Consider the following 72089-nt stretch of genomic DNA (forward strand, 5'->3'; position numbering starts at 1 on the left):
TGGTTTCTGGTGCACATACTTGTGCCTCTGAAGGAAGGCTGCTATGGAACTCTGGTAGATGAAGAGGCTTTGCTTCACTGTATCTTATGATCTGGGAGGTTCTTCAGTTTGAGATATTGCTCAATCCCAAGCAGGAACCCAACACTCAAATAAAGTGAAGATCCCACCTTGCATCACAGTGGTGATCCAAATGGGGGTCAAAGCAACCACTGATTGCTGTAAGAAACCTGGGGTTGTTGCCATTTTTCTCAAGGTGTTTTGGTTTCTTCTGAAGAGACTGACAAATGTTGTCAGACTTTCGAAACATCAAGCCTCCCTTTTGCATCCTGATACACTTCCACTGTCTGGGAAAACAACTTCACACACGACTTGTGCACATAAACATGCTTGGGACGTCCAAATTTAACACATAGGCCTTCATCACTGCTTTGCATACACGTATGCTGTATATACTACAATAGTTACACACAACATACACTTGGACAGGGTTACAGGATTAGGTGATTAATCAGGGTATACATTTGTTTGCACACTGGAGAGACAATCTCAACCAGTGACAAAAAACTGATTTATATTGAGTGAGTGAAAAAAACTATTTACAGAAGAGGGAAGAAAGATCTTTACATGAGAACGTCTCTTTTGTCTATGCCAGCTCACCTTGTGCAGTGTACAGACCCTGTACCAAGGTTGGGATACTCCAGACTATGCTTAAAAGGGTTGCCCGAGGCTTGGCATACAGCAGGCTTGGACTCCTAATGTTTAAATGATGTATGCACTCAGAATCACATGTCTAAGTTATCTTCCTCAGATATGGAGCACTATGTATAATGTTGTTTCTTGCCAGAGCCTACATTCACTGACTACTTGCCAACTCAGAATGCCTTCTCCCACTATATTACTTAGCCCTGCATGAAAAATTGGCATTAAATTACTCTTGCTTGATTCCTCTCCTTTCTTTCTCCCGCGTGACCCTCTTCTAGCTTTCCATCCTCTGCATACCTTCCATTTCTGAGACTAGCCTCCTCTGTCTCATGCCTGTCTGCCTCAATCCTTCTTATTGTAATTCTGCAATTTGCTGATACCTCATGTCATCGATCACAACCTCTCCTCCTTAAAAACCTATCCCTGTAATGTAACATAAACTAATCTCTACCAGCCTATCTATCTCACCAACCATTCTCCTGAAACCACAGAGCTCCCTCTAATGAGCACACTGCCTGGTATTAATACATCACAAAATAAATGGAGTAAATGCATGCACTTTTTCTTGAGAGCACGTTACTAATCACAATAAATAACAATAACCATTGGACTAACCACTAACCTTGTGTTTCAGAGTAGCATTCTACTCGCCGTAAAGCACTCAACGCCTCATCAGGAGTAGTAAGCGCTACATAAATCCAATTTCAGCTACAGATACGTTGCCTTTCTTTGGAGGGGGTAAGGGGCGGAATCACAGGATGAAATTGTTTTGTGAGTACTAAGCCGTCACAAACACTCCTGCTTCCTGGCACGTTGCAGGGGCACCAGTGTATCAAAACCTCACAACACAGCCTGGGCGTGCTGATATTTCGGTGCACTGCAGCATGCTGCTGACAGTTCTTCCTGCCTATGGTCCTTGCAGTCTTCTTTTTCTGGGTAGCTTCTTATTTGTACAAGGGCACCTACAGCACCCCTCCTTAACCGTCATTCAGTTCTTTCCTTCAAAGTAGGCTCAATGCAGTTGTTCTCCTAGCAGGTTGCAGAATTTTCAAGACTCTGTTCCCAGCACCTGGAAAAGTGAAGTTTTCAGTCAGAGACTCCATACCGTGAAGCACAGAAGAGTATCTTGTTCTCCACTGGTTAGGGACCTCGGATTCTGGTTCCAGAGAAAGCCTGACACATTGGCTAGTGGTTTCGGTCCCATGCATATAGCAAGTCGGCAGACAAACACAGCTCTGTGACCTTTTTCAGACAGTCCCAGTCTTTGGTGTATTCCTTACAGCCACAGCCTTTGTTTCAGTGCCAGCAGGAAGGCAGGGTTATGTTGGGTGTTTCCTATCAGGGGGGTGTCTTACCTGGGAGGTTTCCTGTCAGAAGAGACCCAAAACTAAGGCACAAAAGATGGAGAGGATTCTCCATTCAATTTCCCTCAACTTGCTGTGGGTAACACCGTTAGTGAATAATGGAGCTGTAGGGGGACAAAGGGTTTCCCAACACTACAAAGGGACCTTAGTCTCCCTCATTCCAATCCTTAGAGTCTGGTCCACCACAAAGGACTTCAGTAATGCATTGGAGGAACCCTGCAATTCATAATGATCTCTGGGCTCTCTCCAACCACTACCTAATGCAGTTCGCCAGTACAGGAAATCAAAATGGATTCCTGAGAGACCACAGCCTCATGTAGCATTTAAACTCCGCACACATCCTACTTGACATACATAAGCTACACACTCATAAGCCATTCATGTCTAGGGTCCCAGCATCCCAAGACAATTTTGAGGATTACCTTCACAGGGGGGAATGCGCACCTCTAAAAGGGAGAACCCTCCCCTTGAATTCCATCACTTGATTTCCTCCTCCATCTCAGCACATCGTCAGCTTAAACGGCATCAGATCCAAATAACCCTCCATTCGGATGTAGTCATGCTGAGTGCCTCACTGCCTTTATTTTTTAATGGCTTCAAGCATCCACTAGCATACCTGTTGCACCATTGGCTGTCTGGAGGGGCTTCAGAATACAATTCCTGAGTTTCAATTGAAGAGCACAGCATGAATCTCCTAGTGGATGCTTCTTGCTTACTTCTGAAAATCTACATTTACTATGGATCTTGTACTCGCTCAGCAGAGTTTGGGGTGCCTGTACATCATCTTCATGGACAATGCGTGATGTAAAGGTCATCAACGACAGCACATCACAAAAAAGCTCTTCACTTTAGAGACACCAAAATGATGGGTCTTATTTTATTAATTGTTAGAAGGCTTAAAACAGAGTAGCAATCACATTTGACTGCAAACATAATGTGAACAGTTCTTTACGTACCAGTGGGTAGGAATGTGGAGCGCTGCCTTCTTGCCCTAAGGAATTTACTAAACTCATATATCTTATGAAAGCAGCTTTAGGTATGACCTCCAATCCCTTTGTCAGGAGCTCTCTAAACATGGCAGTGGATGCCAGCAGGGTTTATTTACAGCACCTTTGCTACTGTCCAGTCCCAACAGAGTCCTCCTTCTGGCTGTTTCCTCTGCCCTCTCTCAGGACCATGCCCGGCTCACCGGTGGTCAGTTTGGCTAGCCATCCTTTCCTCTCTCCACTGTGTCAGGTGGAGGATGGGACCTTCTCTCTGTTCTGTGCCACAGTAGAGGAGCCTCCATACAACTTCATACATAGACTGCTGACCTTGCACCCTTTCACCGGCAATCCCCCTCCATACTCTGCCTGCATTGAATCAGCAAAATCCTTCACTCTGTTATGCTGAGTGCTATAGAAATAGTATCCTGAATTCCCACGTTACAGGCACTCTTGCCAGCTCCAGACGCTGTAGCCCCTGCACTAGAAAACTGCAAAGCTGAACAGGAGTTCAAGCATCAATTGCAAGATGGTCACCACTGTGGTAAACTACAAAAACATAGTTTCACGTTCACATTTGCCCTGTTGCATCCTAGGAAAATCGTTGGTCAATAAAGTTATCCCCTTTGAATTTACAAAATGCAAGCTTTGCTGGCAACAGATATCAGCTTCAGAACACATGCCGCACATAACTGTTATGTTATGTTATGTTGTTATAAAGTTTATAGAGCACGACAGCTGCCTCAGCTAAGAGGCGTACCGGCGCTAAGCAACAAAAGAGCAGCACGCACAATCGCCGAAGGCCTACAAGGAAGGGAACAAGAATGTCTTAATGGCTTTCCTAAAGTTAAGATAGTTAGGTGGCCCACGAATGTGGGCTGGCAAAGAGTTCCACAAAATGGCAGCTCTATTACGAAAAGAGCGCCCACCTGCACGGACTCTTCTCACTCGGGGGATCACTACCAAACATTGTCCCATAGATCGAAGTGATCATGTAGGAGTGTAAGATAAAAGAAGGTCAGACAGAATTTGGGCGGATGCAAATTTCAGAATTTTAAAGGCAATACACAATGACTTAAACTCGATTCGCCTGGCTACAGGCAACCAATGAAGGCGCCGAATAGCGCTAGTCACTGAGCAAGTTCTGCACAAGCCCAAAAGAGATCTTGCGGCCGCGTTCTGGACTCTCTGTAGCCTCTGAATTTCGAAGTTATTTGCTCCCAAATACAGCGAATAAGCATAATCGAGCCTAGACAAGACCAGGGCCTGAATAATGACCTGCCTGGTCGTAGCATCAAAAAAGGCCAGAATAGATTTGAGCTCACGCATCAGACCGAAACAAGTTCCTGCCACCTTTTTCATCTGAATCTGGAAATTAAGTGAGTTGTCCATCCAAACCCCCAGGTTCTTCACTACAGGCTTAGGGGTGGGAGCCGTACCTAAGCTCTTGGGCCACCACAGCTCACTCCAGCAGTCGTGGTTCCCTCCCACCAACACCACCTCTGACTTGTTGGTATTCAGTTGGAGGCAGTTGGCGGTCATCCACTTGGCGATCACCGAGAGGTCTTCCTGAAATTTCCTGGAATCCTGCTCAGGGTCACTCGAGAGAGCCACCACCAACTGAGTGTCGTCGGCATAAGAGACCATGGTCAGCCCTCTGCTCCTGGCAACATCCGCCAGAGGTTGAACATAAAGATTAAAGAGCAGGGGGCTCAGGGACGAGCCTTGTGGGACCCCTTGGCCAATAGGGAAGGTGCCAGAAGCAAAAGGGGGAGCAACCACCTGAAACGTCCTATCAGCAAGAAAGGAGGACAGCCACCTAAGAGCTAAACCAGTGACTCCAGCCTCAGATAAACGATTCAGCAAAATGACATGAGACACAGTATCAAACGCGGCACTGAGGTCCAAAAAGATCAGTGCCGACGTCTGCCCCGCATCTAAGGCCATCCACAGATGTTCAGTCACGGCCAGAAGCGCTGACTTAGTGCTGTGGCCAGGCCGGAGACCGTTTTGAAAGGGATCAAACCTCTGATTTACAGTAAAGAAATCCGTAAGAAGGGAATTAATATAGGCCTCAGTGATCTTCGCAGTCCAAGGTAACAGGGAAATGGGACGAAAACTCTCAGGTTTATGGGGGTCTAGGAAAGGTTTCTTGAGCAGCGGCAGTACCCTGGCCTGCTTCCAGGTCCTGGGCACAACCGCTGCGCTCAGGGACCCATTGATCACCATTTCCAAAGGGTGTATGATAGTAGGTAGTATTTTTTAAATTGGTCAGGCTTCAAAGGGTCAGCAGGAGAGCCCGACTTTACCTTGGAGCAAAGTGGCAATAAAACCTCATGTGTTATGGGGGGAAAAGCTTCAAGGACACCGTCAATGGGGTCGCAAGAGGTCTCGGGAGGGCCTATAAAAACCATAGTAAAGCTTTTATAAATGTCCTCGACCTTCTTGACAAAAAAATTGGCCAGTTCTTCACATTGCAAGTCGGAAGTAATCACTGAGCTTGCAGCGTCCTTCTGAGTTTTAAGCTCCGTCACTATAGAAAAATTTATCTTGGCCTGAAAGTAATCAAACTCATTTCTATGAAGAATAAACTACATGTTTATACCTGCTCCACAAAATATTTTCTGGTTTTGTAGAACCTTTTAACAGTGCTCACACATGCTTGTGGTCACTTCTGAGCAATTACCAACAACAAAGTGTGACTGAAGTATAAAAAAAACAACCTTAACAGAGGTCAACAATGAGAGAAATGATTCTGATTCTAGCTCGTATCATTGCAGACGGTGTTAAGTTTCTCACCCCCAGATTCCAAACTTTGAGACTGATGAGTCAAATTATTGTGGTATTGCCAGAGGTTCATTAGTCAGGATATGAACTCCAAGCTACAAATCCCAGAAAGAATGCCCTCACTTTGTTAAACTGGATTGTCTATAAGGCACTGAAAACCAACACAAAATGTGACAGCAGTTTGCACATGGAAGAGCAAGCACTTAAAGAGCTGAACACTGATTTTGAGGCTAAGCAATAATGGTCACAGTATACAAGTGCAATACAAGCTTGTACAATTGTAAAACAGTTAGAATTGCATTCAACGCTTAAACATTAATGCTTCCATAGGAAAATAGTTATTCAGGTTCAAAAGATTCCAACAAAGCAGTATGTAATAGCTCTGGAAAACCAACATTAAAGACTAAATTACAACAAAGAATAAAACTAAGTAACAATATATTCTTAACAAAAAGTTATCTCGCCGAATCTGTAAACAACAAATGGCAGGTATTTTTCTTTAGGAGAGGTGGCATCCCTACTTGTGAGATGCCTTTTCACTAAATGCATTCTCCCACTAAGACAGTAAAAATAAAATACAAAGTAAGGAATAGCGAATAGGCAGAATGGGGACACAGGGGGTACTGGAACAAGTGAATAAAACAACAAAGCCTCCTTAACCAGTAACAAAGGAATTTAAATGGTCTTTTAAAGACCTGTGAAAAACTTGTGTGTGGCAGAGATAAGACACCAGACACTGCCCAGTGGAGCGCACAAGGAACTCGAGCTTCAGCAGCCCGGACTCAGACACACGATGAGGGAGGTGGGGGGCTAAATCCCTTTTAGCCCTATCAGGCATGCAACTGATCACAGGTAACTTAAGGCAGGTCACAGGTCAAGTGCAGGGCCATTATAGGCACCACTTTTGCGCGCTAATGGCCTTGTGAATCACAGAAGGAACAGGGGAAATTCCTTTGTCCCCTCGTCCCCCAAAACCTAGTCCCCAATATCCCCCACTCCGAAATTTGGGGGGGATACATCCCCCTCAACCCCCACACTTTCTAAGCCCATGTGGAGCAGCACAGTGAAGAGGGAGGGAGGGAGTGAGCACCAAGGGCAGGCAGCCTAGGAGTGTTCTGAGAGCAGCACCCGAAAAACCACACTGAAAAAAGCATTTTTTTCTTGTTTTTGTGCTGTATGGATGCTCAGCTGGGGAATGTTGTAATCAGCACATCCGTGTAAGAAGGCAACCCCCAGTCGCCCAACTTGAAATTTGTTATACGGGAACTAAGGATAAAGGGGGCAGTGAGTGAATATTTTTTTCACATTTTATTTACCACACAACAACCTCTCAAAAAAAGGCATCTGTAACAAATGCCCCTCTGCCACTTCCTGTAGCAAACAAGAGAAGTTCCCCGTCTTTTTGCTTTTACCTGTGCTGCATTGACTACAAGGTTTGAGCACTCAGGGAAACAAATGTGAGGAAGGAGTAAGGGTGGAACCATTAGAAGGAGGGTAATTAATTTAGGGAAACAGACACAACAACTCACAAAAAAGCCAATTGTTTGTGAGAGATGGTGTGGCATAATGGCATGAGCTGATGAATTTGGAACTGGGGAAGTAGGTTCGAGTCTCACCATTACTCATTTCATGTATAATAACTCCCCTAGTGGCTCCGACAAAGTAACGCAGAGTTGCACGCGGTGTCATTAACATAAAAAATCTATTTGTATTTAATTGCATTTCATAGCAGTGGGAAGTGATTGTTCACGCTCGCCCGTAAATCTTAAGCACCAATTCATGCCATTATGAGAAGATCGCAACACTCTTGACCCATGCACTTTGCACCCGTTTCCATGTTTCACAAAAGCCTTGTGCACCCCCGATGACAGCACTGGCTCACCTTGTACCCTAAACAATTTCCACCACTCACCTGCTAGGAAGCCCATCAAGCTTGGCAGTGCAACTCTCAAGGCTACTCTGCATTCAGAGGAGGAAGTGAGTAAGAGGCAGGACGAGTCTCGGCATCGGCTCAACATCCTGTGATTCTGGGCAAATCACTTAATCTCCCCATGCCTACCAAATGTGAATGCATACTTGTATAAACTAACTGGTGCTCATGTAAAGCACTCCAATACCTTCAAGTCAGGTTCACTCTATAAAAAAAAAACTGCAAAAAAAATGAACACAGTAGCATGCAACAGGGAGAAAGGGGGAGGGTCTGCGTGCCAAGCATTGCGAATTGACGCAGTAAGTAAATAGTCAAAGAAAGAGTCTCCGCCAAGCATGATATTTGTAAACACATGAGTGAGTTCCCACCAAAGCCTTTAGCGGAAAAAAGGTGCAACATGAAGCAGGCGAATTAAGCACTAAATTGACAATAATCCACCAAACTAAAATCTTTTACAATATTGTTAAATTTGAGTTTCTTGCTATTTCAAATAAAGTCCATTTGAAAATCTAATAAAAATGGTTTTGGATAAGACGTCATGTATCAGGGTTACACTCTTTTACTACGGTCTACTAAACTTCCCTTTCGATCTCCACAGCCCTCCAGCTATTGAGGGACCTGTGATGTTAAACAAGGAAGCAAAAGAGATGTTTTTGCTACATTGCTACTGATGTACGAGACAAGCAGAGAAGGGACATGTGGGGGGCAGCTAGAAGCAGCAATGGGTGCTGAAGTTCAAAAAAATTCCACCACATAAGTGCAGTGCTTGGTGGCTATGAAGTGGGTGCCGGGCTAAGTGGGAGTACTCTAAAAAGCATAAGCGTGTGCACATTAAAAGAGCATTGCTCAAAACATGTGTGTGCCACAACAAACACTTAGAGCAGTGCTTTATTGCAGTTAAGCACTGCTGCTGTGAATCGGGTGCCGCACTAAGTGGGAAGTGCTCGGTGTCAATGTAAATAAAAAGTTCCAAAAACAGCCCATACAATAGCAACACGTTGAAGAGGACAAGTCCTGGAGGTGTGTAGTGATATTAAGAATGATATATTGGCCATTGGCTCCATTTGGCATAATTGACTTAATTTTCTGTGCTGACTCCATCTTGTGTAACAGACTCCATTTTCTGTGCTTCACTTGTTTTCACTCCTCACCGATCAGAGTGGACTGGAACATGTTGTGAGGGATGCGTGCTTGGTTCTTTCAAGGCAGAGATTGTTGTTGCCAGTGGAATGAGTGGAATGTACAGCTCTGTCTCAGAGTCAAAATACAAAGGCCTGGCCAGCTTCTAGCTTAACCTTGACACAGACCAGTATGGCCAGTTTATTTTTTGTAACAGAAGAAAGGGGGCGAGGTTTCTAGAACTTTCGCCTCACTTTGAGTAAATGGTATCGTAGGCGGGGCGTCTTCGCGGGCAGCTTTTAGCTCATTTGTGGAGTAGACATACTGCCACAAAAAGAATCTGGATTGGTGTCCTGATCAGACTCCTTCCTTGGCTGTCGGAGGGCTCCTCCAGCTTCTGTTGGCAAGGATGTTGTGTGATCGATCGGTGAGGTTTTACTTACTTTGTATATATAATTTCTAAGTTCCTTTGCTCTTTGCTACATGTATATATGCTACATGTTATTCTGGGTTTTTGCCTAAGTTACTTGATATTTGGGAGTCTGCATTAACTGATATATTTTGCCTTCCTTTCTAAAATATTGAATTAATAAACGTGTGTGTCACTTTAAATACACCTGAATTAGTTTTATTGCCTTGACTTAAGAGTGTGCTGGGTCTTGTATTATCGCCTCGTCTTTTGGTAGTGCTGTTTTACGTGTGTTAGTTAAAGGTGCAGCAGTGCATTTGCCTCCTCTTGGGAGTGCAGGGTTTAGATGTGTCCTATTGTGTCAAATTACAAGCATGACAGGGTGATCCATGGGAGTCAACAATTGATAAAAAAGGTGGGACCAGCAGGAACCTTTATCCAATTAGAAGCAACATCTTTTAAAGGGCACTGACGAAACCCAATCAGAAGCTGGAGGTGGGCTGTAAGTCCACAGATTGAATACAGCAGGTCAAGAGACAGTGCATGCGCTGCCTAGGCTTGACCTAAAAAGTTATAAGAATGTACTTTACAGATCTGCACAGAGATCTTAGTTCCCCAAATGTTTTATGACCTCAAAATTTGTGTATACGGAAACTGAGCAGGAAAGTGAGAAGGGAATGACAGGGGCAAGATATGAGAGCTACAGTAACAGCTATTACCACAGACTTGCAACTCTGTGACCTCTCAGGCCCAGATTTAGCAAGCATTTCTTCAGACGTTCACATGAAGAAAAATAGCTTAAGGATCAGTATGAATCAATGTTTCTATGCACAAATTATTTTGCACTGAAAAATTGAGTTTTGAACGCTATAGCACCAAAAACACGTAAGATTACAAGCAAGTGAGATCTTTCAACGTAGCATGACCTGCCTTTGCTTGACAACCTAGAGCCAAATGAAATCATGTATAGATAATGGGGAAGAAAAATGACAAGCAACAATCCCATGCGTAAAGTGTGATTTCTAGAATATTACTAATTTTACACAGCTTACCCATGGGAGCATAGTTTACAAATTTGAACTAAAGGGTGCACATCGAATACGTATCTCAGAAAAGACCTGTTGTCTCCCCATAGCGCAACACTAAGTATTACAATAAACATCCTTTTTTGCATATGTGTAGGCTTATGACTCTTTTATAAATATAGTCCTGTACAATATTTTACTATTCACACAAAGCATTGCAGAATATTTTGATACATAGAGGCACTGCGCAACATTTAGCACATCTGGTCCGTAGACTTTGCTTTCATGTATGATGTATTGTAGAGGGATCACTGACACAGTATCGATGCATATAATCTGAAACACACAAATATTGGAAATAAGGTATCGATCACAAAAATATAATCTTCTTATACTTCACTAGTAAAAGCACAAATATTGAGAGCAAAAATATCATTGTTGAAAATACTCATTTTTAACTCTATAAAAAATCAAGATTATCGTATACAAAAATTTTGTTACATTAAAAAAAATATATAATATGTCAAAAATTGTCAAAACCGACAAGATATGGATGAGAATAACATCCCAAAATAACTAAATAATCACCAATAAATATATTAAATGACACCTTTCAAATATATATATATATCTATATATATATATATATAAATTAACAACAAAATAATTCTCGGTTTATTACTCATACAATAATGGCTCGGGCACAGACTCCAAGTTGCGTGAAGAAGATTTATTCAGAAAGCATGGACCATACGCTGTGTTTCAGCCGCTGACCTGCGGCCTTGCTCACATAACGCGCTACGTGACTCTGGTGCTCATTTTATAAGGTAACTTTTTTTACTTTGTTTTGACAAAGCTGTCGTTTTTACACAGGTGCGTGAAGTTTGACATAGCCTAGGCTGTGACTCACAAAGAAAAAGTAGTCCATCATGGAGAGCATGGAAAGACTCACACTTCACCAAGTAAATAGACATAGAAGCGGTTACAGCATGAAGGAAAATAGAGATAACATGCTGCTCATGATAGAAGAAATACTATGCATAGATTATATGTACTGAGTGTCTAAATAGTTAATACCTGCACAATGCGTTAACATGGGATGTCTCAATTATTCAAATAATTTAAATAATGAAAATTATTTGCAACAGGTAAAAATACAAGAAATTCATGGCATAAACGAGATAGAGTCTCACTTTATATCCTGGCTAGCTGACTATTGGCTCAGAATATAAAAATGTATTGAACAGAATGAACCACGTAGCAGCAATAGTACTCTTTATTACATGTTGTTGTCTAAATAATAGACCTGATGTTGGATCAAGAACATACAGCATACACGCTAAATGTGCATGTAGTAATGGATGCTGGTGAGTCGACTGAAATGAGAAAACCAATATATTGTGAGTATCCTAGGGTGAGTGAGGGTGCTGATTGTGCATAGTGCTGAGTTAAAAAAAGCAAGATGACCTGTTGAAGCATGATGAAAACTCACATAGTGTTAAAAGTTTAATGAAAGTGTTAAAAGGCTAAATATAAAGAAATAGCTATAAAGCATGAACTTCAGCTGTAGAGAATATATAAGAAAGAAATAGATCACAAGGGCAGAATGAAAGAGAGCCAGCACCCACAATTACCCCATATATGTGAGAGATGTGAAAGAACTCCTGGACTGACACCCAATAGTCAAGTCCAAGGGAGACCATAGTATCAGCATTAGTAGTCTAAAAAGCAACAGATGAAACGCAATCACATCCAATACAAAACCCAAAGGGTACAAAATGGAACGGCTTGAATGCTAGTTAGTGAGAGAGTGTGATTGAGTTTGAGAAACATAATGGTATATACAGATTAAGACATCATTGCCAATATCAGGTAATCATATATAGTGAACACAGAGAAAAACAGAATAGATAGAAATATCAAATAAACTCAAGTGGCCCCTTTATCCGGCGCAATAAGTTAAGTGGTGAGATGGACACAGAGCACCAGAAAATACAAGATGAGGTTATTATAAGTAGTTATACAGATCCTCGCTCATGTTCAGACCCCAAAGTGTTTTGGTATTTAGATCAAATACATAACGCGTCTCTAACTGTCTGAGCAGTTTTGTGCGGTTAATTCCTCTCCTAGATACCGGCACACTGTCATTCACAGAATAATTGAAATGGTGTGCCACTGGAAATGTGTGATCATGTTGACAATGGCCCTGAGGTGTTGCAATATTCTCACATGGACTTGAAGTTTGGTGCTGCCCACATACTTCAAGCCGCATGTACACTGAGGTACATATACTGCAAACTCAGTTCTGCAAGAGTATATCCTACTGATGACAATAGGCTCTGAACGAAAAGTGGTGTTGACTTGGGAGGTATTGATCCCAAAACAACACGCCCTGCAAGTATTGCATTTGAAAAACCCCTTGATATTGGTGAGCCAATTAGTTGGAACTATAACCTCAGGACTTCTTTTCACCAGCGCATCTCTCATTGAGTATGCCTATCATAAAGCTACGTCAAGCTCTACAATGGATTACACTTTAGTTACCCTACAACTGTTTAGCAGGATCTATAGTTGCGCAATCAGAACAAAAGAGCATAGCGACCATCCGCCCCGGGAAATTTCGATGTGCATAAAAGGGCGGCCCCTGGATCTCCCAGTGGAGCATCCAGTGTCTATTCATACCGTGAACTTAAAAAGGCGTTCGTGCAAAACTACCCAACCAGACAAACTGCAAGCCCTAGCTAAGTCTATCTGGGAAAATCAAGCAGACGCACATAGTAATGTGAGAATCCCCTGGGAAACTCTGACCAAAAAATTAGGGGATCAGTACGCTACAAGTTCAGGCGGTCCCTCTTTTTGTAAGGGAACACCAAAAACCCAGCTTGCAAGCTCACGGTCAGGCAATCAACTTACACTCTCCCTATTTCCAAAATGCCTAATTTGAGGGTCCTCAACAAAGATATGAATAAAACTCTAAGAAGGCCCAGACAAAGGGGCAATGAAACAATACTACATAAAGCCCTTACACAGCTAAAAGCAACAAAGAAATAAGTTATCTGGCAAGCAAAAAGGGAAGCAGAAGACACATTGTGGGCCAAGCTCTTGTACGATGCAAAGACAGATCAAAGCACAAGATTTTGGTGAACAATAAACAACCTAGGTAATGCCTGCGTGCAAGATATCAACTCTCACCTAACAGAGGAAACTTGGGCAGGCCACCTCTTGGAACACTTCAACTCAAAGGAGGAAAGTCTCGCTACAGCAAAACCGGGGTCGGGTCATCCCGACAAGTGGAGTCCCTATGGAAACACCAGCAGAACACCAATAAGCATCCCTCACTTTACGACTTTGCAGATTAAAAACTGAATAGCCAAAGGCAAACGTGAGGCCGCCAACGGGATTCCCTTCCATCTTATTCAAAACTGACCCGGACTACTGAGCGGCCGTGCTACTATTGGTGTATAAACACATAGGAGGCGGGTGCATTATACCAGACTCCTGGAAAGGCTCCATAATATCTCCAAGTTATAAGAAGGGAGATATGAATAAAGCAACCAGCTACCGACTCGTAACTTTACTTGACGTTGAGACGAAATACTATGCCGGTATCCTCTTGGATGAATTAACAGCATTGGCAAATAAAAAATCGCTCATCCCTATTAACCAGACAGGCACAGGGACCATCACAAATCTGCTCACCCTAACGCTACTGATGGAAGGCGTTAAAGCAGCTAAACTCCCCCTCTATTTTTGTTTCATTGATTAATCCGCCTCATTTGACAGTACTGACAGGAACAAATTATGGGCCAAACTAGAGAAGATGAAAATTCCAGCAGCGATATTAAAGCAGATAATTCTCCTACACACCAACACGTGGGTTCAAGTAAAGCTAGGAACCGGCTAAATCCTGTCAAGGAAAATACCAATAACGTGGGGATTGAAACTGAGGTGCGTGAGGTGCCTATGCTTTTTAACTTGTTTATGGCAGATCTTTCTTCGGAATTAAACATCAGCACCTCACACGCGCCCAGGTTAGGGGGGCTGTCACTTTCTAATCTACTGTACGCCGACGACGTCGTGTTGATCAGCCGAACTCGGGCTTCAGCACCTGCTAAGCACAACTATCAGTCACGCAGCATCAAATGGTTTAACTATCAAATTAGAGAAGTCGAAGGTCATGCGTTTCAACCCGTAAAAGAACACATCCGGGTTGCACTGGTACCTGGTAGGTGCACCCATGAAAGTTGTGGCCGAATACAAGTATCTAGGGGTGATAATTGATGACAAGGGTACCTTTAAACTACAAAAAGAAGCCATAAAACAGAGAGGCAACTCAATAGCGATAGATTTAAAATATCTTAAACTTAAAACTGCTGGACCAAGCTTCAACCCACTATTACAGGTTTCACAAGCCAAGCTGTTCCCAGCTATCACCTACGGGAGCGAGTGCCTCAGGGAAGAGATGGGGACACTCTGGACCTTACCCTGTCAAGATCATTAAGAATAATCTTCAGCCTCCCAAATTACATCTCTCATGCCCAAATCAGGCTGGAGTTTGGTCTACAATCTCAAAAAATATCTCAAAATGGCGCCTACGTGAAATGTTGGCATAGGATCAGAAGGTCCGAACAAAGCTCTTTAATTTCCATCTATGGAAAGAGATAAACACAAGCAAGGCCTGCATAGCAAGGGACTACCTGACAGCATCTATAAACCGCCTAGGCCTGAAGGAGCTTTGGGCAACTTCGGGAGCACAAAACAGCTTTATGTCTTTGGTAAATAAGACAGTGAAAAGGCTGTCAGTAGTAGAGGACAAAGAATCGCTCAGGGGAAGGGCCCACGGATGGTGTGTGCTGCAGAGCTACACAAGACCCTTACCGCAACATTATTTAGGCGCTGGCTTCAACAGGAAAACAAAAGAGAAACATCTTCGGTCCTGAATGGGTATCCTTCCTGTCCAGCTGCACCTTCCACCAAGGAAGCGATCTTCGGAAATAACTAAGTGCCGTCTTTGTGGAAAAGCAGAAGAGAGCATCATGCATCTATTATGCCCCTGTCGAGAACTGGATCCTGCACGACAACTGCTTCTGAAAACAATCTTCAACGCCAGGCGGATACGATCCTGCAGACAAACAGTGATGGCTTGCCTTGGAGGAGGAGATATACAGCTGCCGTGCCAGTTTGTACAATTCATGTGTATGGTAGAGGAAAAAATGAAGAGACCCGGTGCACAATAACCAGCTTTTGAAAGCGGGCTCACTATTTCCCGGGACTGGCACACTTTGTCAGGATACGCACGATGCAAAAAGCCTTCCCTTTAATACACCAAAATAACCTCTTGTTAAATATTGTTAAATATTGGGCACTTGACACTTTATGGATCTGCAGCATCCTTATTATAAAATCTAACAACGGGGCTGCTATATGACGTAAATACCCTTTTATAAAATAGTTTATTTTAAAACATACGCAACCCAAAGGCACCTTTTACTCACGTACATTCGTCACAGGGTCCTTACGAGACTGTTGTAAGAGGAAATTAAGGACATCTCAAAGCATATCGGATGAACTGTTACTCCGTAGGTGGACGGTATAAGCCAGCTGAACAGAATACGCTGTGTAGTCAACATAAAATGTACCACAGCTCTTTTTAATGTTGGACACGATAAATTATGTAACTGTGGTTTTTATTTTGATGATCTTTCGCCGTTGAGCAATTTTGTAATGGTTTTAATTAACTTACACAATAAAATTACTTACTTACTTATTGAGTATTCCCGGCGGTAAGTGATGGTAGGACGCTTGGGAAAAATGGGACCTACAATGGAACCAGTCTGAATGATGCTCCATTGTCTGTTAATAATGGATCTAATTGCCCTTCCTTGCATTACGTGATGACTAACCAAGTGTCAACAGCACCGCTCTCACCCGTGACAGGGGTGGTAGGAGTGCCAGGGGTGGCATTGGCATTCTCCTGTTCATGGTCAGTGAAACTCTTCAGTACTTGCTCCCTAGGTATAAAATTAGCTCTTTGGATGGCCTTAGAGATCATCTGATCAGTATATTCACATGCTTAGAACATCATGTTTGCGTCATATTGACATTTGCTGAGGTCACAATCATAAACCATAAAGATGCCACCACACCACCAGGTAGGCCGATTATCTCAGCCTGTGGCTCCATTTTGGAGCCTTTGGCTAAATATGTCGATTATTTTTTGAAACCGTTTATCCCGGAGACGAAAGCATATGTACGAGATACTATGAACTTTATTGCCAAGGTTGAGGGGTCGATGTTTGATAGTAGCCAGAGTTTTCTGGTTACTTTCGACATCGAAAGCCTCTATACAAATATCCCCCAAGATGAGGCACTCTTGATCATGACATTGGTGTTAAATAGGAGACCCAGACCACATCAAGTTCCAACTGATTTTTTGATCTCCTTGGCTAAAATATGCCTTAAAAATAATTTTTTCAATTTCAAAGAAGACCTGTTCCTCCAAATAAAAGGCGTAACCATGGGTTGTAGCTTCGCCCCGGAGATAGCCAATTTGGTCATGGACCAATTTGAGACCCTCTTTATCTTTGATGAAACTGGCCCATTCTTTGCACATATTGCGAGATGGGTTAGATTCATCGATTATATATTTCTGATATGGAATGGAAACAAATAAGATCTAGAATTATTCCACAATTGGCTTAACACACGTACACAGGACCTAAAATTCACTAAAAGTGTAAGTAACATCCAAGTCAACTTTTTAGATGTTTGGGTCAAAAACAAAAAAGGGGTCTTGGAAGTGAGTTTTTTTTACTAAACCCACAGATAGAAACACACTTTTGGCATATAGTTCAGGACACCCTCGACACCTTAAGGATAATTTGCCATATGGGCAATTCCTTAGAATCCGCCGCAATTGTTCGAACAAAAGCGACTATTTTGACAATGCTGCCACCTTGCGGACCAAACTATGTAACAGAGGTTACCCTAAGAAATTAGTCAGGAATGCCCTTAAACGAGCATGGTTTACACCTCGTGAAACCCTGCTTACACCAAGAAGCAAGGTAAAGAATGATCTTCTTACCTGTGTGCTAACATATAACCCTAAAGCTAACAAAGTGAGGCAGATCATCCAAAGAAATTGGCGGTTGGTCGAACATTTGGGGTCAGGTACACCATTGTCTGCTTTCCAAAAAGGTAAAAATCTGAGAGAGTATTTGGTTAAGGCTTCGAGACCAACAGTGGCCAAAAAAGATATAAGAACCATGATGGGACTGCCACCAGTACAGGGACATTTTAGATGTCAAAACTGTGTGGTGTGTCCCCAAACAAATGATTCTAATTTTACAACTAATGGTGATAAAAAACATGCTCAACTGGTCTTTTCAAACTGTAACTCAAAGAATGTAATTTACTCAATCGAATGTCTGTGTAAAAAACTTATTTTGGCCAAACAACTCAAGCTGTAAAATTACGCATTCAGCAACATAAATCACGAATTCGGTGTAAAACCACTGGTGCCCCATTGGTTCAGCATTTTTTGGAACACGGCCACGATGTGGATGAATTGAGGTGGACTGTTTTGGCGGTTATGCGCCCTATGAATAAAGCCATGTTGCAATACACTCTGAATCGCCAAGAAGCACGGTTGATTGAGAAATATCGTACAGCAATTGATGATGATTTAAATGATAGGGATGAAATTTGGGCCTTGATACAGTAAGATCTCTAGAGATGAGTACTTAGCTTTATGATTAGGGAGAACTATGACATTAGATTTGGTCAAAAAATACCCTTCATGTACAGACACTGTGTATATATGTATATATGTTCATATCAAGATGTGTTGTTAGATTGTGAGCCTTTATGTTTACAGGTTCTCTACCTCTGTTGCTTCACATATCGGGTATAAGTTTGGTGGTTTTGATTTATTTCAGCATGAATATTCTTTATCATCTGCATTAGTATTCACTTGATTGGGTTTAGTTATAATCTTCATTTCCATTTTTAATTTTCCTTTGTCACATTTGGGTTATTGAATCATTCTTTGTCAGGCTTTTAGAATATAACAAGCATTGGGGTTAATACTAAGGGAGAGAGGAACGAAAAAACCAGTTGGCCTGTGCAAATATTTCACTCCAATATGGCCGATTCGTTACACCTCTATTTGTGGAGGTGTTTAGTCCCTTCTCACTGTCGACACCAGGAAATAAGGTGCCGAGTCTGTGGCTTTGAACTCATTACCGGAGCTGGAGAGTGAGTATGGACATATGCGGAATAGACTTTGAAGAGAAGGGATAGATATAAGGTACGAATAGATGTTACTTAGCTCCCTATACCTGGACTTTGTTAGTATATCTATGCTTATATTGCACCCTCACGTTTGTGTTTCCTTTACGAATTAGCATTTAAACTACGGCGGACATATTTCATTCATTGGAAAACACGAGTAAGGCGCCGAGTCAAAACCTTATAAAGGTACGAAGTATATAAACCTTGGTGGCACTGTGTTCTTTTACTTTACATAGTGGGACAGAGTTGAAATATTGATTATATTTCTTTATAGAGTTGGGATAGGGGTTGAACCCCCAACGCCCCACCCCTCACGAGCACGTTGTCCTTACGCTGAATACACTGAGCGAGGTGATCTGTTTAAGGTCAGTTGAGATACTTACTGTTGTCGTACTTTAATCTCGGTCACCGCGTAGTGGACAGGGCCCTACCCCTGTCTATCCTGGTATTAGCAAACCGCAAATGGTTAATGCGGCATGTACGAGTGCTTTATATATCGTTCTAGCTATGAATGCACTATGTACACGTTATTGTGCTTCACTACGCGGGTTCCATTTTGGAAGCGGTGGCCATCTTGTCATTGCCCTCACATAGGCTATAATGGAGCAAATACGGGCCTCGCAGTACATGTGCTCTCCCGTGACTTCCCTGTGACCTGGGCAGCTGGCTCTGCTGCCCCAGGTCAAACTGGTCTCACGAGCTCCCCTTCCTTCGTCCACCTGTGATTAACATCAGGGCTTGACCCATCATCAAACCCTTTCATTCTACACGAGCCTCCAGCTAATCTCTTTCACACCTGACTGTTCCTGCTTTATGACCTGTTTCTATCAACAGGAGCTGCCTGTGTTTTATTGGGGCCTATTGATATCAAGTGTGGGATCTGAACCTTACTGTGTAAATCATTGTGGGCTGGCCGAACTGGAATGTGGGATGGTCATCATGACTCTGCCTTCTTCTTTGTAATGAACACTTGTTTATTACCGTATCATAAAACCTAGGAATGTATGCTTGAGGCAGGAAAAAGCGTATTTAAGATGAAGTCCGTTTCTATGATTTTCAGCAGTCTCCTGAGAACATACACGCTGTTGTACTTCTAGGATACCTGTAATTGGTCTGCAGCCAATAAACGATCTTTGACTTCACCCAGAAGACTCTGTGTTTCTGTAGGTCTGGAACAGGGTGAACCCAGAAGTCATAGGGTGTGTGCCCCTGCACCGCTGGGTCTAAAATACCCAGTACTTCAGTTTGGCGCCCAACTCGGGACGATTTCAGCGGTACCAGTCCAAGCCAGAGGTTCGTGAGGAGCTTCGTGTGGAAATTCCGGAGGAAGGCCGCCACTTCATCGACCCCTGCATGTCGACGTGGTCCGAAAGTCTTTTCTGCGAGGTTCTCCGCGTCCCGACGGCTACGAAGGACTGCTGCCCTGATTAATCGACCTGTTTTGGACCCTTGACGAGTTTGAGAGAGCGAAACAATCGAGAGAGTCTTCTGGTGACGCCATCGATCAGCAATATTCAGTTAAGTATAAGTGGAGCGTCTCCCATTTGTTTTGGTATCCCTCGGGATCGTTTTGATTTGGTAATTTGGAGTTTGCAAACGCCAAAGCCAGAGGACTCGTGTATTCACGAGACTATCGTAATCGATAATCCTTTGACGTTTAGATCTAGACTAGTGAGCGAAGATGCCTGGTTCTAGAATATTTGGTAGATTGTTCTGTTTGGGTTGTGGAAGAGATTTCCAGCTGGAGGAATCATGTCCGGTTCCTCCGGTTGGAACTCCAACTTATGAGCTCTATGTAAAACATGGCGTAGGCCCCATTGCATATAACGAAGTATGGATCCACTACACCAGAAAAGACGGTGTTTTAAAATGGCCCCAAAATGGTAGTTTCGAAACCGATATTTTAGATAATTTGGAAATTAAATTGTTCAAAAAGAAAGCCCGGCCGGCGATGTTTGATTCTTTCCGCTTATGGCGAAAGGAAGCCAAACAGAAGGAAATTAAGCTAGCGAAGAAGAATAAAAGAGAGAGAGGTATGACAGTAATGCAAGCAGCTGTACAATTTAAAAACAATGAGGAGGAACAAATGAAAGAGCAATTGCACAGGCAACGTAAGTTAGGGATCGACAAATGTTACCCAGCTTTACCACACTCTAAGCAGAATGAGTTAGAAGAAAAGGAGAAAGATCCCCTGATGTCGCATTTGTTGAATTCGCCACCCCCGTATGTTCAAAATGCCACGGCGCCTCCCCAGCTTGTGAATATGCCACCTCCAGTTAATATACTGCAAACCTTGCCGCTACCGCCTGCTGCTGCGCAGCCGGCTCTTATCCATATAGCGCAGCCCTCTCAAGGGCCGCCAGTTGTGTTTCCAACTGCCCCCGCACTTCCTGCGACTTTGTCTAATTCAGCAGCTGCCTCCCCTGACACTCTTCCTTGCACCACTCCAGTACCTGTTTCTGCATCCTCTTTTCTCCCCTCTGTGTATCCCCCTGTTTTTGCCTCAGCTTCTCCTTCAGCGCGACAGCGCTTAGCTAATGTGGTTACTACATTAATGTCTCCTCTCTTTGAGTCATCCAGTGCGACTCCTGGTTTACAGCGTAAGCAACTGCGTAGTCAATTGCCTAACCCCGATGAGAAAAAGGTAATAGATCGCATGGCGCGTAGATGGATTGTTTTTCCTTCACTGTATGATGTGGAATCAGTTGTCAACGTTTTCCATCAGTGGGATGCCCCAAAACAGAGATATGTGTTTGAGAAAATGTGCGAAATTCTTTGTGAAGAATTGGAGGATAGTGGTAAAGACCCGAGCCCGCAGGAGTTGTGTAGAGTGAGGTTTGATTTTGGAACTGGTATAATTGTGGATCGTGAGGTGGATAAAGCAGTTGCGGTTGTACTGTCCTTCAGGAATGAGGATTGTCAACAGTCGTTGTTTGAACCTGATGTCGCTGTGGGAAAGAGGGTAAAAGCACGCCAATATCCGATGCGTGAGGTTCCCCCAGTTTGGAGACCCGCTGATCCAAATGCCGTTCCACCTGTCGTAGCACATTTCCAGCGTATTTGGGTACATGTTCCATGGAAAAGATCTGAGGTGTTAGCACTCAAGCAGGCATTGCCTGATCCCCGTAAAAACCCTACTGGTTATTATAAGGAGTTGTCACAAACTGCAGAATCTTGTGTAATGAATCTGGCTGACGTAGATATGCTGTTTGGGAATGTGGTTCCACAGCCTTTGTGGGGATCCATTCGTAATACGGATCATGCTGCAGAACTAGGGGACACATGGGCTAACATCATCGCTGCTGATGCTAGACAAACTGGTGGCGCGAAACCTGAGCCTTTAATAGCAGAACTCCCTGGTAGAATCATCACATATATGAAGACAATAATGCCTGCGATGCGCGTAAATTGGGACAAGCTATCTGCATGCAAGCAGAAGAAAGATGAGACAGTGTCAGACTTCTTTACCAGGTTTGAAGAAACGTTCATTGATCACAGTGGGCAAGATATGAGTACTGAGGGTGGCCAACGGTTATTTGTGGATAAGTTTGTGCAGAATTTACTTCCTGACCTGTGTAAAAAGTTGAAAGATTCAGAAAGTTCTTGGGCTGTTTCTTCTTCAGCGCAAATACTGGCTACTGCACAGTATTATGAAAACAGGGATAAAGACGAGAAAGATAGAACAGATAAGAAAACGAAGGAATTAAAGACAAAGGTCCTTTTACAGCAAGCCTATCCGCCACGTGGAGGTCAGAATAATTATAGGCAACCCCAAGGTGTCTATCACCAACCCCAACAATTTCAGAACAATCAGCAAATGAATGGGTATTATCAACCACGTGTCCCTGTAGGTCCCAATCAATGTTCATACTGCAAAGAGGAAGGTCATTTTAAATATAGTTGCCCTAAATTAATGCAGCGGAATGGTAATGCGTACGGTGCAAGAGGTAGGGGTGGTCAGCAAGCTCCTAGAGGCAGAGGGCGTGGAAATGCTCCCCAGAACGCGCGTCCTCTTCCGCCTCAAAATACCATCAATAGTTTTGACCAGCAAGCTAACGCGACTAGTAACACAGCTCAGTACTACAATAATGATTATTATGCAGAGGACGGCGATGCAGAAAATAACGGTTACTAGGATAGCCGTAGACAGAGAGAGGGAGTTGTTTCAGTGCCAGTGGATCAGAGTGGACCGTATGTTGAGGTGACTACAGCAAATGTAACGGAGCCCTTTCTGCTAGACACTGGTGCTGCAAAGAGTTCAATCATGCATTCAAAACTCCCTGGCGCACCTTTGTCTGGCGATATAAATGTTTCAGTAGGTTTTTCTGGCGCCCCAGTTAGGAACCCGATTTCTAGTCCCATGTCACTTTCTATTGGGCCTTGTGAGCTGAAAGCACCCCTGATTCTGACAACAGGTTGTGGTGAGAATTTGCTAGGGTTAGATTTGTTGAAAAGATTGCATGCTACACTGTATTGTTCACCGTCAGGAGTACAACTTACATTAGGTAGGAAAGTGATTTCCCCGATGTACCTGTCTAAAAATACAATGCCGCCGGAATTGTCATCCCTTCCAGATGTCCTTCGGGCTACTGGTCCCAATGATGTGGGCCCCTTGGAGATACCGCCATACGTGGTGACTTTAAAGGCTAATGTCAGACTGCCACGTATTCCCCAGTACAAAATCTCTCGTGAAGGCCAGAAAGCATTGTTAGACATTGTCAGCGATCTGATTAATAAGGGTGTAATTGAAGAGACAAGAGGCAACGTTTGCAACAGTCCGATCTTACCTGTCTTAAAACGAACGGACCCTTCACAGCCACCTGTTTACAGATTTGTGATTGATCTTAGAGAGGTTAATAAGATTGTTGTGCCACAGTTTCCAGTTGTCCCTGATATAACTGCCTTGTTAACGATGATTCCAGCCTCTGCGGCATGGTTTTCAGTGATCGATTTAAAGAATGCTTTCTTTAGCATCCCAATTGCAGAAGAGAGCAGAGACATTTTTGGCTTTAGTCTGGGAGGCCGAAGCTTCCGCTTCAAACGCGCTCCCCAGGGCTATTGTGAGAGTCCATCCATATACAGTCAAGCCTTGAAAGCGCAGCTTGATGCACTTGTTTTACCTAGTGGCGCTATTCTGATTCAATACGTGGACGATTTACTAATCGCCGCGGATACTGAAAAGATCTGCAAAGAAGCCACATTGTCATTATTGCGCCATTTATCTGTTTTCCATCATAAAGTGTCTCTCTCAAAGCTGCAGTATTGTCGACAAGAAGTGACCTACTTAGGTCATCTCTTATCGAAGGAGGGAAGGAAACTGACCCCAGAAAGAATTCAAGCCATTGCGCAGTTGAGTGTGCCGAAAACACAGAGAGAAGTGCGCGCTTTCTTGGGCATTACCTCATACTGTAGGCACTGGATCCCTAATTTTTCCTTGTTGGCAAAACCTTTGTTAGCCTTAACATGCAAAGACACACCAAATCCTATCCCATGGTCTGAAGAGTGCCAGAAAAGTTTTGTGGAATTACGCAATGCATTGTGTTCTGCTCCTGTGTTGGGTACCCCTGACTACAGTAAGCCTTTTACATTGTATGTTCACGAGAAAGATGGATGTGCATTGTCAGTGTTAACACAGCCTTTTGGCGACAGACCGCGCCCGTGCGCATATTTTTCATCCACCTTGGACCCTGTAGCGAGGGCATTGCCAAGCTGTCTGAGAGTGACAGCTGCTGCAGCTATGTCTATCCGACAATCTGCTGGTCTGGTAATGGATAACACATTGATCGTTATGGTTCCACATGCTGTAGACACATTATTGAATAGGACCAAGACACAACACTTAACTAGTGCGCGATTATCAGGCTATGAGCTCACACTGTTAGCGAATCACATACACATAAAGAGATGCAATACGCTGAATCCAGCTACGTTATTGCCAGTTCCAGCAGACCTAGATGAGAATGAGCAACATGACTGTCTGTTCAGAACGGAAGAAGAGACGAAAGGGAGAGTAGATTTAAAAGATACTCCCCTGACTGAGTGTGATGGTACTCTATGGGTGGATGGTTCGTGTTTCAAGCTCCCTAATGGTGACACGACTGCTGCATATGCTATCACGACGTTACACACGGTCGTGGAAACTGCACGAGTGCCACATATTTCGGCCCAAGCAGCAGAATTAATCGCCCTCACGAGAGCATGCGTGTTGTCTGAAGGAATGAGAGTGAATATCTATACAGATAGCCAGTACGCCTATGGCGTGGCTCACAATTTTGGGCGACTGTGGAAAGAGCATGGGTTCCTGACGTCGCATGGAGCTAAAATTCAGAATGGCAAGTTGGTGAATGATCTCCTTGAGTCGCTGACCCTACCGTTGCAAGTTGCGATTATGAAATGCAGTGCGCACAGGAAAATCACAGATGATGTTGGACGTGGGAATGCGTTTGCTGATGAAATCGCGAAAGAAACAGCACAGGATGTGAAGACTAGAATGTATGTTGCAGGCCCCGCAAGATGGGTTGATGATGTTGGGATGTGTGAAAACACAATAGAGAGTGTGAAGTCGCTTCAAGCTGAAGCTACAGAGGACGAATTAAGTAAGTGGAGAGAAAGTATGGGTAAGTTAGATGAGAATGGTTGTTGGATTGATCTGACAGAACATAGGCGATGGTTGTTGCCCGATGCATATGTGCTTCCAGTAGTTACAATGGCACATGGAATGGCACACATCAGTACAAAAGGTATTTGTAAGTTGTTAGCTCCAGTATGGCAGAATGCTGGGATTCCCAAGTGCGCAGAGAATGTGGTCAAGAATTGCATGGTATGCTTGAAATACAACCCTGGTAGGGGAACCCCAACTCCAGCTGGTCATTTTGCACCCCCATCATATCCATTTGAAGTTTTGCAGCTGGACTTTATTCACATGGAAAGGTGCAACAGCCTGAAATATGTGTTGGTGGTTGTTTGTGCTTTCTCCAAATGGGTAGAGGCCTATCCTCTAAAGGATAACACTGCCCTATCCACAGCCAAAGCCCTCGTGAAAGAGTTCTTCCCTAGGTTTGGAATGCCAAGAATGGTGTGGAGTGATAATGGAAGTGAGTTTGTGGGTAAAGTGATGAAGAATGTATGTGAAGGTTTAGGCATCAAGCAAAAGTTCCACGCTGCAAATCACCCCCAATCAGCTGGATTAGTAGAACGCTACAATGGAGCCTTAAAGCTCAAGCTAGCCAAAATCCAGGCGAGCACCGGTCTTAAATGGCCTGACGCTCTGCCTTTAGCACTCCTGTCCACCAGAATGACCGTACACTCACGAGTGGGACTTAGTCCTTATGAGGTCGTTTTTGGCCGCCCGGCTAATGTATGGGGCGTGCCAAGACCGGCGAAATTCAGTGAGATTGAGCATCCAGTACTACTCGATTACCTGTATGATTTGACTGTTAAACTACGTGTTCTGCACCAACAGGTACATGATACTCTTCCTCAAGCTTCTGAAGCTCCTGGACACCCTATCAACCCTGGCTCGTGGGTGCTGATCCGGAATTTCCAGCGCAAGAGCAACGACGAGCCTCGCTGGATCGGCCCCCACCTTGTGCTTCTGTCAACGAGATCAGCGGTTCGAGTGAAGGGCAAAAAGAACTGGATCCACGCCACCCATGTGAAAAGGATCCCCTTGCCTCTGCCATACGACCAGTGGGTCCAGGAGGGTATCGCCGACTCTGAGACAGACACTGTACCTCGTTTTGTACCATTCAGTGACGCACGCATAAGAGACACAGTTTCAGGCCAAGAGAGTGACGATATTTTACAAGAAGCTGTGCCACCATCAAATCGACTGGACACCACAGAGCCTGAACTTTTGTTCCAAGACCAAACAGCACCTGGCCGTCTCCGCTATAATTTGAGACCAAGGCCCATGGACAAATAAAGATTTCCTTACTATTTCCTTTTTGACATTTTGGCTCTCCCATCTGAAGGACTTTCTTGATTTTTGTTTTTCGAACCACCATCCGGGTTCAGCCGCAGGGTCGCGGTGCCAAGACTTTGGGGTACAGGCCGAAGACGTTAGGTCGACGGTTCTGGTTGGTCTAGGGCGTTTCCCTGGACTGACAGGCGTACTCCTTAGCAGAAGAAACTCATCCGCCGCGAGCGGCCCGATTAGAGGATGGAGTTTTTTAAGATGGAGAGACCTGTTGAGGAAATGAACTTTAAAGCAAGGATGTGTAGAATTGTAAAAAGTAAATGTTTTGTATTTCTATGCCTATTTACACTGTGTAGTATAATAATGTTCATCGTAGGATTTGTGTTTCTCTCCTCTCAAAAGACCATTGCGCCCACTGTACAGCCTATACCCTTTTCTACTGCCTCCTCTCACTCTTTTCACCCTTTGCCTGAGCACGAACAGACCAGACGATCGGAGTTTGTAAACAACTCGTTTATCCAGCTCTTGCACCAGCACCAACTAGTAATGAATACGACCAATTGCTGGGTGTGTGGGTTAATGCCACATACCATTAACAAGGGTATTCCCTATTTGGTGCTGCCATTTAGTTACAATGGATCGTCATGGGCATTCCAGACCATGTTCCTCTATGCTCTAGATGCTTACTCCCCGCGACAACCGCGTTCCATCAGACCTGGTACAAATAATAAAGCCTTAGTGAGAGGAATTGCCGATATGAGTAGGGATATTGATGCATACTCATCCATTCCCAAAGAAGAGCTGAGAGCTTATGTAGGGTGGAACGCGACGGGGTATAGTATTAGTCTGGGTGAAAGACAGCGAAAAATCTCATCTCCAATCTGGGTCGTACCCCATATAGGTCGGTTCTGCTTACAGGGCAATGGTCAGAATCCTAGAGCTCAACTGGGAAGAAGTGACTGTACTGAAACGTACACTTTCCCGTCACAGTTTTCCCCTGCGTTTTTGGCTGCCAAGGGTACATATTTCATCTGCAATGACCGAGCATACACATGGTTGCCCCCTGATTTCTCGGGCACATGTTATATTGCGAACTTGCTACCGCCGACATTTACTGCTGCCTCTGATTATCACAAGACCAGAGTTGTGAGAGGTGTGATTAGTAAGGAAGATACTGCCGGTCAGGAAGCGGGAGACTTCTTCTTGGGTTTCCTGCCGTTTTGGGGACCTATGGTGAATAGTAGGAACCTGAGACAACTGACTCGTGTGGTTGAATCCACTGTCAACGTTACGGCTCGTGCCCTTGGTAATTTGACCGCTGAGCTCCAAGCGGATCGTCTTATGACTTTACAGAACCGCATGGTTCTAGACGTTATTCTTGCAGACCGCGGTGGGGTATGTAAGGTTATCCAATCCAGTTGTTGCATTTTCATACCAGATAACGCTCCAACAGTCTATCAAGCCATCTCCAAACTCCATAAAATATCTGAATCCATACACGTGGATAAGGGAGACTGGTCACTGATGGGGTGGTTCTGGGAACTGATATCTGCCTGGGGTTGGAAAGTTCTGATGGTCATTGGAATGATCTTAGCCATTCTTTTCCTGTTCTGTCTGTGCATACAGTGTGCTCCTGCCATATGTGGCCTCTGTGCTACCTTATGTGTAAGGAAACCTGTATCGAGGGACGAGCTAACTAATAGGATGATGCTACAGCAACATCTCCATGACTTCGTGAACATTGACCTAGACTCGGATTAAGATGAGTATAGTGATTGCCTATGTAAGGGCAAAAGGAGGGTCTGTCGTACTTTAATCTCGGTCACCGCATAGGGGACAGGGCCCTACCCCTGTCTATCCTGGTATTAGCAAACCGCAAATGGTTAATGCGGCATGTACGAGTGCTTTATATATCGTTCTAGCTATGAATGCACTATGTACACGTTATTGTGCTTCACTACGCGGGTTCCATTTTGGAAGCGGTGGCCATCTTGTCATTGCCCTCACATAGGCTATAATGGAGCAAATACGGGCCTCGCAGTACATGTGCTCTCCCGTGACTTCGCTGTGACCTGGGCAGCTGGCTCTGCTGCTCCAGGTCAAACTGGTCTCACGAGCTCCCCTTCCTTCGTCCACCTGTGATTAACATCAGGGCTTGACCCATCATAAAACCCTTTCATTCTACACGAGCCTCCGGCTAATCTCTTTCACACCTGACTGTTCCTGCTTTATGACCTGTTTCTATCAACAGGAGCTGCCCGTGTTTTATTGGGGCCTATTGATATCAAGTGTGGGATCTGAACCTTACTGTGTAAATCATTGTGGGCTGGCCGAACTGGAATGTGGGATGGTCATCATGACTCTGCCTTCTTCTTTGTAATGTACACTTGTTTATTACCGTATCATAAAACCTAGGAATGTATGCTTGAGGCAGGAAAAAGCGTATTTAAGATGAAGTCCGTTTCTATGATTTTCAGCAGTCTCCTGAGAACATACACGCTGTTGTACTTCTAGGATACCTGTAATTGGTCTGCAGCCAATAAACGATCTTTGACTTCACCCAGAAGACTCTGTGTTTCTGTAGGTCTGGAACAGGGTGAACCCAGAAGTCATAGGGTGTGTGCCCCTGCACCGCTGGGTCTAAAATACCCAGTACTTCACAGTCTAGTGGAGATAGATTTACAGAGATATTAACGATAGATCCCTTAGAATAGAAGCTTGTTTTTAAATAACACTGGAAGGTATAATCACCGAAAGTACTATACAATTCTCTGATATAAGAAGTGCGTTGAAATGCACACACATTTAGATATGGAAAGTGTAGGAAAAGAAGTTTATTTTGGACTCTGTCTGCACTGGATTCGGTGTTTCTTTCCCGGTGGTGGGACTCTTTGTTTTTTGATTTGGTGATTATGTTTGGGGACTCGGACCTGTGGAAATACTGGCAAGTACAGTAATGCTATTTATGTAATGTATATGTCAATAGAGTATGTTTCTTTTTATGTAGAGTGCTGCTGTTTTTCTAGTCCTGAAGAGGCCAAAAGAAATTGATTGGCTGAAACGCGACCGCGTCGACAGTTTTGAGGGACCATAAAATAACTGAAATGGATTTAACAGTTACACATTGCTTTTGAACTTGTGCAGATACATTTTCCCATATGCAATGTACATGCCCTCTGGGTAGTCTACACTATTGAAAGGTGGTTCCACAATTAGAAATGATTTTTGTTGGACAGTAGTTTAGTTTTGTTATAATTTCAGAGGTGTTGTTTTTGTAAATATGTGTTTTTTAAATGCTCAGCGATAAAATGATGAAAAGAAAATGTGAATATATACACATATGAAAGGATAATTAAAGGTGTCCTTGATCAAAAAATATTGTTCTATCTTTTCCTCCTTACCAATTTTTCCTTAGATTGAGGTCACAATCAAGGCTGCAAATCCTTCGAAGTCTTAACATTTCCCCATATGGGATACTAGCTATGAGCCTGGGGTGAAAACTAGACGCATGCAATGTGGAGTTACCTGCCGTGGATATGTGGTGTAAACTAGACTGGAGTGTGTTATTCCCAATATATACAGTGACATCAAGAAATTCAATGGTTTTTAAACTAATGATGGTATTGCATTCTAGGTTAAGTTCATTGTTGTTGATAGCAGACACAAAAGATAACGCACTCTCTCTGCTACCTTTCCACACAACAAAATCATTGTCTATGTAACGATGCCAAGTAATAATGTTAATCAAAAATAATGGGAATCCCAATCTACCCTTGAGGGCCTGGGCAAAATCAAATAAACGGGTAAAGGTGCCTTCAAGGGATTTGTTTACAATACTTAGTTATATCATTTCAATTTGTCATTCTGTACAAGAGTTTTCAATCACTTGTTGATTAATTTATTTTCATATATAGATTTTGTTTGACAAATAATTTTGTGATATTCAGTTCTGTATAAAGTAAGAACCTAGACTAAATCATAATAAATATAACCAAAGGATATACAGACACGGGTGTATATAAAAGAGAATTTTATCTTTCAAAAGTTCATAAAGGGTACTGCAAGTTTACACACACAATGTAACAAGAGAATATCATAAACACTTCAATGGTCCTACAATGTCACAATTGTATACACTTTTCCTTATATAGATTATTTTCAGAAAAAAGTGTTTGAGTCGACGTTTCGGTCTCTCACACAATCATCCGTGAAACCATCTTCAGGACTATTGTGTACAATATGCATGACCCCTATCAAAACATGGAATAAACAATGATTACCATCTATATATAAAAATTCTAATTTTCACAAATCAATTATAACACCCGTGACAGTGAATTTCAGATAATGTACTCACATATAAAATCACATCCTACATAATGACTTCATTATTCTTTATTCAATATCAGAATTTGGCTAAACATAGTTTATATGTCATTTATAATTCGAACAGTCATATTAATTCATATGTATTGTTCACATGGTATCATCTTTAATACAAGAATTGTTGTCTTAACAAAGATCGTATAGGGAGCACATCTATTAATTTCCTTTTACCGATCCACACAACAATTAATTATGTTCAGTCTGTTTTCGCAGAGCATATATATTCATAACTCCGCTTCAAGTTATTCGATTATTTTTGATCTACTTGAACAATGCCAATCTCTTTAGATCTAGGCTTCATGTAGTGACAGTCCCAGATATTCCACTATCTACCATAAATGTAAATATACACTTAGATATTCGCGTATGTAGACTCATGTTAGATTGTCCCTGTAAATATATACATATGATGATATTCAGAGAAACTGCGCATTTTAGCGTCCAACACCAACGAATTATATCATTTAAGGGTGTATATACACTGTATATCTTTAACCACATGGTGTCTTAGTTACCCTATATTCAATCTACTTTTCATTTCTGTTTTTCTATTCAAAAGTCCTATGCACATGTAGTGATTTAATGTTCATTTCTGCTTTAATTCAATGAACAGATACTCCAAAATCGATGGATTTTTTAACTAAAATTTTTAGGTCATAAAGAATTAGATTTTCCTATTTTAATCTCATCGATAGCGTCTGAACACTTTCTCGATATAATAAAACAATCAAATACCTGAAATCAGTTTCTACTGATCCTCGCGACGGTACAGTTGTAATGGTCAGTATCAGTGTACATAGGTGGAATTATTCTTTATTCGGTACCTAAATTTATAAAAAACAAACAATTTCTGTATAGGTATTCATATATTCTTATCGATTGCTAGATAGACTTACTCAAGTATAAATACCTGTTATTTTAGATGTACGAGTAGTCATCACCGTATTATATGAAAAGAATCTCCAAACAGCCCTTCAACCTTTACAATCACTCCCCAATGCCCTTATAAAACCAGCGGATAAAGGGGGAGGAATCGTTGGAGAAAGACAAATATGACCAAGAAATGTTAAAACAACTCTCAGTAACTGCACATTATAAAAGACTAACAACTAACCCTACAGCCAGATTAACCAAGGAGATTGCAGCCTTAAGCAAACTAGGTTTTGATGGAGGCTGGCTTGATGTAAAGGAGGCAGCGTTCTTAATCAATAAAGCTCCCACTATACCAGTTATCTACATGCTACCAAAGGTGCATAAAGACCCAATTTTACCACCAGGGCGTCCTATTGTGTCAGGGTGCAATTCCATACTTAAACCCCTGGCACAATATGCAGATCACTTTATACGACCATTTGCGATCAATCAACCTTCATATATTAGGGACACTATGGTGGTCATTAATAGAATAGAAGGCCATGCTTTTGATCCCATTAATGAACTTCTTGTGTCCATGGACATAGAAAGTTTATATACGAATATTCCCCAACAGGAGGTGCTCCAAATACTCCACACTCTATTGGAAACAAGACCTAGACCGCATAAAGTGGCATCTGATTTTATTGTGGAATGTGTGCGTATCTCTTTATGTGAGAATTGTTTCCTCTACGAAAATGATTATTATCAACAACAGAAAGGAGTGGCTATGGGTGTGGTTTATGCACCGGATATTGCAAATATCTATGCTTCGACATTTCAAAATGACCACATTTTTCACAAGTCTAATCCCTACTCAGCCAATATTGCACATTGGTTGAGATATATAGATGAAGTGTTTTTAATCTGGCGAGGCTCTAAAGAACTACTACAGGCCTTCCACCTTTGGTTGAATGTTAGAAGTACACATTTGCAATTTACTTTAGAATCTGATTCCCAGAAAATGAATTTCCTAGACATTACTATGAGCAATGACGTGAGTAACCATCTATATACCACACTATGTACTAAACCAACTTCCAGAAATACTCTCTTAAATTACAACAGCCACCACCCACAAGCACTAAAAGATGGTCTGCCATTCGGGCAGTTCCTGCGACTTCGCAGGAACGCAGGGACTGTACCTTTAAAGATGAGTACCTTTTTGAAGCGAAAAAACTGAAGGATAAGTTAAAAGCCCGTGGCTATCCATTCAAACTATTAAAAAGATCAATGAAACAGGCTTGGTATAATGACCGTGAAGCTCTCCTAACTGTAAAAGATCGCCCTAGAGAACCACAATTAGCATGTGTTACCACGTTCGGTACTCATGCTAACTCTTTTAAAAAAATTGTCAATAAACATTGGAGCTTATTAAAAGGGGTTCCAGGACTTGAACAAAAACCAATGTTCTCCTTTAAAAGGGGCACTAATTTGCAATACCGTCTAGTTCATGCTTACAGTGAAAACAAAGATAATTCAGTGGACAATATGAGACAATTGATACCTTTGATAGGGCATCATACATGTAACATGTATCTAGCATGTAACACTACTCACACCACGAAAATATGTGTGATTAATGACATCTCGATCACTTTAAAAACGTTCTCTAAGTGCAACACTACCAATGTGGTATATTGTATTCAAAGCCCTTGTGGCTTGCACTACATTTGTGAAACAGTCCAAGCAGTTAAGAGACGCATTCTACAACATCAGTCACGCATTAGGTGCAGAGTGGAGAATGCGCCACTGGTAGAACATTATCTGAGACTAGGACACACAGAAAAAGAAATGCGCTGGTGGGTGATTGAAGTAATTAAACCTACCAAAAGGCAAAACAATGTTGAGCAAATATTATCATTAAAAGAAGGCAGATGGATCTGTTGGACTGATTTGGCTAATAGAGGCCTGAATTCTGCTGCAGAATCGCATGCATTGGCATGCCTTCGATGAACAGCCCCCCCATTTGGATATATAGCAGACTAAATTGCTACTGTGGGATCACATATAAGCCATTTATAAAGCTCTCTATATGTTCACGAGTAATATTGGGATATTTCGTACTGCCATATGTAGTTGAATAATTGTTGTGATGTTACATTTTTGTAATTTAAAAACGGTCACAAGTTTACATTGTTAAACAGAACTGAAATTGATCTTTGATAATCATATGTAGAAGTCAATATTCATAGAAAAACATCATGATACAATTGTCATATGTACACAATTAATATTGGGATATGTCTCGTTGATGTATGCATTTGAATAAGTATGGGGATGTTCCATTAATGTAATCTCAAAAACAACAAGAATGATATATCTTAAGAATGTCAATTGATATACAGACTTTTTCACAACTTTGGATCATTTGGAAATAAGTTAACCTGTGTCAGATATGTAGATGTAATAATTACGGCTGTTAAATATGAATATATAAGTTCACTAAATATTCTATATCAATATGTAACCCTAGATCGATGAAAATAAATAAAGGGTTAATAAGGTATCAGATTAAATAATAAGACTATTGTGATTGCAACAACAATGACCCTTAGTTTTATGTGACAACTCCATATGGGGTTTATGCTTTAAACCCAACATAACATTGTACCAATATAGATGAATAGACACTAGTCTAAGATGGCCGACATTTGCACACCGATCGACAAGGACATTTTTTAACTTGGTAACCTCAGGCGCATCCAATGAGGCTCTACTTCAGTCCTCTTCTAGATACAGTATAAATAGGAGATTAACCCTTCTTTAGGGTGATGCAGATCGGATAAGAGACTACCAAATTCCACCTGCGAGATATTAAATATCAGGTATGCCACATCAATAGATGACACTAATCTAAAAGATAATTTTAGGATGTATATAGATACATTGATGCTGTGGTTTAAAAATCCTTTTTAAATATAACTTCTTTAAATCAATTCACAACCGAAACCTCACCTTGAAGAAGTAAACTGAGGGACTCCAGATAAAAAGATACGAGTCTCTCGAGAGTTGCACTAATACCGTGGTGACTACTCGTACATCTAAAATAACAGGTATTTATACTTGAGTAAGTCTATAGATTATCAATCGATAGGAATATATGAATACCTATACAGAAATTGTTTGTTTTTTATAAATGTAGGTACCGAATAAAGATTAATTTCACCTATGTACACTGATACTGACCATTACAACTGTACCGTTGCGAGGATCAATTGAAACTGATTTCAGGTATTTAATTGTTTTATTATATCGAGAAAGAGTTCAGACACTATTGATGAGATTAAAATAGGAAAATTGAATTATTTATGACCGAAATATTTTAATTAAAAAATCCATCAATTTTGGAGTATCTGTTCATTGAATTAAAGCATAAATGAACATTAAATCACTACATATGCATAGGACTTTGGAATAGAAAAACAGAAATGAAAAGTAGATTGAATATAGGGTAACTAAGACACCATGTGGTTAAAGATATACAGTGTATATACACCCTTTAATGATATCCTCCATTGGTGTTGACATGGAGCACTAGGGTTGGACGCTAATATGCGCAGTTTCTCTGAATATCATCATATGTATATATTTATAGGGACAATCTAACATGAGTCTACATACGCAAATATCTATGTGTATATTTACGTTTATGGTGGATAGTGGAATATCTGGGACTGTCACAACATGAAGCCTAGATCTAAAGAGATTGGCATTGTTCAAGTAAATTAAAAATAATCGAATAACTTGAAGCGGAGTTATGAATATATATGCTCTGCTTAAACAGACTGAACATAGTTAATTGTTGTGTGGATCGGTAAAAGGAAAATAACATATGTGCTCCCTATACGATCTTTGATAAGACAACAATTCTTGTATAAAAAATGATACCATGTGAACAATACATATGAATTAATATGACTGTTCAAATTATAAATGACATATAAACTATGTTTAGCCAAATTCTGATATTGAATAAAGAATAATGAAGTCATTATGTAGGATGTGATTTTATATGTAAGTACATTATCTGAAATTATCTGAAATTATCTGAAAGTCACAGGTGTTATATTTGATTTGTGAAATTTGAATTTTTATATATAGATGGTAATTATTGTATATTCCATGTTTTGATAGGGGTCATCCATATTGTACACAATAGTCCTGAAGATGGTCTCACGGACGATTGCATGAAAGACCGGAACGTCGACTTTTTTCTGAAAATAGTCTATATAAGGAAAAGTGTATACAATTGTGACATTGTAGGACCATTGAAGTGTTTATGATATCCTCTTGTTACATTGTGTGTGTAAACTTGCTGTACCCTTTATCAATTTTTGAAAGGTAAAATTCTCCTTTACATACACCTGTGTCTGTATATCCTTTGGTTATATTTATTATGATTTAATCTAGGTTCTTACTTTATACAGAACTGAATATCACAAAATTATTTGTCAAACAAAATCTATATATGAAAAGAAATTAATCAACAGGTGATTGAAAACTCTTGTACAGAATGACAAATTGAAATGATATAACTAAGTATTGTAAACAAATCTCTTGAAGGCACCTTTACCCATTTATTCAGTAACAATGTTAGCATCCCAAACATTCTGGAAGCACAGCCTAAGATCCTGCTCCTCCCACCAGCCCACATGAAGACATGCGCAACTGGGGGAGAAACAGGCTACCTTAGCCACACCTCTCAGTTGCTTGTAAATATCCCTGCCAAACATAAATAAATTGTTATTTAGGCTCCACTTAATTAACAACAATATCAAATCATTGTGTTTGTAGCACTGGATCGGTTGGTTCTTCAAGAAATGTTTGCATGCTTTCACACCATCACAATGTTTGATGCTCGTGTAGAGGGTAGATATGTCGATGGACATCAGGATGTACTCATTAGTCCATGGAATGTTCATTATTTTTTGTAGAACTCACCAGTGTCTCTTAGGTATGCTGGCAGCTGAGTCACCAGGTCTTGCAGAAAAAAATCCACATATTTAGAAATATTCTCACACATACTGTTATGTGGTGAAATTATTGGTCGCCCAGGAATAAGTAATGTTCCCTTGTGTACTTTAGGTAGAAAGTATAACATTGGCATAACAGGTGTTTCATTGTAGAGGAATAGAAATTCATGTTTCGTCAGTGGTCCTCATGTTTGAATTTGTTGAGTTTGGATTTGAGCTCTTTTTTGACTTTTTCAATCTCATGTGAGTTTGATTTTCTGTAGCATGTGTGATCATTGAGGTGTCTATAGGCCTCATCGAGGTATAGTGTCCTAGGCCAAAAGACGATGTTGCCACCCTTGTCTGACTTGTTTATCACCACCTGGTTGTTGTTTTTCAGTTTTTTGATAAGGGTGAAGTATTGGTGGTTACATTGGTGAAATGTACATAGTAGGTTGTGCAGTTTTGTGGTGAAGGTCCTTTAGTTCATCAATGATCACATTGTTGAACGTATCAATGGAGTCTCTCGGCATCATTGATGTGAACGTGGATTTAGGTTTGAAAGGGCGTCTGATGGTTTCCTGAGCATTGATACCTTCCTTCTGCAGAATCTGTTGTGTGAAGAGAGATTGGGAGGTAAGTTGTAGCTCATGCATGGTGTAGATGGTAGGGATATCGGCTACCACAAGATTAGTGTCCATTTGCGCTGGCACAGATACAGGTGTCAGGGTAGTATTGCTATTATGTTTGATTTTGAAGTATTTGATCAATTTCAATTTTCTAATGAATTTGAAAATATCCACACGGGTGCAGCTGTAATTGGAGCTGCTTTCTGGGCAAAACGTTAAACCGAGTGAAAGGAGTTGCTTTTCAGCCTTACTGAGAGTGATGTCTGTGAGATTAATGACAGTATTAGTGTTTAGGTTTGTTTCCGCCGCCAGTTGTTCACTATTTTGTTGTTCTTGTTTGTATTTCCTGCATTTTCGCCTTTTTTTCGTCTTTATTTGTTGCGTCTGTTCCTTGTTTCTTCGACGGTTGTGGATGCAAAGTCTGTCTTCGGTCTAATATTGTATACAAAAATTCTGTTACCTTTAAATAAAAATATAATATGTCAAAAATGTCAACACACACAATATGGATGAGAATAACATTGCCAAAATAAATAAATAATCACCAATAAATATAAACTTTTCATATATATATGTATATATATATATATATATATATTCACTGAAAAAACCATAGGTTTCACACATGTTATAGTTAGCTGGACATTTTACTGATAAAAAACCAATGAAATTCCCCCGTTATAGTTACTGTAGGCAACTATAACTCACGCGACCGCAATCCTCTGCTTATGCTAATACTGTATTTAGACACTTATTTGCCCATGTCTTCTTCCATTAAATTTTAGCTATACATATATTACAAATTTTTTTTTTTCATAAAGACACATATGTCATCAGCAGAGGATTACGGTCGCGTGAGTTATAGTTGCCTACAGTAACTATAACGGGGGAATTTCATTGGTTTTTTATCAGTAAAATGTCCAGCTAACTATAACATGTGTGAAACCTATGGTTTTTTCAGTGAATTTGCAAGGTTTTTTAAATGCTAATTCCTAACTATAACGTGTGTGAAACCTATGGTTTTTTCAGTGAATTTGTACGTTTTTTTAAATGCTAAGTTACTTTACGCCATTCGTGGCGTGCGCGCCCACTTAACGCAGTTCGTTCTGTGCGCGCACCGTGCGCGCACAGTGAGCACGCGGTGCGCTTCGCGCACCGCGCGCCCACTTTACGCAGTTAGTGCCGTGGATGGGCCATGTACGCACGATGCGCTTCGCGCACCGTGCGCACATGGAGGACATATTATGCGCTTCGCTGTGAAAGGTAATTTTTTACATTTACAACGTAGGTAATAGGCCATGCACAAATGTTGCCCTTCGGGCACAATTTGCACACGGGGTGGGGAGAGTTTGGATATTTTTTTTTTTTTTTTTTTTTTTTACCGTAAGCGTAATCGGCGATTTTTCGTAAAAAAAATAATATGAATTTTAGATCTTGGGGTAATTGTGGGGACCCATTAGTCATGGCTAGATGGTAAAGAGCTGTCTAAACAGTCCCTTTACATGTTTTTTGCCTTGGTTTTTCCTCTCCTCTTATGAGTGCGAGAGAGAAAATGGCGGCCGCCGCTTCCTGGTTTCGGACGATTCGAATGTTTACTAAGAACTAACAGCCAATCAGAATCGCGCTCGCGCACGTCACCGTACGCGTACGGTAAGCGCACCGTAAGCGCACCGTAAGCTGGCTCAGATATATATATTGATTTAAAGGCTATTTTCTCAGAATCTACTGAACAGATTTACACCAAACCTACAAAAGGCACTTCCTTGACCTGAGGACTACCTCTCTGCCAAATTTCAAGTAACTCTGTTCAGCCGTTCGGGCTGTAGCTGTGTCTAAAGGTCCTATGGAAAAATGCATGGGAAAAACGCGTTTTGGGACCCCCCTTTTATCTCAGCCCCCGCTTGACGAATCCCCCCGAGACTTTCAGGGTAGGAGCGGAGCGCAGCGCCCCACCTATTTTGAAAATTTGGCGAGGATTCGTCGACCGGCGCCAAAGTTATTCAAAATAGAATGTTGCGGATTTCCTATGGAAACAGGGTCCTAACTATAACTACCTACTGGCGACCGCCAGTAGGTAATATATATATATATATATATATATATATATATATATATATATATATATATATCATTCAAAAATCGTCCAACGGCAGAGGCGCGCACAATGTCAGGCAGACTCCCGCTTCAACAAGAGTCCTTTATTTTGCAGAAACCAGCAACACAGTGAATAATACCTTTAAAACTTCCCTACGCGTTTCGGAGCTCCTGCTCCTTGCTCATGGGAAACTTGCATTGCGGTGGATACGGAAGAACATGTGTCCTTTAATTAGCCTTTATAACGCCCTCAAATGGGCTTCTTATTTCATGGGCTTCTGGGTCACGTAGTTCTCCCGTTGCAATATGACCCTGTATGAGTTCCGCCGTCAGCAAACTTTAGGTTAGACTCCCAATGGAGCCTTCAATGTGCGTGGTGGTTTCAATCCATGCCCCTTGCATCCTGTATAACGGATCTTGAAATCAAGGCCCACAGTCCACAAATCCATGCGGTGGCGCTGCCTCCCCGACCTGGATAGGCCGGAAAACACCATTCAAAAATCGTCCAAAGGCAGAGGCGCGCACAATGTCAGGCAGACTCCCGCTTCAACAAGAGTCCTTTATTTTGCAGAAACCAGCCACACAGTGAATAATGCCTTTAAAACTTCCCTACGCATTTCGGAGCTCCTGCTCCTTGCTCACGGGAAACTTGCATTGCGGCGGATACGGAAGAACATGTGTCCTTTAATTAGCCTTTATAACGCCCTCAAATGGGTTTCTTATTTCATGGGCTTCTGGGTCACGTAGTTCTCCCGTTGCAATATGACCCTGTATGAGTTCCGCCGTCAGCAAACTTTAGGTTAGACTCCCAATGGAGCCTTCAATGTGCGTGGTGGTTTCAATCCATGCCCCTGGCATCCTGTATAACGGATCTTAAAATCAAGGCCCACAGTCCACGAATCCATGTGGTGGCGCTGCCTCCCCGACCTGGACAGGCCGGAAAACATCATTCAAAAATCGTCCAAAGGCAGAGGCGCGCACAATGTCAGGCAGACTCCCGCTTCAACAAGAGTCCTTTATTTTGCAGAAACCAGCAACACAGTGAATAATACCTTTAAAACTTCCCTACGCGTTTCGGAGCTCCTGCTCCTTGCTCATGGGAAACTTGCATTGCGGCGGATACGGAAGAACATGTGTCCTTTAATTAGCCTTTATAACGCCCTCAAATGGGCTTCTTATTTCATGGGCTTCTGGGTCACGTAGTTCTCCCGTTGCAATATGACCCTGTATGAGTTCCGCCGTCAGCAAACTTTAGGTTAGACTCCCAATGGAGCCTTCAATGTGCGTGGTGGTTTCAATCCATGCCCCTGGCATCCTGTATAACGGATCTTGAAATCAAGGCCCACAGTCCACAAATCCATGCGGTGGCGCTGCCTCCCCGACCTGGATAGGCCGGAAAACATCATTCAAAAATCGTCCAAAGGCAGAGGCGCGCACAATGTCAGGCAGACTCCCGCTTCAACAAGAGTCCTTTATTTTGCAGAAACCAGCAACACAGTGAATAATACCTTTAAAACTTCCCTACGCATTTCGGAGCTCCTGCTCCTTGCTCACGGGAAACTTGCATTGCGGCGGATACGGAAGAACATGTGTCCTTTAATTAGCCTTTTGCGCACCGCGCGCCCACTTTACGCAGTTAGTGCCGTGCACGCACGGTGGGCACGCGGTGCGCTACGTGCACCTCGTGCCCACGTTACGCTAGATGGGCCATGTACGCACGATGCATGATATGTCATGCACAAATGGTGCCCTTCGGGCACCATTTGCACATGGGGTGGGGAGAGTGTGGATACATTTTTTTTAATTTAATTTTTTACCGTACGCGTACGGTAAGCGTAATCGGCGAAATTATCGAAAAATTTAAAATTCCGTTTTTGGCCTTGGGGGATCTTTGTGGACTCCATTAAAATGGCTAGGTGCTTTGGAGCTGTCTAAACAGCCCCTTTACATGTTTTTGTCCTTTGTTTTTTAATCCACACTCTGAGTGCGAGAGAGAAAATGGCGGCCGCCGCTTCCTGGTTTCGAATGATTCGAATGTTTACTAAGATCTAACAGCCAATCAGAATCGCGCTCGCGCACGTCACCGTACGCGTACGGTAAGCGCACCGTAAGCGCACCGTAAGCTGGCTCAGATATATATATTGATTTAAAGGCTATTTTCTCAGAATCTACTGAACAGATTTACACCAAATCTACAAAAGGCACTTCCTTGACCTGTAGACTACCTCTCTGCCAAATTTCAATGAACTCTGTTCTGCCGTTCGGGCTGTAGCTGTGTCTAAAGGTCCTATGGAAAAATGCATGGGAAAAACGCGTTTTGGGACCCCCCTTTTATCTCAGCCCCCGCTTGACGAATCCCCCCGAGACTTTCAGGGTAGGAGCGTAGCGTAGCGCCCCACCTATTTTGAAATATTCGCGAGGATTCGTCAACCGGCGCCAAAGTTATTCCTATGGAAACAGGGTCCTAACTATAACTACCTACTGGCGACCGCCAGTAGGTAATATATATATATATATACATATATATACATATATTCACAGAAAAAACCATAGGTTTCAGGCACGTTATAGTTAGGAATTAGCATTTAAAAAACCTCAGAAATTCACTGAAAAAAACATAGGTTTCAGGGGTGTTATAGTTAGCTGGACTTTTCACTTGTACAAAGCCATTGAAATTCCCCCGTTATAGTTAGTTGAGCTAACTGGTATGTCCATTGTTTTGAAAATGTTAGTCTCTATTTTTGAATGTGTGTATCAAAGGTTATATTAGGGTGAGAGGAGGTCTGCCACTCTATCACAAGGATTATGTCATCAGTGATGTCATCAGTGATGTCATTTGAGATGTCATCAGTGATGTCATGAGTGATGTCACTGACCATGTCATGAGTGATGTAATATGTGACGTCATCAGCAGTGCATTGCGGGCGCGCGAGTTATGGTTAGCTGAACTAACTATAACGGGGGAATTTCAATGGTTTTGTACAAGTGAAAAGTCCAGCTAACTATAACACCCCTGAAACCTATGGTTTTTTCAGTGAATTTCTGAGGTTTTTTAAATGCTAATTCCTAACTATAACGTGCCTGAAACCTATGGTTTTTTCTGTGAATTTCAAAGGTTTTTTAAATGCTAATTTCTAACTATGCCTACAGAGATAGGACATGTGAAGAAAGAAGAAAAAATGCACAGAAAGAAAAAAATGAAGTGCAGAAAGAAGCAACAGAAGTCCTCAAAGACGAAGAAAAGTGCAGGAAGAAGGATAACGTGCAGAAAGAACAAAAAGAGAGCAGAAAGAAGCCTTGTTGCAAAATCATCCTGTACCCTCAACTTTTTCCGACGGATACTGGTGGTAACTGAGTCTGACTAACCAGTCCTAGAGCCAGTGGTATGTTAAAAGACACTTAGAATACAGTGAAAACACCTACATACACTAGGGAACATTCTGCGTTGGGGTCCCCCTGTGATTAGCATGACCTCCTCTGTAAGCCCCTAGTATATAATAGGGCAGGGGGATTAAAGCTACCTCTTAAAACAGGCCACAGGGCGTTTTTGCACACGTTAACTCAGGCCCCGTCCCCTCCCTTCACCACTGTGTAAACACGCCCTGTGTCCGTTTTTAGTTGGGAGATTAAGTTCATTTGAATCCTGAGGGTCCCTAGGGTCCAACTAGCCCACTAGGTACCTCCAGTAAGTGCCACAGAGCTGCGTTGCAGAGAGGTGTAAAAAGTGGCACGGCCTGGACCACCTCTCTGCAATGCAGCTCAGTGGCGCTTACTGGAAGCACTTGGTGGGCTAGTTAGCCCCCAGGGGCCCTCAGTATTGAAGGGAAATTATATCCCCAATTTAAAACGTGCCATAGTGCGTGTTTGCACACGTCACCTCAGGCCCGTCCCCTCCCTTCACCACTGTGTAAACGCGCCCTGTGGCTGTTCTAAGTAGAGAGATTAAGTCCCCTTGAATCCTAAGGGTCCCTAGGGTCAAACTAGACCACTAGGTACCTCCAGTAAGCGCCACAGAGCTGCGTTGCAGAGAGGTGTGAAAAGGGGCTTGGCCTCAGAACACCTGTCTGCAGCGCAGCTCCCTGGCGCATACTGGAGATGCCTGTTGGGCTAGTTGGCCCTCAGGGACCCTCAGTATTGAAGAGGAATTAATTCCCCAACTTACAACTCGCCAGGGGGCGCGTTTGCAGAGTGCTGCAAGGAGGGGGCATGGCCTCCGGCACGATGCCAGTCTTTTATTTATTTAAATTTTTTAAGAAGGGGGGCTGTGTGGTTCCCCTTCTTATTCTAATTTATTGGCCCTGATGACCCCATCCCCCAGGGCCTGTCTCCTAATTATATTTTTTTGACCCCAATCCCAAGGGCCGGCCACTGTTTTGTATTATTTTAAAAAATATATATATTTATAGACACACCTAGGACATGCTGGACAAACCGTACGTACCTATCACCATGACGATTTGCGTGATATTCATTAAAAGGCGACTATGCATACAATGAATCCACGTGGAATGTATTTACACCACTAGTGAAGCTCTGACATGTCTGATGCCCTACTGTGCCTAATCCCGGTAGACACCCTTGTCGTTTATTTATACAAACATGGGTAGCTATTGACAGGCACATTTAATACACATGCACACCAAGCCATTCAAAGGGAATTCGACAAAAACTCGACCAAAACTATGCAAGAAACACCCCTCACGGTTAATAAAACACACATCCATTGCCGGATGTGTAATACTTTTTATTTTACTCTCTGGAAAGGGGACGAACATCACTTGAGAGTCACAGCGCACTCCTGGCAGAGCCCAATGCTGTGTTACACCCACCATTGCCTGCTGAGTGCCACACACCTCTGTGTTGTATTCCACCAGCTAGTGCATATGCTATGAGACTCTCTAGCCCATGTGCACTGTAACACCACCCCGTGAATATGTCATGCCACACTTGTCTTCACACTGGTTATATTGCCCCATCTAATGTGCCTTCCTCGATGCCTATGTTATAACGCACAGTGCTATGCCATACATATTACAATCTGGGATCCATATCTTTGTCACAGTGCATATGCAACGTTACACTCCCCAGCACATATTTTATATTACAACTTTAGAGACTAGTTAGGTTACACAACACTGCCCTGTGCATATTACACTCCAAGGCGCATATCGCATAGCACGCGCTAGTGCCTGTGATATCTCGCGCTCTCCAATGAATCTGTCATTGCGCACAATGTATTGCATATTATATTTCACGCCCGGTTCATCTTATATCACACTTTTTGGTGCATAGTTTATACCATACACTATATCTAGTTTTCATTTTCAATCGTGCTCTCAGGACTATGTTCTATATAACACTGTGTTCACCTACCCTTTTCACGGGCATTACATTTTGCGATAGGGGGTGGAGGGTCAGGGGGTGTTTCTGCCAAGTGAGCCCGGAGTCACAGTCACAAACGTCCTCTTATTCCTGAATAAAAGTGAGATTATGCTGCATACTTGTTCATATTTTAAGTAGTTCGCACAGACACACGTTTTAAAAACAATAAAGTTCCTAATACCCGCCTTCTCTGAACAGTTAGCTTGCTGCCCCATCCCCCTCCTCCCTATCCTCTGTTGTGTGAATCCATGGACTAGCCTCCTCCCTCCTGCCATGCATGGTCTGATGTGCTGCCACTGCCCTCAATTTAGTATGATGTACCAGTCCACTCCTCCTGCCCTCCATTGCCCAATGCTATGCCCCATCATTGACCTCCTGCTTAAACTCTGTGCTTAGCTTGCTGCCCCTGTTCTCCTTCCCCCTGCCCTCCAATGTCTTTGTGCATGCCCCTGCTCCATTCTTTTTGCCCACCATGTTCCATGGACCTGCCACTCCTATCTACTCTGAGTGTTCTGTTGAGCTGCCACTCCCCTCCCACCTGCCTAGCATTGTCAGATGACTGTAACCTGTCCCTGCCACCTCCACCCTGCCTGTCCACATGCCATGCCCCTATCGTCTTCCTCCTGTCCTACATGGTCCATTGTACTGCCACACCCTTCTACCCTCCCTGGTCTGTTGTGCTGCAACTGCTCCTCCTGCCTGCCCCGTGCGGTCTGTTGTGAGGCCCCTTCCCCTGAACTTTCTTGTCTGTGCACAGGTCTTGACCCTCCCTTCTATCCTCCATCGTCCTTTGTGCATGCCCCTGCACCCTCCTTCTTGCCCATCATAGCCATTGTGCTGCCACTAACCCTCCCACTTGCCATGCATGGTCGTCTGTGCTGCCATGGCCCCTCCCACCTTCCCTGTGTGGTCAGTTAGCTGCCCCTGACCCCCTCCCACCTTCCCTCCATGGTCTGTGTGTATTCCATCACAGTCTCACTGTTGCTCTTCATGGTGTGTCTTGCTTCTAGTGCCCATCATGCCTGACCTCCATGGCTATCTTGCTGCTCCTGCCCTGCCCCCTTGCCCCCAGCCCTCTGTTTACATGTGCAGACCCTTACTCCCTCCCTCCTGGCTTGTCTGTTCCATTGTAATGCCCCTGATCCGTCCCTCCTGCCCTTTATGGTCTGTTATGCTGCAGCTTTCTCTCCTGTCTGTCCATTATGGTCAGCTAGCTACCATTGCCTCTTGCCCCTCTGTTCTCTGTTGTCCATGAGCATGGTCCTGTCCCCTCCCTCTTGCTTTCTATGGATTGTTGTGCTGCACTCCCTTCCCGCATGCCCTGTGTGGTGTATTGTGCTGCTGCAAACCCTGATGCCTGCCCTGCAGGGTCAGTGTGGTGAACCTCTCCATGTCCCTCCTGTCCTCTGCTATCCAAGTCCATGTCCCTACCCCATTTCCTTCCATGATCCAATGTACCATACTTGCGAACATTTTGAACTTGGTAAGAGGGAGATTTTGAAAAAAAACTGGGGTATTGATTTTCCCCTTTGAGTTACATTGAAAAAGAGGAGATTATAGACAGGAGACAGATCAAATAAAGCCCATTTGAGCTTAAAAACATTGGACGTTTCCTGGCTGAATCGGGTCTGTTGGCATGTATGGTTGTACTACCATTGCCTCTTCCTTCTGCCCACAATGGTCTATTACATTGCCACAGCCTCTCTTGCAAGTCCTGTATTGTTGGTTTATTGCCCCTGCCCCCCTTTCCACTGCCCTCCATAGTCTGTTGTGCTGCCACGGCCCTTCCTGCCTGCTCAGTGCGGTTAAATTGTTGCCTTTGCACCCTCCTACCTGCCTTCAATTTTCAGAGTCCGTGCCCACGGCCTCTGCCTCTCAACAGTATCCTAATGAACAACTAGATTGCTAACATTCTATATTTATTACAAAAGTGTGGAACGCCTGACGTCATCTCGATGTAATCAAAACTGTAATACCTAGAGCATTTCCTTTAGAAATTACATATATGAGAGCATCTTATTGGCATCAAAATTATGGTTAGTGCTCTAAAAGACTAAAATAAGGACATATTTTCTGAGTTTTCAAATAGCGACAAAGCACTTTTAAATTATTTGTTATCTTTATGTTTTTTTATCCAGTTGACCACTTGATTAAATGTTGCACTTAGGGGAGAGGATGTGGTGTTACTTCCAGAACTGCAGACTTTGCAACTGGGGAACCAGGTTGGAGTTTCTGCTTCAGCTCGACATTCTGTGATTCTGGTCAAATCACTTAGTCTCCCCATGTCTACAACCAAAATGAATTTGTTCTTGTGTGATGTAACCAATGCTCATGTAAAGCACTCCAATACCTGACAAGTCTGCACTATATAACACTGCACAAACACAAAATAATAAGTGTTTTTCACACTTCTGTCATTGGGCTATATTTGGGCTACATCTGTGTGATTTTGGGCTACATTTGGGCTCTTTTGTCTCCGGTGGCCATCTTGGGAGATTTATTTGTTATGAAGTTTCCTAATTTCCTCATGTACTGCAGTCTCCTCAGTAGGAAATGTTTTCAGTTTTTTACTTTGATTCCATCATGAAGGTATTCAGATATGTCACACATTTGCCATAAATTCTGAATGTTAGCACTCTAGTTGCTCATTAGATCACTGTAGTAAAACTACTGTTCACCATGGAAGTCTGCTCCTGGTATTAAAAGTGCATGTTTCAGTCTGCATGTCAGAATTGAAATAGAAGTGGATTTGAGAAGTCACTCAAAATGTGCTCTCATTTTCTTTCTTCAGCATTAATCATAATTTCTATGGCAAAATGAACCCCCTCATTGTTTTCCTTTTTAAATTAAATGTTTTAATTGTTACCAGTTTATTCCAATCAAGATGGCTTCAGGTGTGCCATACTTTTGTCATAATGAAGACGGTAAGCGCTCTAGTTGTTTTTAAGAACACTCTGGGACATTCTGTCATTGGGCTATACTTGGGCTACATCTTGGTGATATTTGGGCTACATTTGGGCTCTTTTGTCTCTGGTGGCCATCTTGGGAGACTTATTTGTTATGAAGTTTCCTAATTTCCTCATTTACTGCAGTCTCCTCAGTAGGAAATACTTTCAGTTTTTTACTTTGATTCCATCAAGAAGGCATTCAGATGTGTCACACATTTGCCATAAATTCAGAATGTTAGCACTCTTTTTGCTCATTAGATCACTGTAGTAAAGCTACTGCTCACCAGGGAAAACTGCTGCTGGTATTGAAAGTGCATGTTTCAGTCTGCATGTTAGAATTTTTTAATGAAATAGAAGAGGATTTGAGAAGTCACTCAAAATGTGCCCTAATTTTTCTTTCTGCAGCACTAATCATACTTTTTATGGAAAAATGAACCCCCTCATTTTGTTCCTTTTTAAGTTAAACATTTTAAGAGTTACCACTTTAATCCACGCAAGATGGCTTCAGGTGTGCCATACGTTTATCATAAGCAGGACTGTTAGCGCTCTAGTTGTTCTTTGGAACACTCTGGGAAGCTGCAGTAGAACACAAAGGAATCAACTTATAGTCTCTGCCCTTGTTGGATGTACATGTTTTACTGAGAATGTCAGACTTCATTCTCACATGACTGAGAAAGATAATGTGAATTTACAGAAAATAAGCTCTCAGTTTAGCTTATAGATCACCTTCCAAACCTCTGTGGGAAAAGCATGAGAAAATATTTTTCTCTCAATCATGATATCCCAGCAGAAGGCTTTTTCACATGGTGAAATCACCTTAGAACATACCACAATTCCTAAAATGGGTATGGTACCATCAACAAATGATTTATAATGTAACTAAAGTCTTAAAACCTTCTATTAACTGCAATGCTTTTTAATGAGGTGCTATCATGTATATTGGTCCCAAGATGGCTGCCAACACTTCTTGGATGATGTGCTGACAGCCAATCAGATCTCAGGATGAGATGTGTGGTTAGGCTCCGCCCACATATATATATGATTTTACTTTTGATTTTCTCAGGAACTACTGAACAGATTGACACCAGACCTGCAAAAGGCACTTCCCTGACCTGAGGACTACCTCTCTGCCAAATTTCAAGTAATTCTGTTCAGCCGTTCGGGCTGTACCTTGGACTAAAGGTCCCTACGGAAAAATGCATGGGGAAAACGTGTTTTGGGACCCCCCTTTTTTATCGGCCCCTGCTTGACGAATCACCCCAAGACTTTCAGGGTAGGAGCGGAGCGGAGTGCCCTACCTATTTTGAAAATTTTGCGAGGATTCGTCAACCGGCGCCAAAGTTATTCCAAATAGAATGTTGCGAATTTCCTATGGAAACACGGTCCTAACTATAACTATCTACTGGCGACCGCCAGTAGATAATATATATATATATGTTATTTCAAAGGCTCTGCATTTGGAAAAGCACTCAACAGCAGGGAAGAAAAGTTCTTCATTTTATTGGCATATTGAAGGTGGTTCTAGTCCGTCATTATTCCTGATAGCCAACGCGTTTCAGAGCTGTCTGCTCCTTCATCTTGGACAATGGAATTGCGGATTTGCAAGGCTCCTGATTGTACCATGATTTAGCTGTCTTTAGTAGTAGCCGTTTGAGGTGTGCCCACTTAGTAGTTTCTGCGCACTTGCAGTGTATGCTGGGACATGCAGTTTTAACTTGCCACATTCATCACCCATATTGGGTTCCGCAGTGCCTATATATTTAAACAGGATCACAGTGATTAGGTACGCATCCTCTGTGATATTAAGAGGCACTCCAGTGTGCTCCAGATTAGAGATCCCCTTCATTAGTTTTGCAGTCTGCTGTCCCTTCTCCAACACGGAAATTCCTGCTGGCGGCCCCTCACTCCAGCGGCTCCCTCCTCTTTACAACAGGTGGTGCTCTTCCCACGACGAAGCAGTCGTGCAATATTTTTGTTATTTCAAAGGCTCTGCATTTGGAAAAGCACTCGACAGCACGTAAAAAACATTCTTCATTTTATTGGCATATTGAAGGTGGTTCTAGTCCGTCATTATTCCTGATAGCCAACGCGTTTCAGAGCTGTCTGCTCCTTCTTCTTGGGCAATGGAATTGCGGATTTGCAAGGCTCCTGATTGTCCCATGATTCAGCTGTCTTTAGTAGTAGCCGTTTCTGGTGTGCCCACTTAGTAGTTTCTGCGCACTTGCAGTGTATGCTGGGACATGCAGTTTTAACCTGCCACATTCTTCACCCATAGTGGGTTCCGCAGTGCCATTATATTTTAACAGGATCACAGTGATTAGGTACGCATCCTCTGTGATATTAAAATGCACTCCAGTGTGCTCCGCATTACAGATCCCCTTCATTAGTTTTGCCGTCTGCTATGCCGTCTCCAACACAGAAATTCCTGCTGGCGGCCCCTCACTGCAGCGGCTCCCTCCTCTTTACAACAGGTGGTGCTCTTCCCACGACGAAGTGGTCGTGCAATATTTTTGTTATTTCAAAGGCTCTGCATTTGGAAAAGCACTTGACCGCAGTTAAGAAAAATTCTTCATTTTATTGGCATATTGAAGGTGGTTCTAGTCCGTCATTTTTCCTGATAGCCAACGCATTTCAGAGCTGTCTGCTCCTTCTTCTTGGGCAATGGAATTGCGGATTTGCAAGGCTCCTGATTGTCCCACGATTCAGCTGGCTTTAGTAGTAGCCGTTTCAGGTGTGCCCACTTAGTAGTTTCTGCGCACTTGCAGTGTATGCTGGGACATGCAGTTTTAACCTGCCACATTCTTCACCCATAGTGGGTTCCGCAGTGCCATTATATTTAAACTGGATCACAGTGATTAAGTACACATCCTCTGGGATATTAAAAGGCACTCCAGTGCGCTCAGGATTAGAGATCCCCTTCATTAGTTTTGCCGTCTGCTGTGCCGTCTCCAACACGGAAATTCCTGCTGGCGGCCCCTCACTCCAGCGGCTCCCTCCTCTTTACAACAGGTGGTGCTCTTCCCACGACGAAGCGGTCTTGCAATATTTTTGTTATTTCAAAGGCTCTGCATTTGGAAAAGCACTCGACAGCAGGTAAGAAAAATTCTTCATTTTATTGGCATATTGAAGGTGGTTCTAGTCCGTCATTATTCCTGATAGCCAACGCGTTTCAGAGCTGTCTGCTCCTTCTTCTTGGGCAATGGAATTGCGGATTTGCAAGGCTCCTGATTGTCCCATGATTCAGCTGTCTTTAGTAGTAGCCGTTTCAGGTGTGCCCACTTAGTAGTTTCTGTGCACTTGCAGTGTATGCTGGGACATGCAGTTTTAACCTGCCACATTCTTCACCCATAGTGGGTTCTGCAGTACCATTATATTTAAACAGGATCACAGTGATTAAGTACGCATCCACTGTGATATTAAGAGGCACTCCAATGTGCACCGGATTAGAGATCCCCTTCATTAGTTTTGCCGTCTGCTGTGCCGTCTCCAACATGGAAATTCCTGCTGGCGGCCCCTCACTCCAGCGGCTCCCTCCTCTTTACAACAGGTGGTGCTCTTCCCACGACGAAGCGGTCGTGCAATATTTTTGTTATTTCAAAGGCTTGCATTTGGAAAAGCACTCGACAGATGGTAAGAAAAATTCTTCATTTTATTGGCATATTGAAGGTGGTTCTAGTCCGTCATTATTCCTGATAGCCAACGCATTTCAGAGCTGTCTGCTCCTTCTTCTTTGGCAATGGAATTGCGGATTTGCAAGGCTCCTGATTGTCCCACGATTCAGCTGGCTTTAGTAGTAGCCATTTCAGGTGTGCCCACTTAGTAGTTTCTGCGCACTTGCAGTGTATGCTGGGACATGCAGTTTTAACCTGCCACATTCTTCACCCATAGTGGGTTCCGCAGTGCCATTATATTTAAACTGGATCACAGTGATTAAGTACACATCCTCTGGGATATTAAAAGGCACTCCAGTGTGCTCAGGATTAGAGATCCCCTTCATTAGTTTTGCCGTCTGCTGTGCCGTCTCCAACACGGAAATTCCTGCTGGCGGCCCCTCACTCCAGCGGCTCCCTCCTCTTTACAACAGGTGGTGCTCTTCCCACGACGAAGCGGTCTTGCAATATTTTTGTTATTTCAAAGGCTCTGCATTTGGAAAAGCACTCGACAGCAGGTAAGAAAAATTCTTCATTTTATTGGCATATTGAAGGTGGTTCTAGTCCGTCATTATTCCTGATAGCCAACGCGTTTCAGAGCTGTCTGCTCCTTCTTCTTGGGCAATGGAATTGCGGATTTGCAAGGCTCCTGATTGTCCCATGATTCAGCTGTCTTTAGTAGTAGCCGTTTCAGGTGTGCCCACTTAGTAGTTTCTGTGCACTTGCAGTGTATGCTGGGACATGCAGTTTTAACCTGCCACATTCTTCACCCATAGTGGGTTCTGCAGTACCATTATATTTAAACAGGATCACAGTGATTAAGTACGCATCCACTGTGATATTAAGAGGCACTCCAATGTGCACCGGATTAGAGATCCCCTTCATTAGTTTTGCCGTCTGCTGTGCCGTCTCCAACATGGAAATTCCTGCTGGCGGCCCCTCACTCCAGCGGCTCCCTCCTCTTTACAACAGGTGGTGCTCTTCCCACGACGAAGCGGTCGTGCAATATTTTTGTTATTTCAAAGGCTTGCATTTGGAAAAGCACTCGACAGATGGTAAGAAAAATTCTTCATTTTATTGGCATATTGAAGGTGGTTCTAGTCCGTCATTATTCCTGATAGCCAACAGGTTTCAGAGCTGTCTGCTCCTTCTTCTGGTATTATTTAGTAACTGGTATTGGTGTGTTGATGGTTTCGAAAATGGTAGTCTGTATTTTACAGTGGGTGTATCAAAGGTTATATTAGAGTGTGAGGAGGTGCATCAGATTTTCATGTGGATGATGTCATCAGTGATGTCATCAGTGATGTCATTTGAGATTTCATCAGTGATGTCACTGAGCATGTCATGAATGATGTAATATGTGACACCATCAGCAGTGCATTGCGGATGCGCGAGTTCTAGTTAGCTGAACTAACTATAACGGGGGATTTTCTATGGTTTTGTACGAGAACAATGTCCAACTAACTATAATGTCCCTGAAACCTATGGTTTTTTCAGTGAATTTGTAAGGTTTTTTAAATGCTAATTTCTAACTATAATGTGCCTGAAACCTATTGTTTTTTCAGTGAATTTCAATGGTTTTTTAAATGCTAATTTCTAACTATAACGTCTCTGAAACCTATGGTTTTTTTCAGTGAATTTCAATGTTTTTTTAAATGCTAATTTCTAACAATAACTTGCCTGAAACCTATGGTTTGTTCAGTGAATTTCAATGGTTATTTAAATGCTAATTTCTAACTATAACATCCCTATTAAGTCCCCTTGAATCCTGAATGTCCCTGTTGGCCAAGTAGCCCACCAGGTACATCCAGTAAGCGCCGCAGATGTTCTGAAGCCATGCCCTTTTTTACACCACGCTGCAAACACAGCTTATGGAGCACTGCTGCTCAGCGGATGAAGTCCACTTGTGTCCTGAGCTCCTAAGGACACAAGAGGACCTCATCGCCCCACCAGCAGTGCACCAGAAGCTGCGTTTGCGGAGTGGTGTAAAAAGGGTCGTGGCCTCGGACCAGCGCTTTGCAACGCAGCCCTGTGGCGCTTACTGGAGGTACCTGGTTGGCTAGTTGGCCCCCAGGGACCCCCAGTATTCAAGTGGAATTAATTCACCAACTTACAAAGTGCCACGGGTGCATTTTCAGAGTGATGCACTGAGGGTGCGGGGCCTCCGGTGGGATGCCATTTCTTCCCTTTTTTTTTATTTTTTAGAAGGGTGCTGTGTGGACCCCCTTCTTTTCCTATTTTTTGGACCCTGGGGACCCTGTCCCCAGGGCCTGACCCCTATTTTGTTAAATGTTTTAAAAAATACGGTAAGGGGGCCGCGTGGCTCCCCTCCCGAGGCAATTTCCAGCCCCGGGGACCCCATTCCCGGGGCATGGCTAGTATTTATAATGTTATTTTAAATATTTGAAAGGGGCCCATGTGGCCCCCCTCCTCAGGCAATTTATGGTTCCGGGGACCCCATCCCCCAGAGCCGCCCTTTCCTTTTCTGGGGGAGGGGGGCTGCGTGGCCCCCTCACGGGCCACTTCTAGCTCCGCAGAGCTCATCCCCGGGGCCTAGCTACTCCGTTGGGGACCATGGGGGAGCCCCAATGCCCCCACGGTCCCCCCGCTCCCCGCCTCCTGCTGGAGCCGGCCTTGCTTTTCCACACAGGGAGCTGCTGACATGCAGCTCCCCTTGTGAAAAAGCAATCTGATTTGGATTTTGGAAGCGAGAGCAGGAAATCTGCTCACGCTTCCAAAACCCAAACCAGTGTTTGCTATGACAGGGCGGGAGCCGCACGGCACCCGTCCTGCCATAGCAAACGTAATGTCCCTGGGGTGGGCACCCCGGGACATTGCAGGAGCCAGCCCTGGGAGGTGGCGGTCCCCAGGGCCATCAAGGACCCCCTCCCTTAGTATTGAAAGCCCAGGGGAGATGGTGGTTCCCAGGGCTGGGGGTCTGTAATGGACCCCTGAATTGTAATGATTATGTGCCCCGGGGAGGTGGTTGTCCCCGGGGTGTGTGGGAGGGCTCTTACCCCCTCACACATATTTTTAAATATTTTTTCAAAAGAGCTCTGAGGATGTGGTAGATCCCCGGGCAATGGGGGGCCATGTTCCCCTACGGATATTTAAAAAAAAACCAGGGGGTGGCAGTCCCCGGGGCTGCAGGAGGGCTGCGTGCCCTCCTGCACATAATTTACATAGCACCGGGAAGGTGGCGGTCCCCAGGGCTGTGGGGGCCCCCGCAGGCCCCTGCTAATTAATTGGCAGTCCCCCAGAACCTGGCCCACCTAAAGGCTTTTGAAAACAAAGCACTGGAGCCCACGACCCCAACACGATTTCCGCCAAACTTATTTTAAAAATACTTTTTTTGGCCCTGGGGTTTCTTGTGGGACCCCCTGAGCAGGCCTAGGGGGTCAGGGTGTTTCTACCCTGCCCCCTTTTCTTGTTTTTTAACGTTTTTTTTACTGTTTTCTTGTGACTCGGTTCTACCGAGTCACAAGATGGCTGCCAACACTTCCTGGTTTGGAGTTTTGGGTGCCAATCAGAATGAAGCCCGTGCTCGGGAGGGTTTGCGAACCCACCGCGGCCATAGATATTGAAAATGTTTCTTTTTCTATTTTCTCAGGAACTACTGAACGGATTTATACCATTTGACAAAAAGGAATCTTTCTGAACCAAGACCTACCTTTTTGCCAAATTTGATGTAATTCCGTTCAGCAGTTCGGTCTGTAGCTTTGTCTAAAGTTTCCTATGGAAAATAACATAGGAAAAACGCATTTTGGAACCCCCATTTTCTCTCGGCCCCTGCTTGACGAATCACCCCGAAACTTTCAAGACAGGAGCTGACCGGAGCGCCCCACTAGTTTTGAACATTTAGCGAAGATTTGTCAAACGACACCAAAGTTATTTGGAAAACAAAAAAAGTTTTTCCTATGCAAACTAGGTCCTAACTATAACTACCTACTGGCGACCGCCATTAGGTAATATATATATATATATATATAGTTCAGTTCAGTTCAATCCACTTTATTTGATTAATTAAAATCATAAAAGTACAAACAACATTTACATTCATATACACATACAAAATACAATACATAACACTATTAAATTCATCATAAAACCGATCCTAAAAATTATTTCATTGCTCACAAAGCTAAAGTGCATAAACAGGCATGGTCACATGAAGAATAACAATCCATAAAATCATACCATGTCTAGTCAAATGACAAAGTTCTAATGGCTATAGTTCTACCCCTCACCCTGACTGCAGCCACTAGAAAAGACGCTATACAAAAAGTTTCCCAATTATTGGTTAACATTTGTAAATAGAGTAGGGCAGGTTTGGCCTGAAGAAAGGCCTTCTGTCTAAGTAAGGGAACCAAGAACTTCTTTCGAATCATAGAATAGTGTTTACAAAATAATACAAAATGTAAAGTATCTTGAATAGAGTAATTATCACAGGAGCATAATCCAGCATCCTCAGGTTTAGACCAAATCGGCTAGTCCCCCAAAGTAAAAGTTATTAAATTGAATCGGAATCTAGTCAGGAGCCAACGATTAAATGGTTTGGTGACTATAAGCAAGTAGGGTTCTATTGACAAGGTAGTTTTTATTAGGGAATGAACCCTTACTGATGGTTTTTGTATTTCATTCCCTTCCCTTTCCATCATCATTAATTTTATAAAATTACTTTTCACCCATTTCAGATCATCCTTCCTAATGTTTTCCGGGTGATCATATAGCTCCTGACGTCCCAGTTTGGCGAACATAGATTTGACATAAACCAACCACTTGATCTTACTAACTCTATCCAATTTAACACAATCCCCAAGTATCTCTTGGTTGAGAGTTAAATCTGAATTAAGCCACACTCTGAGCCAGCAAAGTAACGGCGCCAAGCTCAGAGTGTCAGATAAAAATCCCAATCCTAGTTCCTGATGCAGAGAAAAATTAGGGGTAGTTTGTGGTAATGAAAGCAGTTTCCGCAAGAAACTATTTTCCGCAACCTGTAGATCTAGTTGGGGTTTATAACCCCAAATAGCGGAACCATATCCTGCTATGGCCAGACACTTAGAGGTGTATATTTTTATGATGGCCTCCATTGGTCTTGCCCCCAATCGTTTAACAAAACCTAGTACAGCAGAAGTTGATCTAATTACTGCGTTCTTTTTTAATTTTTGTTGTGGGGCCCAAGTACTCCTTTCATCAAAAACTACCCCTAGATAGGTAAAAGAGGGGACAGACGACACTAAACCTCCATTACAGTAAAAATTTCTTGGTTTTGTAGCTCTACGGCCTGTTGTAAAAACATGCGATTTACCAATATTTACAATTAAGTCCAAGGACAGCATGAACTCACCAAAAGCATCTAGTAGATGCTGTAGGCCTACCGCCGTCCTAGCCAATAAGACAGCGTCATCCGCGTATAGGAGAACTGGAATTAAAGTATCTCCTACACGCGGAATATCCAAACTCGCTTTAACCAGAGTTTTGTCCAAGGCATTGATGTATAGGGTAAAAAGCAGGGGTGCCATAATGCACCCCTGTCTAACCCCTCTCCTAGATTTAAAAGGTTTGGAACATCTACCATCCTGGGAAGACCTAATCGAGGCAGTAAGATCGCGATGGAGATCTACTAGGAAATAGACCAAAGGCGGATCCAATCCCATCTCTAATAAAATAGACCACAGCTTCGACCTGTTAACCAGGTCAAAAGCTGAGGTCAGGTCCATAAATGCTAAGTTCAACGTACCCTCCTTAGCCATAGTATATTTTCCTATTAGCATAAAAAGGTTCAAACATTGATCCATAGTGCCTCGACCTTTACGGAATCCATATTGTAAGTTACTTATAATTTTATTATCATCAGCCCAATCTGTGATCTTGCCTAGAATAACTTTTGCCTAGTACTTTAACAGCCGAATCAATCAGGGAAATGGGTCTGTAGCACCTTGGTTCACTCCGTTGACCCTTTTTAAAGACCGGAATAATTGTTGAATGACACCAAGATGGGGGAGGCCCAATCAAAGCCACGGCATTAAAAACATTGACCAAAATCTTTGCCCAGAAACTGGGATTATGCTTATAAATATCCACTGGGACATGATCTGGGCCTGGTGCTTTATTGCTTGATGTGTCATTTATGGCCTTTTCTATATCCTCGATAGCAAAAATAAGAGGGGGTAAACCTTGCTGCGAAAAGTTATTAGACTTTAGATCACAGGGATCATTAGAACCATAGATCCCTTCAAAGTGATTCAACCATTGGGCTTCCGTAACATTATTTTCCTGGCAGCTGTTGTCCAAACCTGTAAAAAGAGGAGTATTTACAATTGACCAAAACTTGGCACTATCTTTTAAGACATTAACAGATAGCAGAGCATCCCAAGTATCTGCTTTAATTTCTGATTTTCGCTTTTGGATCGCAAGTTTATATAGTTTCCAACGACTCGCTATCAAAGGCCTATCTTGCGGAGAGGTTTTCAATGCTAGAATTAGAGCACTATGTGCTTGCGAGCAATTTTTATCAAACCATTTTTCTTTCAGTTGCACATATCCATTAGATTTAGTAGTCAGATCTATAGCAATCTGCGAACAGATACCCACAAAAGCTTCCAATGTAACGTCCTCCGAATTTAAGGGGTCGTTACATAATCTTATAAGATCCCTGGTGTTCGTACATAAATCATTAAAGAATAGAGTGGGTATCACTCTAGTCCACTTAAGCCTCCTATCTTGATCCCGAGTTACCAAGTTATTAGGGCCAAGTGTTCCCCTTCTCAATTCTAAGAACCCGCAATTGCAAGCCAATTCCAGCAAAACAGGGTTATGATCGCTAAAAGGAGAAGATATGGCATTATAAAAAATGACCTTTTCAAGTAAATTTTGAGACAGAAAAATATAATCAATAATTGTCTCACTTATCTTAAATGTATGATAGCGATCAGAGGAGTTAGCAAAAGAGGGTTCAAAAAGATCTATTTCAGACAAAAAACTCTCCAGGGCAGCACCTCGAGGGGAGTGCTCAAAATGCGGGGTCTCTGAAATGGTGTAAACCAAATTATCAGATATATGGCAAGAATGATCACATAGGTGTGTGTTAAAATCCCCTAAAAGCAATATAAAACAAATAGTGGATTGAACTCTCCTGTATCCAACTAAAAAATCATTCAATTTTTTCAAGTGCTGATTAGTATCTATGCTATCACTTGAATTATAGAAGTTAATCAATAACAGTTTAAAATTATTAGGGCGGCTTACTTCTAGAACCAATATATTAGTTGAATCGACCTCTAATCTTGATAATGAACCTTTAAGGTTAAGGGACAGAAGGAACATCAGTCCACCCTTCGCTCTACCAGCCTTAGATGGACATGCCGGTAGGGAGAAAGATCTATATCCATCTATCCAAAAACCGTCCCCCTTGTCCCATGTTTCCTGTAGGGCGATTATATCATATTGCTTTATGGTATTCAGCCATAGAGGATCGTCTTTCTTAGAATTAAGACCGGCAATGTTCCAGGTAATAATTTTACAGTTTCGAGTGGAATCTTCCGTATTCTCAACTGGGTCTTGGACCGTAGGAATCAAATCTACTCTGGACACCCCTATCCCTGGTGGTCAATCATTCTGATCCAACTGGGAAAGGGGAAATAAACTGTTAGAGGACAACAGCCCTTTATCCCTGGGAGTGGGCAATAGAGATAGATATTGTGCTGGTAATATTACTACCTTACTCTCCCTACCTTTAGATGGTCTAGTGACTCCATCATGAGAAACAAACCTATCCACTTGGGGAGAATTGGAAGAATCATACAATCCTCTAGGGGGTGGATAGAAAAACCCCAAGGGCACAGCTCTAATATCCCCACCGAAATGGTCAGTTACGTTCCAGAGCATTCTTCCGGGTGTATTTTGATCATTAAAATTAACTATGATACAATCCCCAGTAACACGTTTAGGGCCATAGCCCACCCAGCCAACTCGCCTTGCCATAATGATATTAGCAGAAATCCCCGCAGGACCAGAAGAATGACACTCACACCAATGCTTGGTCTTTCTCAATAGGGCGGCTTTAGATTCGACATCGTCAGCTGATAAAGGAGGAACCGCAACTAAAACTACCACCAGGGGAGTGGCTTCTGGTGGTAGGTTAATGGTACATGTGTTGGGAGAGAAAGTTTTCCCCAACTGCTCTACATTCTTGTTACATACCTCCTTCTTACTACCCATGGCTTGATTGACGCAATTCTTATCCCCAGCCAAAAGTAATCCATCACCAGTTTTCCGTACATTAGAAACTAAATGACTAGTTACCGCCTCTGGATTTAAATTAGCCGTAGATAAAGAATGATTCCTTTGTAGGGGCCTATCTACCAGGTCAGCCTTAGAACATGTTTTCAACACTGGATTTAACCGTCCACTATTCAATAAAAGACAATTAGCATCGGATTTAAATGAGTCGATTATGGAATCCAGGCGGTCACATTTTCTCCGTAGGTCCGCCACACACGTATTCATAGTGTCAATGACATCCTTAGCAACATTAGTCAGTATGGCCTCAAACCGCGACGAGAAAATCTCTTCCACCAGATTCCGTAATGCCAATTGTATATTATCATCCAGCCCGGAAATGGGTTTTGCTATGTTTGGTTTAGGCCCCCTTTGTTTTTTACCGTTTTCTTTAGCTGAAGCCCGGGATCCCTGTGACTTAAAAACCTGGCATTTGGACACATTTACCACTACAATAGCAGGCATATATATATATAGATACATGTATGTATATATATATATATATGTATGTATGTGTGTATGTATATATAAATATATATTCATATATAATCAATTTTTCAAAAACAAATCATCCATTTAGACACTTATATACCCATTTATTCTTCCATCAACCTTGAGATATACATATATAAAACATATTTAATTTTCAGAAAAACACAGATTCACTGGATGATGTAATCAGTGATGTCATCAGTGATATCATGAGTGATGTCACTGACCATGTCATGAGTGATGTAATATGTGACGTCATCAGCAGTGCATTGCGGGCGCGTGAGTTATAGTTAGCTGAACTTACTATAACGGGGGAATTTCAATGGTTTTGTACGAGTGAAAAGTCCAGCTAACTATAACGCCCCTGAAACCTATGGTTTTTTCAGTGAATTTCTAAGGTTTTTTAAATGCTAATTCCTAAATATAACGTGCCTGAAACCTATGGTTTTTTCAGTGAATTTCAAAGGTTTTTTAAATGCTAATTTCTAACTATGCCTACAGAGATAGGACATGTGAAGAAAGAAGAAAAACCGCACAGAAAGAAAAAAAAGAAATGCAGAAAGAAGCAACAGAAGTCCTCAAAGTCAAAGAAAGGTGCAGGAAGAAGGATAATGTGCAGAAAGAACAAACAGAAGAGCAGAAAGAAGCCTTGTTGCAAAATCATCCTGTACCCTCAACTTTTTCAGACGGATACTGGTGGTAACTGAGTCTGACTAATCAGTCCTAGAGCCAGTGCTATGTTAAAAGACACTCAGAATACAGTGAATACACCTACATACACTAGGGAACACTATGCGTTGGGGTCCCCCTGTGATTAGCATGACCTCCTCTGTAAGCCCCTAGTATATAATAGGGCAGGGGCATTTAAAATACCTCTTAAAACGCGCCACAGGGCGTGTTTACACACGTTAACTCAGGCCCCGTCCCCTCCCTTCACCACTGTGTAAACACGCCCTGTGGCCGTTTTTAGTTGGGAAATTAAGTTCATTTGAATCCTGAGGGTCCCTAGGGTCCAACTAGCCCACTGGGTACCTCCAGTAAGCGCCACAGAGCTGCGTTGCAGAGAGGTGTAAAAAGGGGCGTGGCCTCAGAACACCTGTCCCCACCTTACAACTGGCCAGGGGGTGCATTTGCAAAGTGCTGAAAGGAGGGGGCATGGCCTCCGGCGCGATGCCAGTCTTTTATTTATTTTATTTTTTTAAGAAGGGGGGCTGTGTGGCCCCCCCTTCTTTTTCTAATGTATTGGCCCTGGAGACCCTATCCCCCAGGGCCTGCCCCCTAATTTTTTTTTTTGAGCCCCCCTCCCAAGGCCTTAATCGGCCCCGGGGATCCCAACCCCCGGGGCATGGCCTTTTTTTTTGTTTTTATTCTTTAGGAGGGGGCTGCGTTGCCCCCCTCCTCAGGCCACTTATGGCCCCGGGGACCCCATCCCCCAGGACTGGCCTTTGTTTTTTATTATTTTTAAAAAATACATATTTATAGAAACACCTAGGACATGCTGGACAAACCGTATGTACCTATCACCATGACGATTTGCGTGATATTCATTAAAAGGTGACTATGCATACAATGAATCCACGTGGAATGTATTTACACCACTAGTGAATCTCTGATGTGTCTGACGCCCTACCGTAGCTAATCCCGGCGCCCCCGCCGGTGGGTACTCTCCAAGTAGACACCCTTGTCGTTTATTTATACAAACATGGGTAGCTATTGACGGGCACATTTAATACACACACACACCAAGCCATTCAAAGGGGATTCGACAAAAATTTGACCAAAACTATGCAAGAAAACCCCCTCATGGTTAATAAAACACACATCCACCACCGGATGTGTAATACTTTTTATTTTCCTCTCTGGAAAGGAGTCGAACCTCACTTGAGAGTCACAGCACGCTCCTGGCTGAGCCCAATGCTGTGTTACACCCACCAGTGCCCGCCGAGTGCCACACACCTCTTTGTTGTATTCCACCAGATAGTGCGTATGCTATGACACTCTCTAGCCCATGTGCACTGTAACACCATCCCGTGAATATGTCATGCCACACTTGCCTTCGCACGGATTATATTGCCCCATCTAACATGCCTTCCTCGATGCCTATGTTATAACGCACAGCGCTATGCCATACATATTACAATCTGGGATCCATATCTTTGTCACAGTGCATATGCAACGTTACACTCCCCAGCACATATTTTATATTACAACTTTAGAGACTAGTTAGGTTACACAACACTGCCCTGTGCATATTACACTCCAAGGTGCATATCGCATAGCATGCGCTAGTGCCTATGCTATCTCGCGCTCTCCAAGGAATCTGTCATTGCGCACAATGTATTGCATATTATATTTCACGCCCCGGTTCATCTTATATCACACTTTTTGGTGCATAGTTTATACCATACAGTATATATAGTATTCATTTTCAATCGTGCTCTCAGGACTATGATCTTAATAACACTGCGTTCACCTACCCTTTTCACGGGCATTACATTTTGTGATGGGGGTGGAGGGTCAGGGGTGTTTCTGCCAAGTGAGCCCGGAGTCACAGTCCTCTTCTTCCTGAATAAAAGTGAGATTATGCTGCATACTTGTTCATATTTTAAGTAGTTCGCACAGACACACATTTTAAAAACAATAAAGTTCCTAATACCCACCTTCTCTGAACAGTTAGCTTGCTGCCCCATCCACCTCCTCCCTATCCTGTGTTGTCTGTCCATGGACTAGCCTCCTCCCTCCTGCCATGCATGGTCTGATGTGCTGCCACTGCCCTCCATTTAGCATGATGTACCATTCCACTCCTCATGCCCTCCATTGCCCAATTCTATGCCCCATCATTGACCTCCTGCTTAGCCTCTGTGCTTAGCTTGCTGCCCCTATTCTCCTTCCCCCTGCCCTCCGATGTCTTTGTGCATGCCCCTGCTCCATCCTTTTTGCCCACCATGTTCCATGGACCTGCCACTTCTATCTACTCTGAGTGTTTTGCTGAGGTGCCACTCCCCTCCCACCTGCCTAGCATTGTCAGATGACTGAAACCTGTCCCTGCCACCTCCACCCTGCCTGTCCACATGCCATGCCCCTATCCCCTTCCTCCTGTCCATCCATGGTCCATTTTACTGCCACACCCTTCTGCCCTCCTTGGTCTGTTGTGCTGCAACTGCTCCTCCTGCCTGCCCCGCGCCATCTTTTGTGAGGCCCCTTCCCCTGAACTCTCTTGTATGTGCCCAGGTCCTGACCATCCCTTCTATCCTCCATGGTCCATTGTGCATGCCCCTGCACACTCCTTCTTGCCCATCATAGCCATTGTGCTGCCACTAACCCTCCTGCTTGTCATGCATGAACTTCTGTGCTGCCACGGCCCTTCCCACCTTCCCTGTGTGGTCAGCTAGCTGACCCTGACCCCCTCCCACCTTCCCTCCATGGTCTGTGTGTATGCCATCATAGTCTCACTGTTGCTCTCCATGGTGTGTCTTGTTTCTAGTGCCCATCCTGCCTGACCTCCATGGTCATCTTGCTGCTCCTGCCCTGCCCCCTTGCCCCCAGCCCTCTGTTTCATGTGCAGACCCCTATTCCCTCCCTCCTGGCTTGTCTGTTCCATTGTAATGCTCCCAATCCGTCCCTCCTGCCCTTTATGGTCTGTTATGCTGCAGCTTTCTCTCCTGTCTGTCCATTATGGTCAGCTAGCTATCATTGCCTCTTTCCCCTCTGAGCTCTGTTGTCCATGTGCATGGTCCTTTCCCCTCCCTATTGCTTTCTATGGATTGTTGTGCTGCACTCCCGTCCCGCATGCCCTGTGTGGTGTATTGTGCTTCTGAAAACCCTGATGCCTGCCCTGTAGGGTCAGTTTGGTGCACCTCTCCATTTCCCTCCTCTCCTCTGTTATCCGAGTCCATGTCCCTACCCCAATTCCTCCTGCCTTCCATGATCCAATGTACCATACTTGTGAACATTTTGAACTTGGTAAGAGGGAGATTTTGAAAAAGAAAACTGGGGTATTGATTTTCCCCTTTGAGTTACATTGAAAAAGAGGAGATTGTAGACAGGAGACAGATCAAATAAAGCCCATTTGAGCTTAAAAACATTGGACGTTTCCTGGCTGAATTGGGTCTGTTGGCATGTATGGTTGTACTACCACTGCCTCTTCCTTCTGCCCACAATGGTCTATTATATTGCCACAGCCTCTCTTGCCAGTCCTGTATTGTTGGTTTGTTGCCCCTGCCCCCCTTTCCACTGCCCTCCATAGTCTGTTGTGCTGCCACTGCCCTTCCAGCCTGCCCAGTGTGGTCAAATTGTTGCCTCTGCACCCTCCTACCTGCCTTCAATTTTCAGAGTCCGTGCCCCTGGCCTCTGCCTCACAACAGTATCCTAATGAACAACTAGATTGCTAACATTCTATATTTATTACAAAAGTGTGGAACGCCTGACGTCATCTTGATGTAATCAAAACTGTAATACCTAGAGCATTTCCTTTAGAAATTACATATATGAGAGGGTCTTATTTGCATGAAAATTATGGTTAGTGCTCTAAATAACTAAAATGAGGACATATTTTCTGAGTTTTCAAATGTCGACAAAGCACTTTTAAATTATTTGTTATCTTTATGTTTTTTTATCCAGTTGACCACTTGATTAAATGTTGCACTTAGGGGAGAGGATGTGGTGTTACTTCCAGAGCTGCAGACTTTGCAACTGGGGAACCAGGTTGGAATTTCTGCTTCAGCTCAACATTCTGTGATTCTGGTCAAATAACTTAATCTTCCCATGTCTACAACCAAAATGAATTTGATCTTGTGTGATGTAACCAATGCTCATGTAAAGCACTCCAATACCTAACAAGTCTGCACTATATAAAACTGCAAAAACACAACAAATAAGTGTTTTGCAGACTTCTGTCATTGGGCTACATGTGGGCTACATCTGGGTGATATGTGTGCTGCATTTGGGATCTTTTGTCACTGGTGGCCATCTTGGGAGATTGATTTGTTATGAAGTTTCCTAATTTCCTCATTTACTGTAGTCTCCTCAGTCAGTAGGAAATGCTTTCAGTTTTTTACTTTGATTCCATCAAGAAGGTATTCAGATATGTCACACATATGTCATCAATTCTGAATGTTAGCACTCTAGATGCTCATTAGATCACTGTAGTAAAGACTCTTGGCATGTACAATCAGGAAAAGGCTCTGTATGCCTGTAGAGGAGTAAGATCTAAAAAGAGAGGGAGGGAAATATGGTGGTATGTTGCAGAGTGGTATGAGGATAAAATTGGGGTAGGATGAAGCCACATGCATGTGGGATAATCTGCATTTCATTATTATATTTTGGATAAAACTGATACATGTTTACGGAAGCTGTATTTTTTGCTAACTCTAATGTTTGATTTATGTATTATTTATCTCTCTGTGGTCATCAATGGTGTTCTGTAAAACATTTTTGGATGTGCTAATAAAAAATAAAAAAAAGATCACTGTAGTAAAGCTACTGCTCACCAGGGAGGTCTGCTGCTGGTATTCAAAGTGCATGTTTCAGTCTGCATGTCAGAATTTTTTAATGAAATAGAAGAGGATTTGAGAAGGCAAAATGTGCCCTAATTTTTCTTTCTGCAGCACTAATCATAATTTCTATGGCAAAATGAACCCCCTCATTTTGTTCCTTTGCAAACTAAATGTTTTAAATGTTACCACTTTATTCCAATCAAGATGGCTTCAGGTGTGCCATACTTTTGTCATAAGTAAGACTGTTAGCGCTCTAGTTGTTCGTTAGAACACTCTGGGACATTCTGTCATTGGGCTATACTTGGGCTATATTTGTGCTACATTTGGGCTCTTTAGTCTCTGGTGGCCATCTTGGGAGACTTATTTGTTATGAAGTTTCCTAATTTCCTCATTTACTACAGTCTCCTCAGTAGGAAATACTTTCAGTGTTTTACTTTGATTCCCTCAAGAAGGCATTCAGATGTGTCACACATTTGCCATAAATTCAGAATGTTAGCACTCTAGTTGCTCATTAGATCACTGTAGTAAAGCTACTGATCACCAGGGAAGTCTGCTGCTGGTATTGAAAGTGCATGTTTCAGTCTGCATGTCAGAATTTTTTTATGAAATAGAAGAGGATTTGAGAAGTCACTCACAATGTGCCCTAATTTTTCTTTCTACAGCACTAATCATACTTTTTATGGCAAAATGAACCCCCTCATTTTGTTCATTTTTAAATTAAATGTTTTAAGGGTTACCACTTTATTCCAATCAAGATGGCTTCAGGTGTGCAATAAGTTTGTCATAAGTAGGACTGTTAGCACTCTAGTTGTTCATTAGAACACTCTGGGAAGCTGCAGTGGAACACAAATGAATCAACTGACAGTCTCGGCCCTTGTTGGATGTTCATGTTTTACTAAGAATGTCAGACTTCATTCTCACATGACTGAGAAAGATAATGTTAATTTACAGAAAATATGCTCTCAGTTTAGCTTATAGATCACCTTCCAAACCTCTGTGGGAAAAGCATGAGAAAATAGTTTTCTCTCAAACATGATTAATGATATTACAGCAGAAGGCTTTTTCACATGGTAAAATCACCTTAGAACACACCACAATTCCTAAAATGAGTATTGTACCATCAACAAATGATTTATAATGTAACTAAAGTCTTAAAACCTTCTATTAACTGCAATGCTTTTTAATGAGGTGCTATCATGTATATTGGTCCCAAGATGGCTGCCAACACTTCTTGGATGAAGTACTGACAGCCAATCAGATCTCACGATGAGATGTGTGGTTAGGCTCTGACGCAGATATATATGTGATTTTGATTTTGATGTTCTCAGGAACTACTGAACGGATTTACACCATTTAAGCAAAAGGCATGACTCTGAACCAAGGTCTACCTTTCTGCTATTTAGCATAATTGAAAAACATTTGCACCAGTTGTTCAAACCTTTTTGTAAATATACCTAGCAATGGAATGAATTGTTATGATGGATAAAATGTTCCATGAAAAGTTTACTGTTTCAAGATGGCCGCTGTGTATAATGTGAAAGCAAGGCCGTTATATCCGTCATTTATGTTGTTGTAGCTTGAGTGACGCAAAATGAATTTAAATGTTTCCGCGCGGCGTTCATAACTAAACACTGACGAAGGAATCTCCGAAACACGTCTGTTTTGTTTATTTGCTGATTAAAAGATGAGATTATACGACCCCCCCCCCCCCCCCCGGGAGTGCTTCACTTTGTTTCAAGATGAGGACGAAGTTGGGAAGCGTGATATATATATATATATATATATATATATATATATATATATATATATATATATATATATATATATATATTATCTACTGGCGGTCGCCAGTAGATAGTTATAGTTAGGACCTATTTTCCATAGGAAATCCGCAAGATTCTATTCCCAATAAGTCTGGCGCCGGTTGACGAATCTTTGCGAAATTTTCCAAACTTTTGGCCAGCTCAGCTCCGCTCCTACCCTGAACGTTTTGAGGTGATTCGTCAAGCGGGGGCCGAGAAAAAAGGGGGGTCCCAAAACGCGTTTTCCCCATGCAATTTCCCATAGGATCTGTTGTCGCAGCTACAGCCCGAACTGCTGAACGGAATTACACCAAATTTGGCAAAGAGGTAGTCCTCAGTTCAGACTCCTGCCTTTTGCATAAATGGTGTGAATCTGTTAAGTAGTTCCTGAGAAAATTAGGGTAAAAAATTTAGTGATATCTATGGCTGGGGAGGATCCGTGCACCCTACCCGCACTGTAAGCGCAACCTCCCCGAACCAAGCGCGCACCCTGATGATCACGCGCTGAAGAATGCTAATTGGCTGTCTACATTCGAAACCAGGAACTGTTGGCGGCCATTTTCTGCCTCGGTAGAAGCGAGGCTGAAGAAGCAAGGGGAATAAGTGTGTAAAACATATAAAGGGGGCAGAGTGGAAGTACTCTGACCCTCTAGATCTGCTTCGGGGGTCCCAGAAGGACCGCCTGGGGCCCCCTTTAAAAAAAAAAAAAACGCCGAAATGCGCACAGGGTGCGCGCATCATATCGCGTTGGGTGCACGGATTCTCTCGTGTTGGGTGAGCGGTTCCTAACGTGTTGCGTGTGCGGATCCAAGGGAAAAAAAATGACATGAGATAAACATCAAGCTTAAGTGTTTTGTTCTTGAGTGGCTCTAAAAAGAGCCGTTGTGTTCATTGAGAGTTTTTGGTACTTATAAGTAAGTACCTATACAGAGTCTAAAGTTGTTGAGGAAGACTCTGTTTCCTTCATCAGTAAAGTGTACTCCATCTCTCCTATACATCTCTTGCATATGAAAGCGCAGATTGTTATTGAAAATGGACCCCATTCTATAGTCTAGGACAAAAGCAGAAACAGATTTATTCACATGTTTCCTAGCTTTCTCAATTTGTGGACAAAAATGATCGGACCAGTTCCATTTCTGCCTTTGGCATAAGTTAGAATACACAAAGGCAGTTTTGGGGAAAAGTGAAATCATTTCTGCAAAGGTGTCCTTCATAAGCATTTCCAGACCAACCCCAGTCAAAGTGCCTAGGTCATTGCCACCACAGTGCACTATTATGAGGTCAGGGTGTTGGATATGCATGAAGGATTTCACCAATGGCATCAATTGGTGCCACTTTAACCCTCTCTGTCCAATCCATTTAATGTCTACATTTGGCAAACCTAGGTCTTTGTGAATGCCTTTGTTTTCTGCATACCTTTGGCTCCAGAAAATATAGCTGTGTCCCACAATCCACACTCTAAGCATCTTGAAAGGATGTCTGGGTGCACTCAGATGGTCTCTGTAAATGAAATGGCAGTTTGGAAAGTAAGATTTTTCTAAAATGGTGGCTAAGATGCAGTTTTGAAAAAAGACAAGAAATGATTGGTTGTTTGACAACCTTCTACACTGAAAGGTAGGGTGCATATTTCTGTTTTTTAAACGCATGATTCTTATTGGTTAACAAGAACTGATTGTAAGGAACATTATTTATGATAAGCTGATATGTTGAAAAGTCAAGCACACTTGCTGTCTTGATTGGCAACATTGTGTGCTGAACTTGTGACCTGTGTGCTCAGTACAGTGTTCCATGACCTGTTTCTATGGTAACAGGCAGATAGGGGGAAGGGTCCAAATGTATGTCATTTGGAAAGGGTTGAAATGTTTAACCAATAGAAATGTGTGTTTGGTTTTGAATTTATGTGGGAAGGAATGTGATTTGATGTTTACATGTATATGTGGGGAAAATGAGAGGGAAACTTTTCCATTCTTTGGTTTTGCTGACAGGTGCACCGTGCAGAGATTCTGTATAAGAAAATCTGGTGTGTGACTGATATACTTCTTAATCTACAAAACTACTTGAAAGGTGAGTTATTTAATTGAGAGGAGGTCTTTTGTGATAAGCATCAGTGATTGTTTTTGAATTTGTGAAATGAGTTATGTTTCTACACTAAAATATAGTACTCCTTCTAGATGAAGAAATGTGTTTTGGTATAGTGCAAGGGATAGTGTTGTTTGTCTAGAATCACACAGTGAGTCTGTGTGCATTTGGGAGTCACTGTGAGAGAAGCATTTGGTATAATCATGTATTTGCTGACAGAGAACTGTTTTAAAACCTGTCATGTTGTGAAGTTTTAGTAGCATTAGAAACCAGTCTTTGCTTATGCATTGATAAAATGCGCCATGTTTTGACACTAATGTGCTGTATTTTAATATGTAGATTGCATGCAGTCCCCTTAACCCCTTCCACAGTAATGAATGAGTTTTGGTAAGCTGCTAGGGATAGTGTTGCTTGTCTAGAACCACAATGTGAGTCTGTGCGCATTTGGGAACCACTGTGAGAGAAGCATTTGGTAACATTGTGTATTTGCTGACAGATAACTGTTTTAAAACCTGTCTTGTTGTCAAGTTTCAGTAGCATTAGAAGGCAGTTTTTGCTTATGCTTTGATTAAATGAGCCAGGCTTTGACACTAAAGTACAGTTCTGAAATATGTAGTTTGTGTGCAGTCCCCTTACCTCTTCCACTGTAGTGAATGAGTTTTGGTAAACTCCTAGGGATAGTGGCGCTTGTCTAGAATCACACTGTGAGTGTGTGTGTTTTTGGGAACCACTGTGAGAGAAGCATTTGGTAACATCATGTATTTGCTGACAGATAACTTTTTTAAAAGCTGTCATGTTGTCAAGTTTTAGTAGCATTAGAAGCCAGTCTTTGCTTATGCATTGATAAAATGAGTCGTGCTTTGACAGTAATGTGCTGTACTTTAAAATGTAGATTGTGTGCAGTCCCCTTACCCCTTGCACAGTAGTGAACGAGTTTTGGTAAACTGGTAGGGATAGTGTTGCTTGTCTAGAATCACACTGTGAGTCTGTGTGCATTTGGGAACCACTGTGAGAGAAGCATTTGGTAACATTGTGTATTTGCTGACAGATAACTGGTTTAAAACCTGTCTTGTTGTCAAGTTTTAGTAGTATTAGAAGGCAGTTTTTGCTTATGCTTTGATTAAATGAGTCAGGCTTTGCCACAAAAGTGCAGTCCTGAAATATGTAGATTGTGTGCAGTTCCCTTACCACTTCCACAGTAGTGAATGTGTTTTGGTAAACTCCTAGGGATAGTGGTTGTTGTCTAGAATCACACTGTGAGTCTGTGTGCATTTGTGTAACCACTGTGAGAGAAGCATTTGAGTACTTCATTACTTTGAATATGCATATCTGCTTAAAAAATTTCCTGTTCTCAAGTTTAGGTAGAATTAAAAGGTCGTCATTCCTTATGTATTCACCGAGGAACTGTCCTTGCAATACTGTAAACATTCAGTTAATATTCAAGTAGTAATGGAGTGAGGCAGGTTTTTGCACATGCATTGATTGAAATGCTCATCTACTATGCATGCAGTTCTCTAACCATCTACATAGTTCTCTTTCATACCTTTAATTCCACAGTCAGTATCCATACAATTCAAGCAAACACCCTGTCACTCCCCATGTACTCCTCTAGTGACCCATTCAGCACCATGTACTAATCCATTCACTGCGCAAAAACCCAAACACTTATAAATTCTCCCAGGCACTCTCTTTGCAGTACTTTAATCATTCAGTCAGTGTCTAAGTACTCATGGTGTGAGCCAGGCCTTTCAACCTGGACTGCTTTAAACCCTATACAGTATGCATACAGGCTTCTAGTCACCTACACACTTGTCTTTCACTTCTTTAATTAACTAGTCAGTATCTATATATCTTGTCAGTCATCTTGCACTCATCCAGTGACTGATTCAGTACCATGTACTATTCTCTTCACTGCGCCAGAACTGAAAATTTAAAAGTTTTACCCAGGCACTGTCCTAGCAGTAGTCTAATGATTTAGTCAGTTTCCAAGTAGGGGTGGGCGGAATTTGCGAAATCCACTTTCGCAAATTATCGCGAAAATGTTTAAAATTATCGCAAACAAGCGGAAATATCGCGAAGATGCGGAATTTTTTTTCCCGCATGTTCGCGAGATTTTCTGCATGGTTGTGGGTCGCCAACTTACCCATGTGGTTGCTCGCGGGCGTGGCCATCTTGTTTTGAGTTGTCTCGCGGTGCATGATCGCGAGAAGAAAGACGTGATCGCGCAACGCATGACGTCACTGCGGGCGCAAACTGTCGCGATACAGCGCAAATGGCTAAAAACAATCCAACATCTCATGGAGAACGCGACCGGATCAAGAAAACTTGTCGGCGAACGCAGGAATTTAGGTAAGGCGATCGCGCGCGCGAGAATGTATTATTTTACAGCGCGAGCAAGAAACAAATTATCGCCAAGCTGCGGAAAGCGGAAATTTTGACATTTTCGCGCTCTCCGC

This window comes from Triturus cristatus, chromosome 7 (genome assembly GCF_964204655.1).
Source record: "Triturus cristatus chromosome 7, aTriCri1.1, whole genome shotgun sequence".
Lineage (NCBI taxonomy): Eukaryota > Metazoa > Chordata > Amphibia > Caudata > Salamandridae > Triturus > Triturus cristatus.